General features: G+C 33.8%; 1 protein-coding gene across 11 annotated transcripts; it reads left to right on the forward strand.

Annotated features, from left to right (window-relative positions):
- The first annotated feature begins 12,024 nt into the window (after positions 1 to 12,024).
- Positions 12,025 to 53,362, forward strand: LOC143232288 (alpha-tocopherol transfer protein-like). Of its 11 annotated transcripts, none has more exons than XM_076467505.1 (11): positions 12,042 to 12,142; positions 16,379 to 16,513; positions 30,494 to 30,622; positions 32,513 to 32,590; positions 39,795 to 40,008; positions 43,470 to 43,629; positions 44,360 to 44,421; positions 46,360 to 46,553; positions 49,035 to 49,145; positions 49,758 to 49,857; positions 50,730 to 53,362. In XM_076467505.1, exons 5-11 carry the CDS (start codon positions 39,798 to 39,800, stop codon positions 50,882 to 50,884), a joined length of 993 nt encoding a protein of 330 aa, XP_076323620.1. In that variant the 5' UTR covers positions 12,042 to 12,142; positions 16,379 to 16,513; positions 30,494 to 30,622; positions 32,513 to 32,590; positions 39,795 to 39,797; the 3' UTR covers positions 50,885 to 53,362. The 11 variants fall into 11 exon arrangements, with proteins under 11 accessions (XP_076323630.1, XP_076323625.1, XP_076323620.1 ...); XM_076467512.1 differs by having other exon boundaries at positions 16,379 to 16,418; XM_076467513.1 differs by having other exon boundaries at positions 12,077 to 12,138.
- Positions 53,363 to 54,582: the final 1,220 nt, after the last annotated feature.

Raw genomic sequence — 54,582 nt, forward strand, 5'->3', positions numbered from 1 at the left:
GCCTCTGGAATGGGTTACCTATGGATGTTCTGGAAGTTTTAAATTAAAGTGAGTTTGATAAGTATACAATTATGCAAGTAGTAAGGACTGACTTTAAATTTTTTAAATTTATTTATTAATAATATTAGTTTAGTTTAGAGGATGGAACAGTTGAGATAAACCAGCAGGTCCCATGTTGTCCTACCAAATTATGTGAAACAAGGATTTGACTCCCTGCAGTGGACAGAATGTTATCATCCAGTGTATTTATCAAGATGGAAGAATTTACATAAAGCATTTTATATCTCTCTGGTGCAAACAATAAAACTTGTGTATATTTTGTTATGTAGACAAGTTAGTTTGTTTGTTTTTAATTTTAGCATTAATAATGGTTTTGAAACTTAAGTAATTATCAAACATTATTCTTGGCTTAGTACTAGTATCAAACATTTTAAGCAAACTATCACTGCTTGACAAACAAAAAACAGATTGTATTAAAAAAAACAAAAAAAATTGTTTCATTTTGTCTTTTACCATACCTATGTTTGAATAATTTATTTTCTGACAATATATTACATATTTATTAGCTTATGTAACATTAAAATTAAAGGTAATTTAATGTATGAACATACACATAGAACGTTATTCTATGTGAGTAGTGAAGCATTTATGTTACAGCTTATTAGCCAATGTTCCATTAAATTCTGCCAATATAATCACTTTGCTTTTATATATATATATATGCCACACACACACACACACATACATACATACATACATACATACATACATTTACTGGGCCTAATTTTGATGTATTGGTTGATGTTGAGTTATTCAAGTAGTTCATTTTTCAAAATTTGAATTTAGCTCAGACTAAGCCTTTCAAAGTCTTTTCATCTAATTTAAAATCATTTATAATTGTTTGAAGCATAGGAAGCAACAGCTTATTTAACCTTGCATAATTAATAGTATAACACTATAGGAAACAGCTACTTGTGTTTCTCAGTTAACATAGACCATGAAAGCACGAGTTACTTTTATTTCAAGTCATATTTATAGATTTACAGATATTACATTCCAAATAGTCCAAGTTTCCTTGGCTGTCATGACAATACTTAACCACAAGAACCATCTCTAGTAAATACTACTAATAATAAACTTTCACTACAAACATAGTGTATTGCTTCTATTTACGTATGATCAATGAGCATCATTATCAAACGTTCAAGTTCAAAATTATCAATCAAATGCATAATTTCAGTATTGATGTCATGCACATATTCGAAAGATTTATGTTTACTCCTCACACTTTGTTAAACAAAATAGAATGTATTCAACATTAAAAAATAATAATAATTCGTGGATAAAATTCATAAACTCACTTCAATTTTTCACAAAGTTTCTTCACTATATTTTGAGCATCAGATTTATAAACTTTGTGCCAAATTCACTAATAATCATCAACCTTCTTGTAATCGTTTGTGGAATAAATAACGTAAAATTCATACTATAGGAAACTGTTTAATGATAGGCCACGAAGCAACCCATTAGTTTTTATGCCTATCACAAATCATATTGCACTATTTTTCAACTTAATATTATTCAAATTAATGCTTATATTGATATACATATTTATTTTCAACACTTATCACGGTTTACATTTGTAGCTCAGTACAAGAAATTGTAACAAGCCTGATTATTTAGGCCTAACTTATAACTATATCAAACCTAATTTGTGATGACGAGAAACCCACTTGAAGTAAAAATCTATTTCAGGTGAGCTCGTATGGGTATAAATACTTATACCACATAAAGTAAAAAACAACCTTTCAACCTTCTTTAATCATCTTCAAGTTAACAAAGGGAGAATTTACACATTAAAGTTACTGAGTGCATGTCATATCGATAAGAGTATCAATAGATACGAGATTATAGAGGACGTTGCAGTTATATGCTACTTTATTAATTAGTTTAGACATAAAATGTTCCTTTATATTGGTTTAATTTTGGTTTTAGTTGCTCTATAAGTAGGGCATCTTTGATTTTGCGCTTGTTTATATTTATTTCCCTACTTAGTATCTGGGTGTTTTCTATGGTTATGTTGTGTTTATATGACTTGCAGTGTTCAAAAACGTGTGAAGATGTTTTTTTGTTGTTTTTTTAAATCTCGTTTCCATTTATCAGCTTGTTTCTCACATACAGAAGTCGCGGCAGTTGTTACATTGCACTTTATAAATAATGCTAGTGCTATGTTTGTCAGTGTAGTTTTTACCTAGTATGGATTATAGTTTTGTACCTTGTTTTTGAATGAATTTAATGTTTACTAAAATGGTATGTTTTGTTGTACAATTTTTCAATTGTTCTTTATTCTTTCGCTAATATCGGGAATATGCGGTGTGCAACAGTGTACACTTCTATAGTTTGTTGTTTCTTTGAATTTATTACTGTCTGTTTGTTGCTAACTGTGTTGTTGGTCTAGGTGTGCGTGTATTTTTCATCGGTGTTTGAAGGAAATTTGTTGAGTTGATGAAGTGTTATTTTATTTGGTTGATTTTCTTCGTTAATTTTATTGGGCGAGCATAGTTTTGTGACTGTGTTTATTTAGTTTCTTAATATGTCGAGTTTTTGTTTTGTTTTATGTGCTGAGTCCCAGAGAATGTATAGTCCAGTATTGGTGATTTTTCTGTGGACTTTGTTTTGAATTGTGTATCAGTTATTGTTATCTTGAGGTTGAGAAATGCTATTTGGTTAGCTTTTTTCTCTTCACAGGTAAACTTATTATTGGGTGTATAGAGTTAACGTGGTTGAAAAAAACTAAGTGTGTGTTCTGTAGATGTATATCCAGAAATTGTATCGTCAACATATCTGTACCAGTATATTGTTGGGTGTAAGGCTGAACTGATCGCTTGAGATATGCAAAATAAAAGAACACTTCATCACAATCAACAAATTTTCTCCTATACCTTGAAAAAATTATACACATACGCTTAGACCAACAACAAATAAACAATAATAAATCTCAAGATACAACAAACTACAAAACCTTACACTGCTGCATACCATACAGGGACGTAGATCCTGGGGGGGGGGGGATATACATCCCTCTTCATTTTAGGTGGAGGGTATGGTTCATACAATCATCTCCCCCTACAGTTTGATCTGTTGAATTGTTTTATTGCATCATAGGCCTACAAATTGTGTTTGTTCTTGTGATTTTCGTGTTTTTTTACCAATCGAATTACATAATTAGGCCTAGATATTGGCTTTTTCAGTAGCCGAAATGTACATCTTAAATATAGGTGTGCTTCTAAGCTTTTCGATCTAAGCGAAAGTTCGTAAGTATCAGTCAGTAGGCCTAAGTATACATGCAAGTATCGTGGCAACAAGATTACTTTGTGACTGCATGTTTACAGCTTTCAGGTTCACGTAATCAGAGATTACTAATTTGCAAATTGAACAGTCCACATAAGTGCTTGCCAAAATCATCTCCCCCATCGGATGTAAAAAATCTACGCCCCTGATACTATATATTCCCGACATCAGCGAAAATATAACCACCGCTTGGAAAAAAAACTTGTAACAAAACACAACATTATAGTAAACAGTAAATTTATTCGAAAATCAGGTACAAAACTAAAATATTCATACCATGTAAAAACTACACTCACAAACACAGCACCAAGATTACTTATAAAATGCAATGAAACAACTGCCACGACTTCTATGTGTGAGAAACAAGCAGAGAAATGGGAACCATATTAAAAAAACACAAAAAATGCCTTCACACGTTTTTTAACACTGCAAGTCAAATAAAGACAACATAACCATAGAAAACACCTAGATACTAAGTAGGGAAACAAATATAAACAAAGACAAAATAAAAAAAACCTACTTATACGGTAACTAAAATCAAAATTAAATCAATATAAGGGACACCTTTATATCTATGCTAATTAATAATCAGACATTTAACTACAACGCCCCCTACAATCCCGTACTCGTCTATACTCTAGTCCCTAAGACACGTGTCCAGCAACGATCAGTTGCAAACTCTCTTTGTTAACCTCAAGATGACCTAAGAAGATTGAAACGTTGTTCTGTACTTTATTTTGGTAAAAGGATTAATATCCATACCAGCCGTTCTGAGATACATTGTAACAGACCTAGCTTCTTAAGCTTATAATAAAGAAAGCTGTTAACATAACAGAGCAGAAACATACATGTAGATTAATAAATCTTATTACATGTTACCAGCAAGTCCTCTTGCTACTTATTGCAATAAACAAAACTGAAAGCTGTATCAAATGGAAAATTAATTTGACCACATCCCAAATATAAGAGACTGAGATAAAATGTTTCGGTAACATTAAGAATACTTTTATCTAATAAAAGTATAACATGAAAGAAATAAGAGGGCAAAAACAATTGGAAATTAGTACTCTTTCTTTCCAGGTGAAGTTGCTCGTATGTATGATGCCTCAGGAATGATTAGCATGGTGTTTATCAAATTAAATAAGGGTTCAATTGGAACCTTCTCTGTAATTCTATGGTTAAAGTTGTTATCGATTAAAAATCTAATTAATAAATCAACTTCATGCAATTGAATCATAAATTAATAACTTAAGACAACAAATGTTGAGACATTTATAATGCAAATACACAAATAAACCTTTAATTTATGCATGTACAACAATACTTAACATGAAATAAGCCAAACATATCCTTCATCACAGTTTTCAAATTAAACATACGATATTTTGTAGAAATAGTTTTAACGTGGAATTCAACCCTGTAATAATATCATTTAACACAAAATATACACATAAGAAACTTGATTTATACCACAGTACATACACATTCGAGAAAAGGGAAAACATTTGAGACAAAATAGTAGGGAAATAGCCTTATTTTTTACATGTTACACATATGAATTATCTTTATCATTCATACATGCTATAACATAAATATTGTTTATTTTCTCGTCCTGGCTAGTTACGTTTATATCTTTAAAAAAAAATATTAGAATCCATAACACATGTCATTAAATTTTGTACATTTATGTACTTTTAAAACATTCGTTTTCAAAGCTTTATAACCTTTGTATATTTTGTAATTCATAAGATGGATTTATGTTATTATTTTTGACTTTACAATCCACATTGCATTTTATCACTCATATATATATATGTATGTAACTATAAAACAACAATTGTTCCCTTCTTAAGCTATTGCGTCTGTATATTGATTACAAGAAAAGTGTATATTTGTGTATTTTCTTATAGCAAGCCACAAAGGGCTATCAGCTCAGCCCACCGAGAGGAATCGAACCCATGATTTTAGCGTTGTAAATCCGGAGACATACCGCTGTACTAGCGGGGGCTACAAGAAAAGAAACGGGCATAGTTGATTTTCATGTCTGTATCAAGTTGTATGATAAACAAATTTATTTATGACTTCGCTGGGCCATATTAGAAGTGAAAACTTACTAATAACCTTTACCACTTCTATTCTAAACTTTGTGCATTTTAGCTCCTACAAACTCTCAGGTTAACCCTGATATCTATTGAAGTCCAATGTAACACTACTCTTCATGGTGTCATATCGCTGAATTTCTCCTTGTGGAAATCGGCAAGTAATTCTAGTATTGGTACTCTTCTGGTCGTTTGGGTAATGTTTTTGAACTGTTTTGTGGGGACTGATGCAGGTTATCTCACTTTGACTGTAGGCATTGAAATTTCATGCGTGTAAAATGGGTAAGGGTTTCGGATTGTTTGCATTGACTTCAGTAGAGACTAGTTCTTGCATAAATTGTTATGATACAACGTCAACTTATAATGTTGAAGAATATACACTCTGTGAGAGACAAAGATAAACTAAAGCTCTTTTAAGTAAAACGCAAGAGATAAGGTGCGAAAAATCAAATCAACACAAAACATGACGTTTTGAATAGGTAAAATGCTTCAAAACATAGAATCAGTTCATCATATTATAAAACAGCATGCAAAATAATAAGACGATATGTGAACATTAAATCTTGACCAGTTTTCGATCCAGTCACTGACCATCTTCAGAGTGAGAGAAGGCACTTTGAAAATTAAGAATCGAGTCATATATAAAAGACTGCATGAGCTATAGCTCAAGCGTGAAAGACCTGGCTTGTTCTCTAGTGTAGAGCCCTGGTCTTATAAGTCGGTTGATAATGATTATAAATATTTATAGTTTACTTTGCTTACTTAGTTGTAAAATCATTTTCAGCTGTTGTTTGATTGGCTGCATACCACTATCCTCCAATAATACGAAGTAATATAGTTATCAAAAAAATGGTTGGTTTGTTTGATGTTTTATGGCACAAATCAGATAGACTATCTGTGCCAAACATCCGGTAAAAATTAAAATTAAAGTAAATTTTGTAAAATTCGTAAAATGAAATTAAGGTAAAACAAAACAAAGTTAGAAAACATAAATAGCATTAAAACCAATGTTTACATCTAGTCTACAGCGGTTAGAGAAAAACTACAGTAATAGAAGTTATAAAGGCCTTTCTGTAGCATAATTGTAATTATCATAACTCACCAGGAAGACTAACAGGTAAGTTCAAAAACTACCGTCAGTCTTCTGAAGTTGACCCTTCCAGTCCTGGTTCCGAGTTATTTGATGTTATGGCCATTTTCAGAAAGGAAAGTAATAAAAGTTTTAAAAGACTTTTAGCAAACTTTTACTCATAACTCGCCAGGATAAATAACGGATAGTTCAAACAGCAGCTTTAGTTACCTGAAGTTGGCCTTTCCAGTCATAGTTTCGAATTATTTGACGTTACGGTCATTTTCTAATTTCAAATCGAGCTAGGTGTACTTTCATTCTTAAAAGAGAATCACATTAAAAACGGCATAATATACAAATTTAAAAAAACTTAAATGGCATTAAAAAGATTAATGGTTTTTAAAAAACTAAAAACATTTTCAAGGTGGACAGTGTCACCATCACCAATAACACTATCTAATGTTATGGATTCTAACTTCGTATAATTGTAAAGTACACATAATCTTCAATAACTGTTTGTTTATTTTGTTTTAGAACAAAGTTACATTGTGCTATCTACTGTGTTCACCGGAGGAATCGAACCCAGGAATTTAGTGTTGTAAGTCCGTAAGCTTACTGCTTAATTGGCAATGGTGGAGAGAAAATCTTATTGACTTCTGTAACTGCTGAAGTTTTGGGAAGAAACTACCTATTGAGATAAAACAGAACATAAGTGGAATGGTAAAAAGCCCTGTGAACATGAATCTCAAATGAAGATTCATCCTATCTTTGCTGAGAGCATCTATATACAAACCTAGTAGGTTAATGGTAGGAGATCAGAAGGATGGAACCTGGGCATTCCAGTGAATGGTGAAAGCAATGAACTGAGATATCCCAGAATAAGAACAGATTAGCTGAAAACTAGTGGATAAAGCATTCATTCTCTCGGAAGAACTCCAATGAGCAAGATAACTGACTGGTCACCAAATTGATAACCTCAACCATGACGAGCAATGAGAAGAATTTGTTTGTTCTTGAATGTCACGCAAAGCTATCTCTGCTAGCGGTCTCTAATTTAGCAGTGTAAGACTAGAGGGAAGGAAGCTAGTCATCACGACATGAATTGACATGAATGAAGCAAGAAAAGCAATATTTGCTTACTTTGACGTTTTTCTAATATTTTCAACTACAACGGTTTTGTTTTATCAGCACAAAAATCAAAACTATAACTGATAAATTTGCAAACTATTGTACACATATCTAAGAAAGATATACTTTGAACAGAAACGAACCAGAAAATCCTAAAGGCACTCATTTTCAGTTGGACTAATGCAGTTAACCACAGAGAAACTGGAACAATGTTTATAATTTAACAGAAATATTGCAAGATTATGAATTTCGAATTCAAATGACTGATTCACAATAGCATCAAAACAAGATTGTAAAAGTCAAATTAATACGTCCTATTATATAACATTAGGTAGTACACACTTCAAATTACAGTTTAGTTGACACTATTGCTAACACTATTGGAAAGACAAGAGACAGATACTAATAGTGAATTAAAATATCTGGGTAATTACAGTTGCGGCAAATGCGTTATCAGCTATATCACTTTGAATGTAAATGGTATGATAGTTATTTTGAAACGAAGTTTATAATACAATGTTATATGACTCATAAAGCAACAACTCACTTCACAACTTTTATTGGACAACACTAAAGTGAATAAACAATCACAATTAACTCTTTATAGTGTATAGAATTAATATAATTACAGTGTTACATTTTGCTTATTATATCCTAACAGCTAGGTTATTGTAGAGTGCAAAAAAATTATGTTAACAAATGGATTTACACCCGTTCCAGAGATAAAATCCTTCAAACTCTGTAACAAGGGCTATTATAACTCCATCAAGACAACATACTTATATTACAACATTCATAAGATATTATAGCACTCAGAACGTGCCCAACAGGAATTTTGACGCATTTGAAAATAAATATTATTAACATTTCTTGACATTGTATGTTTAAAATAATTCAGTTGATTGTATTTTATCCAAGGTCAAGCAACACTTTAAGCTGATACTACACTGAACTAAGGTCCATTTATCGCAAAAAGAAACTAATTTATTTAAATACTTATTACATGTAAAGATTTTATACATGTATATACAGGGTGGGACAAAAGTAGCTGTACACATGATATTTATTATATGAGAGGTACTAAAGAAATTATTACGAGGTTATTTCTCACTAATTTAACTATTCTTTGTTTAAAGTAATAGCTAGAAACTAAACTATTTTCTAAATGAAACAACTGTATAGTTACTTTTCCCATTCTATGAGGAGTATATAGGGTGGCCAAAAATTGTCTATAGTTTTGAAATTTAATAATTAAATAACTAAGCAAATACAACAATGCAGTTTGCTACACCTTGCGGACCAACTTAAAGATTATGTTGTTGTCTTTTTTTACACAGATAAATAGTGTTACCCTGTAAAATAGCAATCGTGTAAAAAAAGGTTCAATGCAATGTTTGACTTCCAGAAACTCACAAAGTGGCTATGGTTCAATGTAATTACGAACGCCAATACGGGAAAAAAGAATGGGGTATGTTAAGGATATCATGTATTGCACACCTGTAAAAAATATCAAAGAGCTAAAGACCAAGGTAGCTAACGCATTTGTCGCTCTAACTGTGGACATAATGCAGCGAGGGTGATTTGAAATCGAATATATAGATTAGATGTGCTGTAAACCACTAATAGTGCACATTTAGAAGTATACTGACATAACAATAAAAACCGTTTGAGATGAGCTACAAGATGTTTAGAACTATATGGTTATATTTTCTTAGTCATTTAGTAATAAATTTTAAAATAGAAAAGATAATTTTGACCATCTTGAATAATGGTGCAAAACACTTTGCTTTCAAGCTTTTAAACTTATTCGATAGATGGCACTACGTAATATTCCTTGTAAGTCTTGCTCACAATACCTTAAAATGTCACAGTCTTATTAGTAATGACGTATAATAGTTTTACTGCTTTTATTATATCTGAGAATGAAATAAAGTTCATGGTTTACAATGGTTTTGCGAGTGCTAGTTAAAAGCTAATTTCAAACCATCTTAATATACCTTATCCATGTTTCTTACAATTGTGAACTCACTCGGTTTTTTATGATACATTTAATGGTTTATCGTTGAAAGCAAAGTTTTTCGTCTCCTCCTTTTAATCGTATTTGGAGCTATATGTGAACCGAATTTCTGGTAAATTAACGAAATATAATATGTTGATTGCTACAAATTAATAAATTCCTCAAGTTATTTTAATGTCAGGCATGCTGAGGTACTTTTCGTGATTTAAGTATCTGAACATGCACAGTGCGGTTATAATTTCTTCACGAGGTTATTTACAAAAATAGTAATTTATCCACCGAATCAGACCGTCGGTTACAAGTTATTTTTCACTTGATTAATTAGTCTCACGATCTTGCAACGTTTATCAACTGTGAAGAAATACGTGTTCATATTTAAAATATAATTTGCTAGAAACTAAACAAAAAGAGAAATCACTGTATCGTGACTACCTATTTTTTCAAGTGTTGTAATACAGAAGTTAACTCAGTGAAGCAAATAACTTCCAGCGTAAAATACTTGTTTAGAACACGATCATGTAGGAGAGGTGCGGGGAAAAGGAACAGTGACCTCATTTTTTTCGTAATATTTAGTATACCTATATAGGGAAGGCATGGAGGGGGAAAATGAAAGTACCATTTCAAATTAACAGGCATCTCTCTCTCTCTCTCTCTTCATTTTTTTTTTACTAGTCCTGGGTTTTCATATATTATCACTAGTCGTTTGTACATGACTATAATAATCATGAATACCACTATTAAATCAGGAAAAACAAGTAAACAACAACAACAAAAACGTGCAAGACAATTTCTGTTGTTGTTGTTGTTGTGATTCCTTCACCAAACATACATCAATTCTACTTTGAATTACTAACAACCAACGGTTGTTCCAGTAAATACAATTGTTATCCAGTTCCAAAACTCCGAAGTTTTTCTAAACGGTGATTGGCTCGAGATGGAAGTATAGGTGTAACAAAGAACGAGGTGTACCACTGTACAGTTTCGGTGTGTGTGTGTAAAGAAACATACCCCCAAGAAACAACAAGCTAATGTGTAGAGGTACACATCTATAAGCACATAACATATGCTTGTAGATTAATCTAACTCATGGCGCAACGACTAACACTTCTGTGGGTTCTATAAACTTCACATAGTTGTTGTTCTTATTTATTTGTCATATTTTGGGGCCAGTTTTAACAAGTATATAGTCTTGTTATTTAGTTTTGAAACTTAATACGTCATGCTTGACTACAAGTCTGTTTATCCATATATATATATATATATATATATGTTTATAGTTTTTGGATACAGTGTTTGTATGATTTTCTTATAACATAGCAACATTGGGCTGTATACTATATTTACTAAGAGAGATCGAACCCCTGGTTTTGGCATTGTAGCTCAGTTGACTTTTTTGACAGTTTGATTTGTTTTAAATTTCGCGCAAAGCTACACGAGAGATATCTGAGCCAGCCGTCCCTAATTCAACAGTGTAAGACAAGAAAGAAGGCATTTAGTCATCACCACCTATCGCCAATCCTTGGACTACTCTTTTACCAACGAATAGTGAAATTGATCGTAACATTATATTGACCCCATGGTTAAAAGAGCGAGAATGTTTAGTATGACAGGGATTTGAACCCACAATCCTCAGAATGCGAGTCGAGCGCCCTAACCACCTGGCCATGCCGAGCCTATTTTTGGACAGACACACAATATGCTTGTTCAAGATGCTAGTCGTGGGATTCCTTAAAACTCTAGGCAAAACGTGGAAAACATCAGAATAAAATTTTTAACAAAGTCGAATGTAATAGTCATAACACACAAAATGTGGGGCCAAATTCTTCCTACGAAATTTCTCTTTATTATTCAAAACGTTCCAGCTACCTTGTAGTAAAAAACGTCTCCAACGGTCTTTATACCTTTAGCAACAAACTTAAATTGTTTTTACTGTTTTTATAGAACTTTCTTTGAAATTTTATTTTTATTAACTGAGTTTTTACTATATATGCCCCCACTATGTACATGTAAAATCAACTGATTTTTGTTTAGCTCTGTAAATGTCGTTCCTCTCGTAATCATTGTATTGTTATTGTAGTGATCTGAGATGTCAAAATTTAGCCAGAAACCCTGAGTGCTGCTGAGATAGGAAGAATAAAAGTGAATAAATCCAAAAGTAAAAAAGTAAAAACAGAGATTATAAAAGTATGAAATTCAGAGATGAATGAGAAAAACAAACAAATTTAGTTACGTGGTGATGAATTTGGTAAAACTGTTTCAGAATATTTGATAAACGCATTTGTGTTCGATACATAAAGAACCAATAGAAATTCAGCTTGATCTCAGTCTGCTGCAACACACTGTTCCACTTTTTGCTGTCAGTAAAACCTTCTGCCTGAGGCCTGGTACCAAACAAAGGTGCTCGGCGAGTCTCAGAGTAAGAGTGTGAGTTACAAGAGCGCAGTGGTTCGTCTTGGTCGCGCGCTGTTGAGGAAGTAGGTAAGTTCATAGTTTAACTTTAAAATAACTATCCGTGAAACTTTCTGTCAACTTTGAAAGATAAAAACTAATTTACGAATGTTATAGTTTCAGTTGTTCATAATAGTGATAAAACGCGGTAAAACAGATTACATCTTCTTAGACATAACAACAATAACTTTCAAATAGTTCAGTTTTAGCTAACTTTTATTTTTGTTCCTTTGATATAAAGAAAGAATATTGTACTCTCACCGTTTTTGAAGTTATATGTTTGTTTACTTGAATCTGAGATGCTCACACAAACCTGTAGCCATGTCTGGAAGTGTGTGTGGGTAGGGATTCTTTTTTATCCAATGTAGAAATCAGTTGATGAGTTTCTTTTTGCTCAGAGATGAAAAAGATATCCGAAGTATGCAACGGTCCCCCTTTATTACCCCTGCAAATACACGTTTTTAGTAAATTTCCTCTGATAAGTATGAAAATGCTATTTCCACATGTATGCACCGTGTTTCAAAAAGCTTTATATAATGAGAGGTCATCGTCAAAGAAAGAACAAAATAAATGCTGATTGGCTCTCCCTGGAACTCCACTGTGAATATTTTATAAACTGGTTTCCTTGGAGATTTTATTATCGTTGTAATAATAAATTTCTATATTATTTTCTTCAATATGATTTACTTCATTCTTGTGTACTCAAATACATTACTATGAAAAAATTGTTTGTTTGTTTTGGTTTTTAAATTTTCGCGCAAAGCTACTTGAGAGCTATCTGCGCTAGTCGTCCCTAATTTCGCAGTGTAAGACTAGAGGGAAAGCAGCTATTCATCACCACCCACCGCCAACTGTTGGGTTACTCTTTTACCAACGAATAGTAAGATTGACCATAGCTTTATAACATCCCCATGTCTGAAAAGACGAGCATGTTTGGTGCGAGGAGGATTCGAACCCGCGACCCTCGGATTACGAGTCGAACGCCTTAACCCACCTGGCCATGCCGGGCCACGAAACGAAAGTCAGGTAGATAGATTCAACTGAAACACAGTCTCACTGTCACGGATATTAAGTGTATCTATGTTTGACATACGCACAGAAGTTTCAGTTAAGGATAGATAATTGGTTGGTAAGATGGACATGCTGACTCATTGAATTAATTAATAAAAAATGAACAAAGGAAATATGGTGAGGTAGGCGAAAGTTGATGAATAAACAGATGGATTATCAGTTACGCACCTGGAAAGATGGAATGAGATTTTATTATTAAGTAACTCTTCGCAGGATGTAATTTACTACGAGACTGTGTTGTTATGTCACAATATTATGTAACACTTCGTACATGGGTAAACAGTACAGTAAGTTTTGAGCTGTGGACAACACGATGTCGTGATTTCATGACATTTAGTACCATTAGAATACATTTGTAAATAACAAAGTTTGTTTTGGAATTTCGCGCAAAGCTACACGAGGGCTATGTGCGCTAGCCGTCCTCAATTTAGTAGTGCAAGACTAAAGGGAAGGTAGCTAATCATCACCACTCGTTGCCAACTCTTGGGCTACTCTTTTACCAACGAATAGTGGGATTGACCGTCACGTTACAACGTCCCCACGGCTGCTAGGGCGAGCATGTTTGTTGCGACGGGGATTCGAACCAGCGACCCTCGAATTACGAGCCGAACGCCATGCCGGGCCTAAATAACAAAGTTACATATGGGTAAAACATATGGCATTTTCTTTCTCTTCTGGAAGAAGTCAATAAAACATATTTATACCCTGCCTTATGCTGAAAACAATACTAACACTGGTCGTCATGACGAAAAGATTAGATTAGCAGGAAAAGTACCAACAAATGTGTGACAGATATCGTTGTTTTTGTGCAGAACAAAAATCTATAACAATTTCATAAGTTTTGTTGTTTTAGCAAATAACAACAATAATAATTTGTTTAGCTGCGTTGTTTCAGCAGAAAAAAATATACTGATTTGATGTTTAATAGCGTTGTTTTATCATAAAAAAAATATAATCAATTGTTAGATAGTGTTGTTTTCGGCGGAAGGAATACACAAGAATTTGATAGATAGCATTGCATTAACACAAAAATATCAGTCATAATTTTTTTTTCCAGGCAGCATTGGAATGGTAGGGAAAAATGTATAGTAATTTGTCAGGTGGCGTTAAATTAACAGGAAATCAGCTGATAGTAATTTGTCAAGTTACACTGAAGTAACAAGACAAATAACGAATAACAACATATTAGATAGTATTGAATTAAGAGAAGTTCCTCAGCGGGTCAGGGGTAAGTTTATAGACTTAGAATATTAAAATCCAGAGTTCGATTTCTAGGAGTTGAAAGAGCGTAGATGGCTTGTTGTGCAACTTTGTACTAAAAAAAAACACCAAACGAAGATAGCAAAAAAAAACCTGATAACGATTGGTCAGGTATGATTGGATAATTAATCAAATGATGTAAAAGTATAAGAATTTATCAGCAAAAACGTGAGCTTCGTATGATGAAAAAGTCGTCTAAACGTTATATCTGCTTCAACCGACAATATCATTCATTCATCCAGTGTTCTAAGAAGAACGAATTTTCTCTCTTATTTTATTTATTTTTTTACTTTCGTTCTAGAAGTCTCATTTGTAAAGTCACGATTTTATTTTCTAGTTCCAACTGTTTTTACACGATGTATTGGCAGTGAAAGGGCCACACGTTGTCGTCCTGTTAGATTAGCTTCCGCATTCGGAATTATTCAGGCATGTTGAAGGCAGATAGTCACAGTACTACGGTCTATGATGAAGTGTATGAAAAGCAGCTTAAAACAATAATATGTGCGTATGTAATAAAAATGATCCTTTCATATAGAAAGAGTTTGAAGTGTAGGTTATATTGGTATTTTCAAGGTAAAAAAATTAATATGTTAGAGCTTTTGATACTGTGTTTAGTAGGAAGGTTTGTTTTTGAATTTTGCGCAAAGCTACAGGAGGGCCTTAACTCACCTGGCCATGCGACCACATTAACAAACCTGGAAAACTAAATATTTTCCATAATGCAAGACTTCGATTTACATTTTATCATTAAAAATGTAAGTCATCGTTTTATCAGTGACTAATGTGTTTTGTTAATAATTTTGCACAAAAATCAGAAACTTCGAACTACAGAGTAGGTAGATTTGTTTGTGTTTATGCATGCGTGTGCACAAAAACACACGTTTCGTTGAATGAATTACAGTTTCAGTGGAACAATGGAACAATACGTTTACTTCTGATATACGGAGCGATTTCGATACTGTGAAAACCGACACCATAAGAGGCAAGTTAGCTACAACACATACTTTGGAATAAACCGTAACTACCTATTGATGATTATATATTAAACAGAACAAAAAGAAATTATAAAAACATTATTTTTTCCATGTTCACAATACGTACAATGTGTACTTTACCAAATATCTTATTTGGCATTTCTGTAATTCACATTTATCACATTAAAGGGTAGATGCACATATAGGTATAGAATGTCCATACTGCCAAACACGACTGCCCATCCGTTGGTAGATTGTAAGGTTAACCAGGACGTGAAAGGTTACATAAGCAAGTTTTGTTTTCGATGCGATCAGCTGCATTGATTTTAACTGTTACAATTAGCGCGAACACCGAATCTAGTTTTAAGGTCAAGGATGTTTTAAAAATTTGAACCAGGGTATGCCATTCTCGTGTATTCTAGAAACCCACAATTAAGTTGTGAAACCACGGTAAAAGGAGGTTGCATTAACTTTACCCAGGGGCGATCAAATTCAGTTCCACTCGACCAGAAATTAAAGACACTAGTGAAGAAAACGCCAATTTAATAAAAAAAAAATACTTAATTTTACAAAATCAGCTGGTACAGAATCAGTATTAGAGATAAAAACGATAAACAGTAGTACTTGTTAATTTTTTTCTTTGACTGGGTTGAATATTTCTGCTCAGTAGCTACCGGACAATAAGCTGACAACTCCATGAAACGAAAAGTGACCAAACTTTGAGAGAGAACTAATTTCCTTTTGAATTATACTGAAATTTTAGTACTTAATAAGACTTACCAAGATGTCATATCACCAAGCAAGACTCATGAACATAAATGTCAAATCAGGACTTCCGACTTTTTATCTTGATATACAACCAACATGTTAACTAATTCAACTACGATTTATTTTTAAGTATAATCTCAATTGTGTCTGTAAATATGAAATAGCAGTGCTCTAAGACCTTTACCTCTTTCAGAAGGAAATCTCCTTATTGATCCTCAATCCAGGACTGAATGGTATGTAATAGATCGTCGTCACTCTGAAATCTTTGATCATTCAGAAGGATTTTAAAGTTAGGGAAGAGAGCAAAAGTTTTTTAGGCCTAAAGCAGGTGAGTAAGAGCTGATGATTGAGTAATTCGAAGCCAGCATCATGAACAATGTTTATAGCAACACGTGATTCATGAGCTGGTATGTAGTCGTGATGAAGTAGTTCACCTTTTCTGAGCAATTCTTTTCTCTTTGTTTTGGTTTATTGTTAATTAAGGATGTTTAGTAATTTACTATAAGGTTTGATCTCTTTCAAATTATTTTAGTACTTAAACATGATAATTGTGATGTTCCCAGCTGAGGGTTTGACATGTACTTCATTTGGTTGGGTTAATTTGGGTTTTTTTCCATTGCAAATTTTGTACTTTTGTTTCTGAATCGAATTGGTGAGCCAACATTTCATCAGTAATTACTAATCTATTGAAGTATTTGGAGCAGACGTTCACTTTCAATAACTCGAATTCGTTTCTACTCATTTTCGGAATCCATCTGGCAATAACCTTACTCATTCCGAAACTGTCACTCAGAATGCTTGCTATGGTATTTTTGTCGATTCTTACTTCTACTGATAACTTTCTAATGGTAAATCTTTCATCATATCATGAACTTTGCCTACAATTTCTGTTTTGGCTTATGTCTCAGGCTGATTTCACCTCTAACCACATTCACATAATTGTCTACCGCACTTAAACTCAGCGCGCCGTTTCTTTCACTATTAAATATGTCAGATCACTCTCCTCTAATACTGTTTTCCTGTTGGATGTTTTGTTGCTTCATTTTCCTTTTAACAAAGTATTTTATCTCGGCACGAAGTTCGATCTTTTACATGACTTTTGACACTGCTCACTTCTTCCCTTACAAAAATCTTAAACATACAAAATAAATTCGCTAAGTTGTGTATTGCGTGTTGTTTACTCATAAAAAGATTCACACGTAATACTTTTAAGGTTAGAAAGCGAAACTTTTGGAAAACTTTCGTATAACGCTTGACCAGGTGACAATAGACAAGTCAAGGCGTAAGCATACAAATGTAGGAGACAGTCTCCAGGGACAAGATTAGTGTAGATCAGGGTAGGACTATCTTATTAGTCTAAAGCTTGAAATGAACTAGAGAAACCTGTGCTAAAGGTGTCCAAAATTTCCAAGACGATGTAGTTGTACCAGGTCACATCGTCAAGTACAGATACTAGATGAAGTTAGATTAAAGATCCAGATACGTTTGTTGCTAGACCTGTGAGGGTTTGACTCTTTCGCTATACACAAGGGTTTATTTTTGGCATATTACTAGTAAAAAGATTAACAAAGAATTGAAACACAAACGAAAACACCATTTAATAAAAAGTTGTAAACAACGTGAAATTATATTTTAAGAACTTTACCAAAATATACACATAAGGACATTTAGCCTTTACAAAATAAGATGCGTATAAGCGATAGATTAATTTTGCAAACTACACAATTTGATAATACTTCTTAATTTATAAAGCAGACGTAAAATATACATTTTAATCACCCCTTTGAACTTTTACGTAAGTTAAATATAACTTTTAACTCTCAATCTTTTTAACAGACTATTTTAAAAATAGTGTCAACTTTTAATTTTTGTAATGTTCATTGAAAGTTTTATCACTTAACTTGTACAAGTTATATATATTTGTGTGTGTGTGTTTGAGATAAAAAAAAACAATTATCTTATTAAATCAGTGTTATAGTCTCTGGATGGTCAGGTTTACAAGTACACCTTTTATTGGTATAAGTCCAATACGACACTAAATTTTGGCATAAGCTTCAACTTTCCTTTCTTCTTATGAGAATCACTAAGTAATAACAGTACTGGCATTCTTCCCAGCAATAGTAGCCTCTTCATGAAAATGCTGTATAACTGCTTTATATCAAACATGTCTGGTTTTCTGGTCTACATTCATTCTTACTGGTCATCCCAAGTACCAACTTTTCAATTCACCAATGAACATATCTATTATAACTGTTGCCAATAAAGTAGGTGGTTGGCTATGGCTATTTTAAATAGTATTATCGCTGCGCACCCTTGTGGAGATTACGTCTTGCCACAGATGAATGCCAGAGTCTCTACAGATTTGCCATAGCTCTGAATAAGGTAGAAGACAATAATTATATCATAGTACTGGGAGTCTTTAAGGTAGAGTCACGTTGGTCAGGATAACCAAGAACTTGGTCATACATCTTAAAAGTTGGGGTTAAAACATCATATTTTTAAATAAATATTGATCCAGCATTTAATTGTTTCAATATTAATTAAATATAGATCTTAATTCTACTATTTATACAAAACCATGTTTTTATCTAATTAAAATTAACTTTTTTTTTATATTTAAGAAACCTAAAACACATCTCTTAAGAGTGTTATTTTCTTCAACGGTTTGGTCGTGTATAATTGTCAGATGTTATGCTTACCAATTGTTAATTAAAGGCTTTTACCTTTTTTAAATATATATATTGTTTTTGTTAGGCTTAAAATCCTTGCATAGTAGGTGTCTGTGACTTGTTGACAGTGAATTCAAAAAACAAACGAACAGCTGTAAGTTCACTTGTTTTCAAAATAATATATACTTTCGGAACTAATTAAACGTATATAAAAAAAATTCATTACAATATAGAATATATGTATAGTATAGATGATCATAGGCATATCATGAACACTACATAGTTCTCTTCTTCTCGTCAAAAATTCGCTTAGATTTATTCGATTGCTTTAGAATTTCAGTTAAGAAGCGGAACCATTTTTCTGTTATTATCGCTAAACTATCCGAGCACAGTTCACTTTCGTTTCGTTGAGTTACCACGGTTGTATCCTAAATACTGATACTTCTAAAATCTTCTACTCCTTTTCTCGTATCTAGGCCTACTTCCAATAAACGTATACTTTTAGTCAAAGTCTACACAGGCAAGTTCAATTACTTCAGAACTTTGACGAAATAAATGATTCTTCTTATCTCTTTCAACACCGCTAGACCAACCCTAATACGTAACAACCTTTAAGCCTTCCTTCTCTGTCCGGACTCCTTCATATAAGACTTGGTTTCTCACCGTCTGCCTACTTTTCCTCTCACATCAAACTACTTTTATGTTTATTACCGTTTCCTCATTATATATTTTCAACATTAATAAATTTCACGCAGTATTTTATAATATCTACAGTAATAAGTTACAAACACATCGTAGGACACTTATTAATTTACGCAGCTAAATTTCTTATAATATTCAAATCATAATTGCTTCTAACCCTCTTGTTATGAACAAAACTAAACAATCATAGAATATTCACTCATAAAATTAATACCGTCTACACAGAACAGTATTTTATATCATATCAATAATCTATAAGGGATGTTTCTGGAAAATTTTGCATTTTGGATTACCGAGCTTTAATGTTTTCTTTATCTATCATAATTAATCTCGGACAAGCCTCCGATTTATTATTTGACTTCTTTTAACGTATTACGATTTCAAATGGCCGCAATTTCGAACTTGAATTTAGAAACTAATTAAATGTTAATATGTATCAGTTTATGACATTTGTCAACAAGATTGATACACACAATCTTCTTTCTTAGCACAAATATATTTTAATATACACACAGCAATACAATTTGTAATAACAGTTTTTACAAATAGTTATTTCAAGTAATAATAATTTACATACAAAAGTTTAACAAACAATATTGACTTTCTATCTGGCCTGGAACTAAATACTTTATCGAGGGTTCACAATAAGCGGGCCCGGCACGGCCAGGTGGTTAAGACAATCGACTCGTAATCCGAGGGCCGCGGGTCTGAATCCCCGTCACACCAAAAATGCTCGCCTTTTCAGCCGTGGGGGCGTATAATGTTACGGTCAATCCCACTATTCGTTGGTAAAAGAGTAGCCCAAGAGTTGGCGGTGGGTGGTGATGACTTGCTGCCTCCCCTCTAGTCTTACACTACTAAATTAGGGACGGCTAGCGCAGACAGCTCTCGAGTAGCTTTGCGCGAAATTCGAAACAAACAAAACCACTATAAGCGAATTAATTCTATGTCGATCCAAAAGTACACTTCAACTGACACGAAACTACCTTCTTGACAGTTGTTTTTTCCCGACGAAAATATCTAATGTCCTCGTAGAAATGCTAACGTCCAAAGTTAACTCACTAAAGTTAAGCGTATCAACGCCTGATCAACTATTTGTAGTTTCCCGACTGATAAACGTTAATCCCCGTTATAGCTTCAAGGGTTTATAGTATATTGACTTTAGCAAACCAACATAATATTATGAAAACTTTCTCTTGGCGTGTCGATTTATAAACCTTAGGCGAGGTTCTCGATAGTTTAGTTGCCAACAATATGTTACTTACACACATTAGTACATTGTTAATTATTACACTTGAGAATCTTTTACAAGTTTAGAGAATAGGCAGTAATTTCGTAATACATATTTAACACTACAAGCTACACGAATTCCTAAATATACATTTAACTAAAACTTTTGCATTCGTATTTAATTTTAGCTATTTAAATTTTAATTTCCTGCTAGAAACGTGAATCAAATATACAAAATCAATAAACAGTGCTTAATCTACACAAATGACGATTTCATAATAATGAAACGTTATACATTTGTAATAAATATTTTTAATTACTCATTTAAACAGTTCCAGCACTTGTCATCAACGTGGCGTATGTTGCAATTCAAAACATAAGTAATATTTGCAGTTGAAAAACTGTTTAAATTTTGTTTGTTTGTTTTTAAAGTTTCGAGCAAAGCTACAGAAGGGTTATGTGCGCTAGTCGTCCCTAGCTTAGATGGAAGGCAGATAGTTATCATTACCCACCGCCAACTCTTGGGATACTCTTTTACCAAAAAATAGTGGGATTCACCGTCACATTATAACGCCCCCACGGCTGAAAAGGCGAGCATGTTTGGTGCGAGGGGGTTGCGAACCCACGACCTTCAGATTACGAGTCGCACGCCTTAACCCACCCGGCCATGCCAAGCCGTTTAAAGTTTATCGGAAAACGGATCCAAAGTGATATCAAATCTCTCCAGTGTTTCAAAATTCAAAAGACAACTGAAATTGCACAAACTGACCGTGATTCTGGCTTTGAGTGTTTGTGTGCGTTTATTTTTAGCAAAGCCACATCGGGCTATCTGCTGTGCCCACCGAGAGAAATCGAACCCTTGATTTTAGCGTTGTAAACCCGTAAACTTTTGGCTTTGAACCTGAATTATCTGATTTTTGAATGCGATATGGCTCTGTGTTGTTTTTCAGTCGCGTAACATTTTTATATGTATTTAAAGAGATACAATGGGAGATAATAGTCAATATTTACCTGAGATTTGCGTTCTTATATCTATTTTAATCTTCACCAAGCTGATACGACCGTGTAGGTAAATGTGGTTCATTGACCTTAATAACAAGTGTTTGCTATAGCAAATAAACTTTTTATAATATCTAAGAATATTTTAAAATTCAATCTTTATTGGTATTACAATAAAAAACAAAACTTTCGTAAGTGTTATATAATACACACAACATTTAGTTTCTTTGATAACTTGATTAAATCTTACACTGAGTTTATAAAGTTCACTAGTCGGCAATAAGGCTTAACCGCCCCATATGGAAGCTGCTCAATTTGACCACGACAACGACATTTGCCTGCATTCATCAAAAGAGCTACAGCTTGAAGTACTGGTTTATGTTTTGCTTTTGGATGTAGTCCAAGTGCACTCTAGATGTTCACTCTTCCTGGTATTATCGTGTAAATGAAAAATTGCACAGTTTCGTTAAACGGGTTAAGTAAACATTTTGAGTTGCACATAACTACCGATAGGTGTGTTTGTTAAACTGAACAACGTTAATGAATACAATGAACTAAATGACGAGATTAAACGCCCCTAAAGCTCAAACAAAGCCATTTATAGTTTTAACTACGAATCAGAGAGATGACAATAATCGGAAACCAAAAGCAACAATTCTTAACTGAATTATGATCCACCCATAAATAAAAGCACGAAACGTGTTTGGTATCATCAAGTCTCGAGCCCCAGACTCGCGCAAGTCCAGTCCAACCATTAGGCCAAGTTCTAAACTCGAAGCGTTTATGGGATTAAATATTTGTTTCTTGAAACATCAAAATAGTTTTGCTTACCACCGTTTAAAGCACTGACGTTTTAAATAAATTCTAGGTACAAAATGTTTTAGTAAATAGTCACTGTAGCTCGATCATCTTCACTGTTTGAAAGAATAAGTAAAAAAATAACAAAATGTTCTTCATTCCGATAATTCAGAACACTACTTATGTTACACATGATTGTATTCTACGTACAGGGATCCAGTGTTTAAAATCCTGATATTTATGCCTATAAATCTTCTCTAATAACACCTGGAGACATGAATGTAAATGAGGTGGTCTCTAAATCTCACCAATAGTAAATAGCTTGTCAACTCTTTATCCTTTACAATTCCTAAACTGCATCCAGGCTGTTATACTTCAAATTCCATTTGACACAGAGTGTCAGACACTGTCTATTTCGTTAGCGTGTCTGGATTGTGAATCAGAGGGCTCATGGTTCCAACACCATGACATTGTTCTGTAACTGTAATTGTTAAGCACCACTGTTCGATCACAAAAGAGTAGCTTAAGAGTTGCCGATTATTGTAGTTGCCTAGGTAACTCCGCTCTCGTCCATCAATTCAAAATCTGAGAGGGCTTTTTAAAGAAAGCCCGTTCTGTGGCTTTATGTGAAACTTCTCAAAGAAACAAACAAAAATCCTTTCTTACTGTGTTTCGAAGTCCTGTGATTCAGAACTCGACAAATCTCAGATGCCACGTTACCATGGCAACTAAAAATTTCATTGTGGTACCTAGTATTTTCTCATATTTTATTTGCGCGTATGATGGCTGTGCTATATAAAACTCGAATTTAGAAACGTTCTGAACTACTGGAAATCCGGGACTATTTTTGCTTTCCTTTAATCCTAATTTTTGTTTGTTTGTAGTTAAGTAGAAAGCTACACAATGGGCTATCTATGCTCTACACACCACGAGTATCGAAACCCGGTTTCTAGTGTTGTGAATCCACAGACATGCCGCTGTGCCGCTTGGGGCCTTTGAGTCTCAACTCGAATTTTGTTTTTAGAATTTTAATGGCGGATTTAGTGCTTCTTTATTTGTTATTTTTTAAAATAATGAAACGCTGGAGATGTAGCAACACGTTATTAATTTAGTTCAGGCAGTTCCATCAAGTGGTTGTTCTTATCATGTGATCGTAGGCATGCACTCGTTGCTGTGAAAGTGAATATATATATACACTGGTTCTTAAAGTAACCGCTCTGGTCCGGGGAAAGCAAAAAATTGCGAATAACCGAAACAGCTGATAATCGAGACACTAGCTGAGTAAAATTATTCAATATATTTAAGTTCCTTGTTTTAAATTATTAACTTTCTACTGTCATGTAACCCATTATCATTAAAAATGACAAAAAGTCGTTACATTCATAATAATAAAAGCCAAACATCGGTCGGTCAGTCAGTCGGTCACATAAGTTCAATACACTTTTTATATTATAATACTTCCTCTTTTGATTGCCGTTCCCATTTTAGTTGAATTTAGTTGCTAACAAACACGTGAATAGCTCCTAAATTTCGGCACTTTTTCTACTCCAGACACAAAAATGCATTCGCACCTTATTAACGCCTGTAAAAAATAAGTAAAAAATTTAGCGCAGATCTGTGATCGGGAAGTATTATAAAAAAGTCTTTGTTAAGACAGGTTGAACATACTAGTTAGGTGTAGGGAAGCGAGGTAATGCGTAACTGGGCTACACCCCAACAGAACCTGAACATGCATACGTAGTTAACGGATGCCTGCCGTACAATGTAGAACAGCAGACGACAACTGAAGTTGAGTGGAATCTTAAATAAATTTCATTTTGTGCGTTTTTGTACATTACATATAATCATTAATGAAATAAAGTTAATCAAGCCACAACTATCTTGCACTCTTGACTTAACAACAAAAAGGGACACGGCTAGGCTTGAGTCGACCGACTCACAATTTGAACGCAAGCAAGATCCTGCACGTGAAACCACGAAATAGCAAAACTTGAAATCTTGCAATAAAATTTATCTTCTGAGCGACAATTTCTGCAAAACATTGCAAATTATTGTCTGTGATTGTAATGGCACATTTAGTTTGAGAACATTTGGGCTAGCAAGATAGCCCTCGAGTAGCTTTGTGCGAAATTTCCAAACAAACAAACAAACATTTAGTTTGAGAACATTTGGGGAAAAGAAAACTGTGGATAATTTAGTTACCACAGTAGTCCCTATTTCCCGGTACAAAGTTGCAAGTTTAGGGGCTGGTTTCTAAATCTGATAATACTCGTCGAGGCCCACTGTAAGTAAGTGACCAACAAATGAGTTTTCTATCTTTTTCTGAAAATAACAAGTTTTCCCCTCCTACCTAGACTAACCTTGAACTACGATACAACAGTAATTAAAGTAAAGTGAGAATAAGGCCAATCAGACAGACATATGAAAACTAATAGATATAAATAAAAGTTTTTCTAACATATTTTTACTTGATTAGTTTCGCTCGAAACAGTTCTTCTAAATCGATTTATTGCTGTTGTTTATATTTCAATATGATTGTACTTATGACAACATTTGGTAACACTGCCTAAAACCTTCCAATTAATTATGTAACTTTTATTTAAAAAGTTGCTAAAATCAACAGTAATAATAGTCTAAATTATCAGTAACGTTTTTGATTTTAGTCACAGAAATAAATGAGTATCGAAAACTATTTTTAGCTTCATGAGCCTTCATACTCACTACTGAGACACTGCTATGGTTTTCTCTCAGCATGGCCAGGTGGTTAAGGCACTCGAATCGTAATCCGAGAGTCGTGGGTTCGAAGCTTTGTTACACCAGATATGCTCGCTATTTCAGCAGTAGAGACAATATAATGTGACGGTCAATTCTACTATTTGTTGGTAAAAAGAATAGCCCAAAAATTGGCGGTGGGTGATGATGACTAGCTGCCTTTCCTTTAGTTTTACACTGCTAAATTAGGTAACCCTAGTGTAGTTTTGCGCGAAATTCAAAAACAAATATATCGTGCTTTATTAAAATATTCTAAATAACATTATCCCTTCAGAAAATAGCTCCACTATCCTGACACTGTCGAACAATGTTCCCAAACTCTATAACTGACGACAATTGTTCTTATAGCAAATAAATGAACTATTCTGACTCCGTTGGAATGTCCCCAAACTCCAATTGAACGATAATATTTCTTGTCAGTACACTGCTGAACTATCATCACAATGTCATGTGATGCCCCCAGCTTATCCAAATAACAGTAACATTTCTCTGCTGAACTATCGTTATGATGTCATGTGATGTCCACAAACTTTCCAACTAATGACATTCTGTCTTGTTAACGCTCTCATACGATGTCCCCAAACTCTTCAACAATGACAATCTCTCATACTAATAAACTACTTTAAAACTGTCATATAATATCTTAAGCTCTCGAACTGATAACAGGTCTTCTTGTCAGCATTCTAATAAACTATTCTGACATACTCGTACGATATTCCCAAACTTTCCAACTGACGAAAACCCATTTTTTAGCATACTACTAAACTATCCCCATTTACCCTTAAAGAAGGAAGGTTCATCTTTCAAAAGGTTTTTATCAAGACTTGAACTAACGTAATGACTCAACTATCTTAACACTGACGTAATGACTTAACTATCTTAACATTCTTCACACAATTTCTCCACACTCTCTTATTAGCGAATTTCTGAGCTCTCCTAACACTCCTCTAAGATATACCCAAATTCACATATTGATGTTTGTTTGTACGTTTGTTTGTTTGTTTGTTTTGGAATTTCGCACAAAGCTACTCGAGGGCTATCTATGCTAGCCGTCCCTAATTTAGCAGTGTAAGACTACAGGAAAGCAGCTAATCATCACCACCCACCGCCAACTCTTGGGCTACTCTTTTACCAACGAATAGTGGGATTGACCGTCACATTATACGCCCCCACGGCTGGGAGGGCGATCATGTGTAGCGCGAACCCGCGACCCTCGGATTACGAGTCGCACGCCTTACGCGCTTGGCCATGCCAGGCCCTTGTTCGTTTGTGTTTTGAATTTCGCGCAAAGCCACACGAGAACTATCTGCACTAGCCGTCTCTAATTTAGCAATGTAATACTAGAGGAAAGGCAGCTAATCATCACCACCCACCGCCAACTCTTGGGCTACTCTTTTACCAACGCATAGTGGGATTGATCGTACATTATAACGCCCCCACGGCTGAAAGGGCGATCATGTTGGATGTGACGGGGATTCGAATCCACGACCCTCAGATTACGAGTCGAGTGCCTTAACCACCTAGTCATGCCGGACTTACATGTTGTTAGGAAGCTGTTGAATTATCAGGCAGCCCATTTTCTCAACACCAGAAAACCGTAGAATTAGCAACACCAAGTGAATGTGTTTGTTTATTTAATTTTGCACAAAGCTACACGAGTTATACTTGCGCTAGCTGTTCCTAAATTAGCAGTGAAAGGCAGCTAGTCATCACCACCCACTGTTTACTCTTGAGCTACTCTTTTACCAATAAACACTGTTGGCCGTCATATTATAACATCCCATGGCTGTAAGAGCGAACGTGTTTGGTGAAACGGGTATTCAAACCTGTGACCCTCAAATTGCGAGTCGAGTGCCCTAACCAACTGGCCATGCCGGGACAGTCCGAGAATGAACGACTGCTAATATATTTTGTGTAAATGTACTCAGTACCTTATTAAATATGACATTTGTTTCAGGTGATAGTTCAAACTAAATTACCACATCGATATCAGCTAACTAATACCACTCGTATTCTCACCTGGAACACATTCATATTAGTTACATAAGATTTATTTGATTTAGTGATGCATAATTTTACTTCTTAAATGGCAAAATTCTCAAAAATATTATCGGCTTACTATGATTTCCACAAATAACCCTAAAAGAGACATGAAATGGCTAAGTCTGGTGTTTTATACGACAACGACAAGACCTTTAAGCAGCTAAGTCTGGTGTTCTGTATCATAACAACGAGACCTTAAGTGGTCAAGTCTGGTGTTATGTATCGTAACGAAGAAACCTTTAAGTGGCCTTCTTCGTGTTCTATCATAAAATTATTCCTAACTACAGTAACGAGGTAAATAAACAATTGGTGGGAAAAAGTTTGATTACCAGATGTAGGTCGACATTGTATTTCCTTATAAATATGAGACTAAGGAAGGGTGGTTGCTTCGAGCATTAACGTTGCAAATAGTAACCAGTTCTCGATTAATAGTTTTAATATTCACCTCATTAAGCTGTTAGCATATTGTAAATGTTATTATTTTGAGCAGCAACAGTTTTGACGTCCTAGTCTGATATAAGATACTGCTACTACTCTGAGTCAACTTTGATATAAGATACTGCTACTACTCTGAGTCAACTTTGATATCAAGATTTCTTTTATTTCAAGATATATTAAACAAGTCACATTATATAAAATTTTTTGGTTGAAAAGCACTAATAATATTATTATTTTAATGAAAACGCTTGCTAAAAGGTGAAAACAACCACGTCGTTTCAAGTACTCAAAATACATACAAAGTTTAAAAGAGTCTCACTGTATATTACCAAAAGTTTTCAGACAGCATATTTACACATTGTAATAGGTCTAGGGAGAACATACCTAGCAATAGTTTCTACTGGATGATGGGTTTGGGTTTTTAAACAACATGTAGGATGTACTGAACGCGGCTATGAAGTCTAGTGAGATAGTGTCATGTAGTCCTGTTTCAGGACCTGTTATGGTCCCTTGGTAATAATTGAAAAAAAAAAAAAGTATTGTTATAGTGCGATAATCTGGTAAATTATTCTTTGGTTCCCTTGAAGAACGTTTATATGAAAAAAAAATCACAATTATTTCATACTTTATGTCTAACAGTAACTTGAGATATATAACTTCCTTAATTTGCTCCCACAAACACAGCGCCTTGATTTGAAATTAACTGGATTATTTTGTGAGGTATGGAAAAGATACCTGACAGGTAGAAGTAAAAAATCACCAAACTTCAAACTGCACCAAAAGAGTGGTGCTATATTGTACCTGTTGAGTACCAATGATTAATATCAACTGTTGGTAACAGTATCCAAGCTGTTAAAAATACATCAAGCATTGAGAAAGCGGGTGTTGTGTTAAGTGGGAGCGGCTCGACCTATAGTCAACTGAAACTCAAGCTGTATTAATTATCCTATCTTTCGATTACATAATACAGTCGTTGGGTCTCTCGTATAGTTTTCTAAATTGATATGTTCTGCTTGGGTTTGTGTTGTTTTTAAAATTATCCTCACGTTAAGAAAATGGTTTGTTTGTTTTTTTGTTTTTTGAATTTCGCGCAAAGCTACACTAGGGCTATCTGCGCTAGCCGTTCCTCATTTAGCAGTGTAAGACTAGAGGGAAGGCAGCTAGTCATCACCACCCACCGCCAACTATTGGGCTACTCTTTTACCAGCTGGATTGACCGTAACATTATAACCCCCCCACGGCTGAAAGGGAGAGCATGTTTGGTGCGACCGGGATTCGAACCCGCGACCCTCGGATTACGAATCGAACGTCTTGACACGCTTGGCCATGCTGGGCTCTTAAGAAAATGGGCAGGAATTGCTTAAATAATTGCATTCAACAACACAAAAGTCCGTGAAGTTATTGTACGACCTCATAATACAAATACACATGAAGTTATAAGACCTTATAATACAAAAGCACATGAAGTTATTGTACGACCTTATAATACAAAAGCACATGAAGTTATTGTACGACCTTATAATACAAATGCACATGAAGTTATTGTACAACCTCACAATGCAAAAGCACATGAAGTTATACGACCTCATAATACAAAGGCACATGAAGGTATTGTAAGATCTTTTCTGACATGATGTTCTCCAGCCGATAGATCGGTATTACTAATAACACACTCAATATAGAAGTCAACAAAAGCTTGCGTATTCTTCATGAAACCTTTTACATAAATGGATAATCCTGATCCCAGGATGACATCCGTGACAAGCGGATAGCATCTCTCACTTTTCAGTCCCAGCTTCGACAGTCTTTCTCAGGTTTTCCTTGGATATGTAGCCGAAATGTAGAATATAGATTAAACAGCAAGCCATGACTGTGACTGAAATCAGATCACCACAACTTTTGAACATGTTATCCAATAATCCCCTTGCTTTTAGATGAGCCTATAGTATTAGCTACAGCTTCGTTAAACATATTTTAATATTTACATATCTGTAAATATTTTGTCAGTCCTCTATCGGACAGTCTTATAGCTGTTGTGGACACACAAGGCTCTTTAAGGACATTTTGTTCAAAATATCTAATTACGCAGTATAGTAAAGTAGAAGTAATAGAAGTATTTTGAATATGCTATTATGCATTTATCTAGTTGAAAAAGACAAACCATAAACAAAGAAATGTTCAAATGTAATTAAAATTAATGTAATGCAGCAAGGTTACTTTAATTTTGTGTTCATTAGGTTTTATAAATGGGTGAAAGTGGTTTGTGCTTTTTAGAAAGTCTGTACTTAATATTTTAGAGATTTGAGAATGAGGTGAGTAATGAATTTCTGGATTACTTGTTTTGTCGCATATTTTAGAATTGCAACAAATAATGGTGGTATGGCATAAAAATCAGACCAAATGCAATAGGTTTTCTTGCTGTATTTCTGCTAAATTACGTTAAGTCATAAAAACACCAACTTTCTTTTGCAAAACTGCCTCTATAACTAAGTCGGGATTTATACATTTATAGACTTTTTGTAGAGCAAACTAATATTAATAACATATGGAGGAGGCATAACAAAACAACTGTGTTTCTATGTTCCGCATGTGTGGAGGAAAGCTGTCTTGTTGAAAATAGTAAATATATGTGACCTCTTATCGTATTTCATTGGTAGAGCACAAGCTTAGACAAGGAACGTGCTCAAAAGCTGATATAGCAAGGACGGCCTCGTGTGACACTGAGTCTAGAAACCACAAATACGTCATATGGAGGTCAGAAGAAAGAGAGATAAACCCAAAACTAGGTAAATAACAGTGACCTACTTACATTAGCGTAAATTCTGAGTCACTCTCACGTAACAATGCACAGACAGCTTGCTAACGTTTGAGTTAACGGATGTCGAAATACATGTAGCCACAATGGCAATCCTATCTTGCTGTACCACATGTCATGTTTGGAGCTGAACCTCATTTCACTCAACGTATAAGTGGTTGTATATATTTCAAAAGTTCTTCGCAGTTTCGAGACGCAATTTGGCTTTCGTTATAAATTAATCTTTCTGTGACATGGTGACTTTTTTTATTTGTGTAAACGAAAAATAAGTGAAATCGAGATAACTCATGACTAGTGTCGCACACACACACGTGATTCGCGGGTTGTAGTTATTTCAATTGCACAATCACTTATTGACTGGTGAGTGAACAATTACGTACGTTTGTGACTCATTTATCGTAATTATCTAATTCTGTCTGCTGGAAACTTGGGAAACCGTGTTTTCATATTTGTGGAAGACACCGTATAGCTTCGTGTTTAATAACAAACAAATAAAGGAAACGTATTTTTTAAAGACACCTAAATATATTTTGAAACCCAAACCTAGGAAAATATTTTACGAAATTAGTTTATATTTGCTCATTTCATGGTGATGCATTTATAACTTTGACGATATATTCACAGCCTTGTTTTATGAGGAGTTTATACGTTTTCAAAACTATATTTCAGAACATTTAAATCATTTGTTTTTATTTTACAGAAAGAATTCTTACTATGATTCAATAATACATTAATTTTAATTTATTCAGTATTACAACTGGGCATTATTATTTTAAAACTATGCAAACGACTTATTTTAAATATCAACTCATATTTCTCTAGCAAATTTATGTAAATTAAGAGTCGGCAACCATATCATTGCACAACGAAGTTTTTGCTTCCTGAACAGTGTTGGATGTTCCTTATAGGTTTTTGGCTGCTGATCACGAAAATCACATCCAAATTTACCCATCACGTACCGTTTCATCGAAATTTTCAGTTTTGCTACAATGGAAAAACAACATCAGAGCAACTGGAATCCGTCAATGCTTGCTGATTACTGTTGGACACTGCAACGTGATGCACCGGACATTGAATACAAACAAAATCAGGAGCAAAACACTTTTAATTATGTTGAACTTAATAGCGTATTAGAAACATAAACGCAATTAAATAAGTTATTGCCGGTAAACAGTTAACTGTCTATTTCTCAGAGTTCCTACGTGATGAAGCAAAACCAAAAGTATATTTGTGCATACCCACCAGGTACCTGCCACAATCAGCACAAACTTTTCAAAGAAATTGTTGAGCAGTGTATTTTTTGTTTGGAAAGGGGCCAGAGAAAGGTGTGCCCCTCGGGTGGTGGACTATGAGTTTTAAAGTTGATAACGAAAGGAAAAAAAAAAGCCAAAATAGTAAATACTAAAAATTTAATAAGCCTCATCAGCAATGGTATTTAAATAAAGAAGTACTCTATTGAATGATATCAGAAATTAGTTTGATATTTTAAGTCCTAAAACTTAAGACAATAATTATTTATAAATTCATTATTAGTCAGTGTGATACTTAATGTTGTTTCTCTTGGGAAAGTTTATCTAAATCAGGTTCTAGGTTATAGGAGGCGAGGTGTAACACATCATCTAGGTGTGAATCAGTGAGTTGGATGCCAAACTTGTTCTTTGTGAATTTAATTTTTTAAAAAAAGTTGCTCGCACACATAAGTACTTTCAAAAATACATCCCTTTTTTTTTGGCATGGTCTACTAAGTTTGGATAAATCCCAGCTTCAGTAACATATTTATAGTAAAAGTCCAATAAGGAGACATTTTCTGCACGAAATTTTGAGTTCATAAGTTCACAAAGTTCCCTTTGAACTTTTTCAGGAACTTTATCCCCTTCCACATGAAAAGGAGTAGCAACCAGCTTGAAACCAGCCTTCTGTGACCGAATGTCAACAAAACGTAAGGAGAACTGTGTTATAAGCTCATTTATAACTAAAACACATTTTGAAGTGGCAGTGGGTTTATTTTCCTTGCAATGTAGGAGAGTGCGCGAAGTTCGAATTTTCAAACTGGCAAAGTTTCATCTCAAATACTACAATATGTTCATAAAGTTCATTCACTAATTGACTGCGTCCTTGCATCTGCAATTTCAGTTTATCTAAGTAGAAAGTTATATCCACAAAAAATTCAAGATCCGAGAGCTATTCAGTATGATGGTACTCTGAGGCATTCACAGCATACTTTCCAGGAATACAGCAATCTCTTTTCAGAGTTTATAAACTCTTTCTAACATGACATCTCGGCTGAGCCAGGGAACATCACAGAAGTTCAATAAATCGGAATAATGTGCCTCTGCCTCCAATAAGAGTTGTTAAAACTGCTGATGTTTCTATCCTTAAGAGTGTATGAAGTTTACTGCTTTCAGTAAGAATTGCATTACTTCTTGCATTCTTGAAGCCTTAGCACACAATGTTTCTTAGTGAATGATGCAGTGCATGCAATTTGACATTTTTATTTTGTATGCCAACTTTTTCCATATTCTTCTCAAGAAGTATCAGCACACCTTTCTTTTTACCTGCCATTGCTGGACACTAAATGTGTTTATGAAATGACGCACAGACACATCCACACAAACAATATATGTATGAGAGAGAGAGAATATATTACTACAAATGATCGGCATTAGTATATGGATCTATGCAACTGAAACTCAACACTCGCAATAATAAATAAATAAATCTCACCAAATAACTTACTTTTCTTTGAAATTCTAATGATCTAATCAGTTTTATTTAGTACCAATTTCATAATTTAAAACATACATCATCGATTGCTAATGAGTGGTTTTTAAACAACAATTTTGTATTTGTTGAAGGCAACGGCGGGCCAGGTCAGGCCCACGGGCCGTATGTTGCCGACCCCTGGTATAAAGAATACTTTTGGAGTTTTGTTTGATTGTTGTTGGACAGTTAGAAAAACGCTGTCTAATGATTTCCTATGTCACTTTATGTGGCTAGAGAAAAATACGAGTTGATATATTGTTACTGGTTAAAAATGAAATTTTTACCTAATCGTATCATGGTTCTGCATGGCCAGGTGGTTAGAGCACTTGAATCGTAATCTGAAGGTTGAGGGCTCGAATCTCTGTCACACCAAATATCCGTGCCCTTTCAACCGTGGGGACGTTATAATGTAACACTCAATCCCACTATTCGTTGATAAAAGAGTAGCCCAAGACTTGTCGATAAGTGACAAGTTGCCTTCCCTCTAGTCTTATACTGCTAAATTAAAGACAACTAGCGTATATAGCCCTCGTGTAGCTTTGTGCGAAAGTAAAGACAAACAAGCCTGATCATATTTGGAGATATGCTGCCTAATGATTCAATATCGACTCTTTAGTTCCTTTTTATGAAGTTTTGTTATTAGTAAACAGTGAAGTCCTTCTCTGATCATAGTTGGAGAAACGTTATATAATAATTTTCATCTCAGTATATCCTGTGATATTTTCTTTGAATGTAGCAACAATTTGAGAAATCTAAGGAAACCTTTTTTCTTGCTGAATGTAAAGGCAATGTAACTCGAGGCCTAGATGTGCTAGTTGCTTCTAATTTAGCAGTGAAAGACTAGAGGGAAAGAAACTAGTCAACACCACCCTCTGCCTACACTTTAGTTACTCTAAACGAATAGTGAGATTGATTGTTACATTGTAATTCCCCATTGCTGAAAGTATGAGCATGTTCAGTGAAAGGCTTTGTTCTCACGACCCACAGATTTCAAAGTAATCCTATTTGACCGACTATATCTCATTTCATGCAGTATGGTAGAACAAAAAAATGGCGCGGAGTCAGTATTAGGCTTATGGCCTTTCAAACTAAAACCCGGGGCTCAATTCCCTGCAGTGGACAGAATGAAGAAAGATAAACGTGCAGCTTTGCGCTGAAAATATTAAAAAACAGATGTGTGTTTCAAAAAATAATACACTAATCCATTTTTTCTGAAAAATGTTTATCTTTTAATATTCTATAATATAGAGATGGAAAAAAGACTAGACATTTTTAAAAGAGAAGTTTGTAAGTCGGAAGTGACTATTAAGCCTTTAGTGCAATAAGACTTAAATGTCATCCGTGCGTTTGAAAGGAAAAGCAACTTCTATTTGATTTCATAAAAGTGTCCGGAGCCCACTGAGGGAAATCGAACATTTGACTTCAGCGTTATATATCCGTAGACTTATCACTGTATTATCGGAAGACATTAATCCATAAAAACATTATGAAGAATTGTGAATTACATAAAAAGACCTAAATGTTGTGTTATTAAACTTCACCCAAGTTGCTTGTTTATGACTTATGTATTAACTAAAGAAAACCTGAGAATAATTTAGTTTCCGCTATATAAGATCGTGGGCCCGTCATGGGCAGGTGGGTAAGACACTCGACTCATAATGTGAGGGTTGCAGGTTCGAATACCTGTCGCACCAAACATGCTCGCTCTTTTAGCCGTGGGAGTGTTATAATGTGCTAAATTAAAGACGGCTAGCACAGATAACCCTCATATAGCTTTGCGCGAAATTCAAAACATACAAACTTTAATTCTTTATATAAAAATTGTTCTTTACGCATGAAATCTGCGCACCTCAGCAAGTAAAAAAAAAATATTTTGTGTGTGAATATGAGCATTTCGCATGTCATTTGGTGAGAATATAAATATTGTATGCTTCATATAACAGAAATCAATTAGCAATTGTTCACCTAAGCAAATTTGATAAACCTCTTTTATGAGTAAAAAACATTTTATTCAACTTTGATTTTTTTTTTTCTTTTAAGCGCAAAGCTCTAAAACTAACTCGCAGTCCACTAACATTATAACTCCATAAACTTACCGCTGGCCCAATGAGGGATTAAGCAAATTGAATTTATATAATTTAATATACAGAATCTGTCTATTTTTATGTGTATGATCTTCGCAAATTCTCGTAAATAAAAACTTAATTTTTTCTAAACATTTACGCACCTTACTAAATGAAACCTTTTTTTTTCTATGATATTTGTGCGTCCAACTAATGAAGTAACTTATCTGTTGTAAATATGGGCCATCATGTCATATTGTTTTGTGCATTCAAGGAGGGAAAAAAACTGAGAAAAACATGTTTGTCCGACCGTGCCTAGAAAAAACACGTATCATTTTGTGAATATTACCCTTGCACATCGTATATATATTATCCTGTTTTGTGAATTTTTATCTGTGCATTTTCCTGAATAAAGGCTGCCTATTTTTTAGATAATTCTATGTATGTCGGATAAAAAGGAGTTAATAATATGTTTATAATGGTTGAGCATTTCATTAAAAAAGGAATACATCCGAATGTACCTTGTGTGTTTCAACGAAAAAACACGATACCTGTTTTATGTGTGTCAGTAAGACGAAATGCTGCATTTATTTAATGGGTGTCAGTAGAACACACCCCCAGTGACGCAACAGCATGTATGCGGACATACAACGCTAGAATCCGGATTTTCATACCTGTGGTGGACAGAGCACAGAAAGCCCATTTTGTAGCTTTGTGCTTAGTAACGAACAAACAAACAGTAGAATGAAACACAGTGCTTGCTTTATGTACATTTCAGTAAAACAAATTGTAGCAGTTGCTTTATGTGCTATAAGTAAAATGAAATATAGTTCCTTCTTTATATATTTGTCAGTAGAATGAAATACAGTACCTGCTTTAAGTGCATGTATTTGTCAGTAGAATGAAATACAGTACATGTAAGGACAGTAGTAGCTGCTTTATGTGCATGTAAGGAGAGCAAAATACAGTAGCTGCTTTATATGCAAATCAGTAAAACGAAATACTTTCCTACGTTATACGCATGTCCATAAAACGAAATACAGTACCTGCTTTATCTGTATATCAATACAACGAAGTACGGTACCTGTTATATGTCCATATCACTGAAAGGAAGTACATGTCATGATATAAAAGACAGCTAAGTGTAAGTATTATTAACTAATCCATCTTGTGAGTACATATTTCACTATAGTTTAGTTGTTGTGTTCATAATTCACTGATGTTGAGACTATTTAACGTCGCATGAAATTTATTGATGTTGAGACTATTTAACGTCGCATGAAATTTATTGATGTTGAGGATATAGAGATTTATAGAAGGCAAGCAGATGATTAAGTGATAAATATATAAATAGTCTGAGACAAGCGGAAACAGCAGACAGAGAGAGCAGACGAGAAAGTCCCGGCCAAGGAAGGTTAAATGTAAAGTAAACTGTCGTAGGTTTGTGTGCTTTAGAATTAAGTATGAAGCTATACAATGAGCTATCTGTGATCTGCCCACCACGGGTATCGAAACCCGGTTTTTTAGCGGTGTAGGTCCGCAGACATACCACTGTGCCACTGGGGGGCAACTGTCGTAGGAGTGAAAAGTTTAACGATTAATATGTCAGAGGAAAATTAACAGTTTTTAAAAGCGATAAGAAATATAGTTTATTCCATCAAAGCGAGCTTTAAAGTAATTGAACCAGCCTGAGTGCAATTTGAGAAAAGGAACAAACGATATCTGATTACTGGAAGAGCATTGTACAACTGTGGTAATTCACGCTATAATTTTACGTGAATTGTACACGGAATACTAGCGCGATAGAAATAGAGAAAGGTAGCTTGTCAACTGAAATTCTAAACTAACTAAATAGATCTAAATGTACTTTTGACGAGAAGAAGATAACAATATGTAATGTTTATGATATTCCTATGATCTCTATAACGTAAAGAATTTGTTGTACACATGTTTAACTAGTTCGAATATAATATATATATTATTTTTTAAAACAAGTGAAATGGGAGCTGTTAGTTTATTTTTAAATTTATCGCCAACAAGTCACACACACCTACTGTAGAAAAATCCTTAGCCCAACTCTCATATCATTCAACCTACTTACTAAAACATGCTATAATATATATAATATTAATACGAATAAGCCTTTATTATTTTCATAATTAGCGAGCCACAGAAAGGATGGTACGGTGGTAAACGACGATCGAAGAAAACGAGAACTACAGAAGAAATAAGTAGGGCAACATAGCACAACAGTAGTAGTAACAAAAATATGGCATAGATTACAATGACGTTATACAATCATATCAGGTGATTTTGATAAATGGGTAGAGAGAGAATCTAATCATGGGTTAAAAGACAGCTAAATAGGAAAATTTATTAAATAACAACAAGAACTAGAGAGAGAGAGGAGAACGTAGACCGAGAAAATAAGAAAAATTAAAAGAATAAAATGAGAAAAAGAAAGACTGGAAATAGAAACAGAAAGAATAAGAGCACAGATTGAAAAAGAAGAAAAAGTGAGCGAGGAGAGACTAGAAATAGAGAGAATAACAGATTACAAAACTCACCGAGGAGAGACTAGAAATAGAGAGAATAACAGATTACAAAACTTATCTAGGAGAGACTAGAAATAGAGAGAATAACAGATTACAAAACTTATCTAGGAGAGACTAGAAATAGAGAGAATAACAGATTACAAAACTCACCGAGGAGAGACTAGAAATAGAGAGAATAAGAGATTACAAAACTCACCCAACCGAAAAAAGAATGACAATGAAGTCAGAGCCAGCCGACTCGAGCTAACCAAATTTGATAAAAACAAAGATGACACGGATGCTCTCCTGGAGAGTATGAAAGATTTGCCCAAAATTAGGACTGGGATAAGGGTGACTAGACAGTCTGTCTCAGCCCATATCTCTATTTACCCACCCGCACGTTCATAAGGCAACAAAATTATGAAAGTGAAAAGCAAAACTTATACTAAATAAAAAAAACACGACATACAAATATCAAAATTTTATAACAGCATAGTAGTTCTTCAGAGCTTTTATTACACTTACATTACAGGTTGATTGTTACCATAGATTTCTTTGAGATAAGCAGGTACAATGGCCCTTTTTACTTTGAACACAATTACTATTAATAAAGAAGTCTCAATTTACTATTAAGCTTTATTAAAACATTTTTTTTCATCTGTTATTTTCTTACTCGTACAATCCTTATTACGTTTGACCCATTCATGTAATAAGCACAAAAAAAGATTTGTGTGGTGAAAATCATGGGAACTGAGGCCTGAAATACAACAGATGTGAAGTGCGTACCTCCTGGTTTTATTAACATTTTAAAACACGATAATAACAATCGAATATATAGTTTTTATCATATTCGGAGTTTACAGTTTGTTAAATAGCTTTTAGCATTTTTACTGTAGGATGTTTCAGCCTCACTATACCCGTTTATCAGAGCAACTCCAGCGCCCTCCTTTCTTACCACAACGAAGGAATCAAACTTAGTAGTCTAGACGTTTTGTAGCATTTGTTAAAACTATAAATGTCAAATCAAGTTGATCTAATAGTTTAGTGATACATATCAACTGTAAATATATTTGTTTTGTTTATTTTTGTTTTTGAATTTTGCGCAAAGATACGCGAGAGCTATCTGCGCTAGCCGTCCCTAATTTAGTAGTTTAAGACAAGAACAAAAGCAGCTAGTCATACCTCCCCGCCAATTCTTGGGCTACTCTTTTACCAACGAATAGTGGGACTAACCGTCACATTATAATGCTCCCACAACTAAAAGAACGAACATGTTTGATATGACGGGGATTCGAACCCGTGACCCTCAGGTTTTGAGTCGAGCGTTCTAAATATATTGTTGTACAGGTTTTGATAAGGAAGTTCATGTGTGAAATTCTTTCTATTATAGAAAGGGTGAAATTCTTTCTATTATAGCAAATTTAAAAATGCTTTACCAGTTACGGAGAAATAGAACCTTTAAAATGTCAACTTTTTATATACTTTTCTTTATTTAAATAGTTTATAACAAAACGCATGGGTGTGATTTAAGGTTTGAAGACAATTAAATATGTAAACTGCTATTATGTTTGTGTATGACACTTAAACTCTAGCATAGAGCTTCTCACAAACGTTCGTCTGACGTAGGAAGCCTAATTATTATACTTCGTACAAAGATAATATCATATCGTATTTAATTTCATCTTTGTCAATGTAAACAGCTCTTCAACATTTCAAAATTATATTAATAGAATATAAAGATCAGCAAGTTTCTGATTGTTTATTGCCCTGTGTATCGTTACAGAACATGTCCTCATCTGTAAATAAACTAGCCAATCAACTCTCTAAGAAGAACAAGAAGAAGGAAAAACTACGTAAAAAGAAACAAATAGTGGATGATTCGGACCTGACAACTGACACTGAGTACGAGAAGCATGATGAAGAGATTTTGGAGCCACTACAAGTTGAGTTACGAAAATGGACTCTTAGTCAGCCCCAGTTTGTTAACCCTCGAATAGGTACGTACGTGTAACTAACACTTTCCTTTTATTGATTTTGATTCTGACTGCTGGCACCTATTAGACTGATGTAATTAATGAGCTACTGTGATGTTGTCTAGAATACGTGCTATAACTGAAAAGGCAAACGAATTCTTTAAGAATATAAAATAAAAACTCTCTACGATTAGTCTGTTGATTGTCCTCAACCCTGTCAATTCATACACAGTGCTGTTACTAAATAGACGACAACACCTTTTAATGTAAATAGAAAACAGGCTTAGTTCTTAAAATTACCATATCCATATTTGACTGGTCGATTTTTTTTAACTGTACAGAAGTTTATGGAAATATTGTTCTTAATATCTGTACTTTTTATTAACAATTTCAGACCCATATTCTGTTTCAATCAAGCCTTATAATTTAATAAATAAGGTTAGGGTTTGCGTGCTGTAACCATAAATAAACTAAAAAAAATTAAAACTTGATGACATTTCTTACTTTAAAAGTAAAGAATGAATTTAAGGCATTTACAATGTAACATGTAAATAGCACGAAATTTCACCCAAAAATTCACGATCAAATATGTTTGGTGACGTATCACATCAACCTGCCATATGCGTTCTAGTGTTTACGAAAAGTCTTTTCGGCAGCAGGCTGACTTTAGTTGAATTGCTATTGTCCCTTCTTCTCACTGAAGATACATATGGCTATTAAAGACAGATGTGATTTAAATAATTATTAGTCACTGTAATATTATGTCATATACGTATCAGAAGAACATGTCATACTGCGCCATTAAGACTATCTATTCATTAAGCCTTGATATAATTTCCAGGCTGAATTTCTCTCTCTAGTGATACCGTAATAGTAGTATGTAAATTTTGAAATTTGTGGTTGAAAACATTATCCGTAACAAAGAAACAGCGCTTTTATTTTAATGATGTGTCTTCCTGTTGATCCTTCTATTAGGTTAACTATTTTGAATATTTGTATCCATATACTGCAATGGATTACCACAGGCAAGCATGTTATGTTGTGTAATTTATACATTTTATCTATACCAAAAACATTATCAGAGTTACGAACGCCAAGTCAAAACAAAACAACATGGGCAACTGATGTGAAGTCAATAACAGAAAATACTCTGTGTATAAGTACTACTTCCACTTTTTTGGAGGAGGCCAATCTTCTGTTGTCTCTCCAAACAAAGCCATGTCATGCAGCTGGTGAGGTCCACTTCTACAAATACTTGCTTTGTATGCGACCAAAGGTGCATATTTGTCCAAACCCACAATAGAACAAATAGACTCATCTCTCCCTTTTTGGCAAGCGTTTAATTCTTTTTAAAATATGAATAAATAGTTTAATGTGAGTTATATAAAAGCTGCAGTAGAAATGTTCCCTTGCTTATTTTGTTGTTGACAGATAAGTGAACTGTCTTGTAATGTAGATACAGTCCGTGCTGTATAGACAGTCGCTGGTAGCTTGAAAATACCGTTATTCTCGATGATTTTATTTCCGAAGTTGGTGTTTACTTAAAGGATTTGTAAAAATAGTTTTAACGTTTGGTCGAACACAAATTTCTCATTTTCCTCTTTTGTGATGATATTATCGTAATCAGTGATTATTTAAAGGTATTGAAGATTTTGTAATTTATGTCGACACAGAAAAGTTTATTGTAAAAGAAAATACGTTTATCATGCTACGACCTTTTAACAGAATTGATAAGGGGTAACTTGTGTTGTTTAATCTGGTGATTCTAGGACACGAACTCACAGAAAGTGACTTCGTGTGTTCATATTCAAAATTTCACCATTCTATAAGTAGAACTGTAGACTAATAATAATATGTGATATAAAGCCATATATTTCGGGTGACATCTAATGATAAAGATGCTTGTATATGTCTTTATATTTCCAAATAGTTCTAAATCTTGAACACTTGTGTCAAAGTTCGAGCTTTCGAAAGTTCTAAATTACACATTCCTGACGTGCAGCCGGTCACGCCACTTCGTGGTGCAATGACATAATCCTTAATCATTGAATTAAAAAATGGTGTCGTGTTCGTCTTTTATAGATCACGAGTTTAGGTAAAACTTTCATCATATTAAGTAAAATAATTCTATAGTAAGCATTCTTACAGATACCACTACAACCCGCAGAAAAAGTACAGAAAAAGAGAAACGTTATGAAACCATCAAAATAATATTCTATATTTTCACAAAATTAAGTTAAAAGATTTACGTCACGAAATTTAAGATCGTAAAGATCAAACCCCTACTGAAAAATCATGTGGAAAACATTGACAATTTTCCCCTATAGCCGAAGATGTCAAGGAACGTTAATAGATGCGTATTTATAGGATACTATTTAACAGGACATTGAACTAGTTGGTTTGGTTTTTGAATTTCGTGCTAGGCTACAAGAGAACTATCTGTGCTGGCCGTCCTTAATTCAGCGGTGTAAGACTACAGGGAAGGTAGCTAGTTATCATCACCCATCGCCAACTCTTTTACCAACGAATAGTGGGATTGACCGTAACATTATAACATCCCCACCGCTGAAAGGGCGAGCATGTTTCGTGTGATAGGGATTCAAACCCGCGACCCTCAGATTACGAGTCGAATGCCTTAACCACCTGGCCATACGGGGCCTAGACGTTGAACTAAGGTCATAATGTTTCAATGCTGGAAACATATATAAGCTGTTTTAAAAGCTGCGAAAATACAGCTGTATTCATTTCACCACCAATATTACATTAGTTTTAAAAGTTTAATTAAAAGCTCACATCTTTTGTCATCCTTTATCTTGCAGGTTCACGATGATTTAACTGGAATTTTGATCTGGCTGATAAGTAACCTTCTTTCCTTCTAAATCTATGCCAGTAGTAACCTTTATTAACAAAATAAGTACATTCACAAAACAAACCCCATGCTGAAAATACAAGATATTCTGGTTCTCTGTTTTTTGTTAAGCACAAAGCTTACACAACGGACTGTCTACAATCTGTTTACTGCAGAAATTCGAGCCCCAAATCTTAGTGTTGTAAGTCTGCAATCTTACCATTGACATGAATAAAACATATTCAACAACTTATTTGATATTTCCTGAACTTACAAGTACTACATCTACATTTTATAAGGTGACGCATTCATGACGTTAGAAAAACACATAGGTTCAAAAAGTCTTGATAGAAAACAATAAAAACCTTAGGGGGTTATTCGGGTTTTTATTCGTTTTATGAGGTACAGTCTTCAGTGTTACATGAGGCCAGTGTGTAAAAATAATTACTACTGTTAAAATATTCAATCAAAAATATTATAATAATGTAAAGATATTTGTTTACATGTACTTTTTATTAGAGGGTTTTAAGTTGTGTGAATTAAACCAATAATAAAATTTCGTAAGCGCGCGACACATCTACACGTGCATTACTAGAAGTCAAAAAAATATATAAATCTCTTTACTGTGTGTTCATAGATCAGCCATTTCTACGACGATTCCTGCATTATCGAAATAATAGCCTACAACAAGCAAAGGAAGTCCTAGAAAAATACTTCAAGGTTCGAACCAGTTTTCCACACTGTTACCAACGGCTAGACATTAAAGATCCAAGTTTATATGACCTTATGTCGAATGGGTAAGTACACAATCAGCTAATAATCTTAAGATTATGCTTTAATATCTACATCATCCAAATGTAGGCACTTTACCGACTTTGTTGCTGTTGTGATGATGTAATTTCTACCTTAGGCAAATTTTAATGAAGCATATTTATATGACGTCCCATCAGATTTTATATACAAAACCTGATAGGTTGTTGACAAGGTACTATTCTGAACACTATCAGTTTCTAAAAATAATTTATATCCAAAGTCTTACTTTAGAAATGTTTCTTTTTTGTAGATTTCCACTTTTTTTTTAAGAACGTTGACTCACAATGGTTTAAATTATAATAATATGTTTCCTTTATCTCAATTATTTTTCATTAACGTCACAAATTCTAAGTATTCCATACTACTTTTTAATTCTTTGTTTTTTAAATTAAATTCTCTTGTTTGCTAGATTATATTTATTTATTATTCTATTATCACAAAGATTTATTACAACTTGAATTTACATAGCTTTTTACAAAATTCTATTCAGTTGATTTCAAGTATAAACAGTTCTAAAAGTTTTTCAGAAAATATTTTTCAGTGAGCTTTTTTCTAAATCATGTTTTTACTTTTTAAAGATGCATCAGTGTTTTCAGAACCTAAGCTGAGTTTTATATTGTCCTAAATCCTAAAGTGTATGGCTGCTCGAAACAAAAGATGTTGTTTTTCTTCTATTTACATCTATTTCAATAATTGAAGGTACTTATGTTTCAGGTATGTTTTCCCACTTCCGGATAAAGACAAAGATGGTCGCACAGTAGTGTTCGGAATTGCAGGTACATTTTGCCATTAATGTATTTTACCTACACTATTTGTCTGCTTGTTAACAGCACAAAGCTACACAATAGGTCATCCGTACTCTGCCCACTACGTGTATCGAAACCCGGTTTCTAGCTCTATTACAAGGAAGAGTGTTTTTTTTTTGTTATCTTGAATGTGAAATATTAATTAACAGAAATTTACTAAAACTGTTTTTACTCGTAATATATCAAATCTTTGGGATTTTAAACAGTTTTAAACTTTTTACTGCTGAAACCTACGAAGAAAAAGAAGACAATTTTTCTTAGAGAAATGTTTTAATACACGTTTTCCTTAACAGTTCAACCCCGTATTGTCTCTAGTAACGAACACATACGTACGATTGGTTTATTTTTGTGTACAAGCACACAGTTACTCAGTGAGCTGTCTGTGTTTGCCCACGTGTATACAAACGGTTTTTATCATACAAGCCATCAAGTTTACAGTTAAGCCACAAGGAACATGGGGGACGAAATTAGTTCTATGGATAACACGTGGAATATTAATTCGAATCTACTTATCCAACAGGTTCAAAAGACTTTGTCCAGAAAATCCCTCCAAACGATATCATATCCCATTATCGGCGTTACATTTCGGCCCGGCATGGCCAAGCGTGTTAAGGCGTGCGACTCGTAATCTGAGGGTCGCTTGTTCGAATCTCCATTGCACCAAACATGTTCGCCCTTTTAACCGTGGGGGCGTTATAATGTGACGGTCAATCCCACTATTCGTTGGTAAAAGAGTAGCCCAAGAGTTGGCGGTGGGTGGTGATGACTAGCTTCCTTACCTCTAGTCTTACACTGCTAAATTAGGGGCGGCTAGCACAGATAGCCCCGAGTAGCTTTGCGCGAAATTCAAAAACCAACCTTTATATATATGTATTAATGACAGTTTTGTAATATTATAGGTTTGAATTTTGATTTCACTGTCAAATAATATTCTCTTACACTGAACTTATTGTTCTGACTTAAAGGGAATTCATTGTATATTGCGAAATTAAAAAACACAAGCATCACATTTTATTTATATTCAAATTAAAAACAAGTGGAGTAGGCAATTGCCTCTCGACTTTCTCTGTATATATAGTTTATTTTTATTGCAGTAACTATATATAGGCGATGTATTAAAGTTTAACTGAGTGACTGCGGCTGCTCTAAACGCACGCGGAATTAACTTTTGCAAGCGGCACACCGAAAATGGCACACTCGCATTTAACTGCCACAGGCGGACCCTACCCTATACGACGAATCAGCAGTGAAAAGTAAAAAACACTGAAACAGATTTTGTCACGAAGATATTCAGCAAGAGCGCAGTATTTCAGGAGGCTTCCTTTTAACTGTCGTCTGCATTCGTTAGCTAGGCTACTTGTATCACATCAACACAGCTTGAGAAATTTTTGTTAGCAATATTTGCGTAAAATTGTTTCTTAAAATTACATATGCAATTTAAATAAATAGTTCCTACTGATATTAATACCATAAAAAAGATCAGTACATAAAATATTAACCTAACATACAAGAAAAGAGTAGATCAACGTATTCACATCACACTGTTTATATTGGATAAAAGTTATCAACTATTGAAACAGTATACATAATTTAAGTAAACATTTTACTGAAACTTTTGATGTACTCCCAAGAACTAAACTGTTCAGGCCCAGCATGACCAGCAAGAGTTGGCGGTAGGTGGTGATGACTAGCTGCCTTCCCTCTAGTTTAAATTAGGGACGGCTAGCGCAGATAGTCTTCATGTAGCTTTGCTCGAAAATTCAAAGCAAACAAAAAATAAGTAAACTTAACTACCAATAAAATACTTTTCAAGATTTGTCCAGTGTGATCAGATATCGATCGCATTTTATCTTGGTCTTTTCTTTAACGGTCCAAACAATTGTACGTATTTTTTATTTTTTTGCACAGGAAACCTTGATCCAAAACGACATTCTCCGAGCGACCTCTTCAGGGCGTTTGTGATAACATTTGAAACGCTTCTAGAAGACGAAGATAACCAACGGAAAGGCTTTACTTATGTGTTTGACCAAACTGACTTCTCTCTCGCTCACTTCACCTTTGTAGGTTTAAGAGAAACTCAACGGCTTCTATCAACAGGAGAAGTATGAATTTTGCAAACACACCTTCATAGAATCTTAACTTACTGAGTAATCACGTTCTATTAAAAAACAAACACAGAAAAAAAAACAGTGGCACAGCAATATATCTGCGGGCTTATATCGTTAGAAACTTGGTTTTCGATACCTGTTGTAGACAGAGCATTGATAGCTCTTTGTGTAGCTTTGTGCTTAGTAACAAACATCTCGTAATATAAAAAGAATGCAAGTGAGGGGCATTAACCGTAATTTTTAGCACCCGTATACGTGAACATTTTATTTAGTTTAATATGAAAATAATATTATTTGGAAAAACATGATACAAGTCAGATTAGTATATTACCAATACAGCAGTGGAAACCAATTCACGTTAATTATTAGAAGTCAGATTACACAAGTATATTACCACCACCGCAGTGGAAATAAGTTCACAGTAGTTATGAGAAGTCACACCACTCACCTTTAAAATTATTTAGTTGATGCGCTAACAAATTAGTTTCCTGATATGTAGCTTTGCCCGTGAATTTTATATTATTAATTCAGAGTGAATGTATGATTTTAATTGTTTTTGTTTGCTTGTTTTTTAAGCGTGAAACTACAAAATGACCTGTCTGCACTGTTACCCACTGTAGTTGGAATCCCAAATTTGGCGCTAACAACCCCCAAGCTTACCGCTAACACTGGGTCACTCAGCATCTTAGTGATTAATTCTTTGCATTCTCTGTACTTTGTTATATGTTATCCTCTCTCGTCAGAGTTGCTAAATTAACATACAAAAAACATTCACGATTAATTATACTTTATACCAAAGGATGCTTTGAATCATTTTGTCAGTAACATGCAAAATTACCCGTCCCAAGGGACAGAAAGGCTTAATCTGCCAATTTAAATTATTTTAAGACTTTAAAGAGGTTGTTTTCCACTCTTGGTTTCATTCACAGTCAATGGTCTGAGCTATTTATAACGCTCACTACAAAAAATAATTGTTCAGCATTTCACCCATGTGAAGAGCCACTCAACAGTAACATACGATAAACCTGTATTTTTATTATTTAAGTTTCGTTACGTTTTTAAATATGAATGATAGTGTGATTGAGTACTAACAGTTTAGTGTAGAATATCCTGGTTGTGAAGTAAAGTATGGCATCATCATCATTCATGTCTGATGTCCCGTCATTCCAAAAAATGTTTGTATGTTTTTGAATTTCGCCCAAAGCTACACGAGAGTTATCTGCACTAACTGTCCCTAATTTAGCAGTGTAAGACTAGAGGGAAGGCAGCTAGTCATCACTACCCACCTCCAACTCTTGGGCTACTCTTTTACCAACGGTGAGATTGAACGTCACATAAAAACGCCCCCACGGTTAAAAGGGCGAACATTTGGTGCAATGGAGATTCGAACACCAACGAATATGTGAGATTGAACGTCACAGTAAAAGAGGGAAGGCGCCCCCTACGGTTAAAAGGGCTGTAACATTATAACTCCCCACAGCATGTTTTGTGTGACGGGGATTCGAACTCGCGACACTCAGATTACGAGTCGAGTGCCTTACCTACTTGGCCATGCTGAGCCTTTCCAAAAGTAAATCTTGAGTTTTGCCTGCGTGCGCATCTTTTCAAACGCAACGCGTGAAGCTTCCGCCGTAAATGGAAGTCAGACAATCTTTCGGACGGACACCACGGTTCGCAATACACAGTATACATGTTTTACAAGAAAAATATGTAGAACAAAACATGCAACATACGTCACAAAGAAAACAAAAAATAAACGCCGATCGAAAATCCAATTTAATTTTAATACATTCACTCGTGCAAGTATTTATAAAAAACTATCAACATTATTAGTTCGTTTTTTTTCATATAATTCAGATCAAGATTGTGAAAACTAGGGTACTTTATATTTTTATCGAATAAATATTTAATCTCATTTCTGTCAGTTATCCAATGTCTCTTTAATTCTAGATCTTACTGTACTATCCTATTTCTAGTGATACTTCACTCGAAAGTGCAAGATTATAGAAGGGTGGAAGGGGGTTCAACTCTCGGACTAGAATATAAAGTTCACAATACGTAAGACTATTTACAATGATGGGTGAAATTCTCTAAGAATATAGTAATAAACATAACATTATTATTTTACAGTAATGAAGGTTATACCGTTCCATTTTCACTAATCGTGTAGGTTAATCATTGTTTATTTTAGTTTCACAAATCAAGTTAATTTTATTATTTATTGCTCCACAAAATGGGTTGTAAAGTTTTGTATTTCACCCTGAGTATTGCAGTAGTCTTGTGAGAGGTGAGGAAAACTATATACATTATTAAATATGTTGGGGTGAGGAAAATCTGTAATGTAGGATAAACTTTTCTTCGTATATTACTGGTTGAAATTATGTTTCTTAGAAACACGGTACAATTAACAACAATAAAATACTGTTTATGTGATTATTTACACAAAATCAAAGTTATATTGTTTCTGTGTTTCAGAAAGCTATGCCGATACGTCACAGAAAAATCCACTGGTTTAACATGCCAACCTGCCTTCTTTTCGTTTATGAACTCTTCAAAAGTCTTATTAAGGATAAGTTCCAGAAGAGGGTATGTAATTCATTTAGGCCACTGTCTGATTTATTCTGCTATCAACAAGTGAGTGCCTACTAATCATTAGTAAATGTAAGTGGTGATGCGAATACAAATAAAAGACTTAAATAAGTTCATTTACAGGTAAACAGACGATAATTCACGGTATTCTCGTTTCCAATTTCTGAATAATCAATTTACTCAGTTTTTGTATCTATAAGTTAGAATTAATAAATCTACTAAGCGTGGCCTTTTTTTCACGGTATCTTGAAACGGTAAATTACTATAATTTGCTCGTTTAATCTCATACAGTGGAGATGTGATGTTTTTAATTCATTAATGTGGAACAAAGTAAAACTGTTACAAAAATTATGCAAACTGAATGAAAGTAGAACACACGAAAGAGTTAATTAAAAATATTACATCATTTCGTGAGTGTTTATTTTATTAATGTTGAAATGTTCTTTTTTATAGAAAACAATAAATAGGAAATGCTCTGAGAAACTATGCAGTTTCAGTTTTCTTTCCCTATCAAGTTCTGTTTTTACTTCCTGACTGTGTTAGAAAAAATAGGAGATCAAAGATTATTGTAAACCACGTAGAGTCTGATTCCTTTTTTTTTACTTTTAGATGGTTGTTCACTGGACATTAGATTCTCTTCAAGAACATATTCCTGTAAAGATTCTCCCAAAGGAATATGGTGGCCAGTTCACTGTCCGAGAACTTGCTGGTAAGGTTATGTGAAATGATGTTCATTGTACTACATTATCACCGTTATGTGAAATGATGTTCATTGTACTACATTATCACCGTTATGTGAAATGATGTTTATTGTACCACGTTATCACCGTTATGTGAAATGATGTTTATTGTACAACATTATCACCGTTATGTGAAATGATGTTTATTGTACCACGTTATCACCGTTATGTGAAATGATGCTTATTGTACCACGTTATCACCGTTATGTGAAATGATGTTTATTGTACTACGTTATCACCAGAAATGTTTTATATCTCTATCTACTTACGTATATCTTACTCATTTACTAAATCATTCTTTAAATTACTATTCCAAATAGTATAAAAAGTGACTAAGAATTATCAGTTACAAATACTTTCTACACTTCATTTTTATTTTTAAACCTAAACAATTTATCAACAAATTCTGTTTTTCGTGTTTAAATTACCTTAGAAAGTACAATAATTAAACAGTATTTCTCTCCTGCACTATCCAGTAGTATAATAGCCACACAGTACAAGCATAACAACAGTACACCAGGTTAAATGCTTTCTTAGCTGCCCAATAAATCAAACGATTTCCTTTATATTTTTATAGCACTGTTCATTAGTGTCCAACACACACGTTTAATTTATAATTCTTTTAAACTATTCAGCTTCAAGCTGATTACCACTTATCTTCTCAAATTGTTATATTTATTTCTTTGTATTATTTTTCAGGTATAAAGAAGTGCTGTTTTTAAATTCAGTATACGTTTTAAGCTTGTGTTACTAGATTTTAAAAAAGTATCTTGTCTTTGTTTTCTAACAATATACTGGTTAAAAATTCTAAAGAAAAGAATATACTCATGTCTTCCTGCAGCTCGGTGGGTAGAAAAATTACAAGAACGAAGAGAACATCTTCTATCACTTGATCACATGTTATATGATGAAACAAAGAAACCCAAGGAAAAGAAAGAGTCTTCAGAATCTATTTTCAGTTTTATTGGAAGACTAACTTGGATGGATGCTTACTGACATACACTATAAATTTAAGAAAGGTTTTTAAAGAAAGAAATTTAAGATTTCTTCATCAATCATTTTGTTAATTATGTTGAGTATAAATGTAACAAGATGTGATACAAACACGTTATGCACTGACACATTTTTTCTCTCTCTTTCAAAAAAAATTAGGAAAGCTATTCAATGGCTATAAAAATACCTATTACAGTAACAGATCCTAATATTAAATACCATATTAAACACTTTTTTAGTAATAACTTACCATTAGTCACATCTAGATGGTAAATGTATCAAGCCATAATGAACTTTATCAGTGACTCAGGTTTCGTGAAAGGCTTTCTTCAAGGAATCTCTTATTAGCAGGTACAAGTGTCAGAAACTGTGGTTACTATTGTGCAAAGACTTAATGAATATTAAAGCCAAAGATGTGTCTCAAGAGTAGCTAATTAAGGTCAAACTGTCAGAAAATATAGCAAGACTAACATGCTATGGTCCTGTTTCACAAAATAAAACTGTAAAAATGATAGATATTACTGTTATTTTGAAACTACATATCATCTCATATAAATACTTTACTTCACAATATCAATCACTTTAAGACAGTAAAGTTTGAAAATGGCTTGAATGGATAAGGGAAAAAAACTTTATTAAAAGAGTAGCATAGTAATTACATTAAACTTGTAATAAAATTTTATTTCTTACTCATTAATCTGAGGACAGAAGTTCACAATGTTATTATGCTACCCAACATTAGTATAGATGTCATTTATCTTTAAAATCCAGTTAATTGATATTAAAACTGAATATGGTTTTCTTGGAAGGCCGAGAGCACAAAATACTCATACTACGATATTGTATAACCAAGAAAACTGAATTTATTGTCAGCCTATAGACAATATCTTTAAATTATTACACATTCAAATCTTATCTGAACTACAAATGTCAAGTTTTTGAAAATTATAAAATGTTTAGTGAACTTTAGTTGGGTTTTAACAAAAATAACAATGGTTTTGGAATGTACCCTTGAGTAATGAGTACTATAAAGTGGTGGTATGAACCTAAGACTTCTTATTTACTGATTTTTATACTTTTTCAAACAATTATCAACACATTTATGAGCCCAGTACACAACATTTACCTAATCAACTTCACTACTTATAAAGTTTTGAAGATGCATTACTTTACTATGTGTGATTTTTTCTTAATAATAATAATGTTCTTTTAAGTTTTAAGCTGGTTCATTTGATACCTCAGCTCTCTAAGATTATGCTACATTTTCCACTATAAGAAAGGCTACATCAGCAGTTCAGCGCAATTTGAACGGGCCAATAAACTTTTTGTAAAGAGCTTACAGGTAGCTAGGGGTATACAGGCCTATACTACACTATATGGCCCATAAAGTACACAAAACATATGTACAACATATGTATGGAGTTTTAAAAGTAAGTTTATAAAAGATATAGTATTTCAATAGTACAAATATTTATTTAGAAACAACTTTGCACCCAATGAATGTTTCTGTGGAACAGTAGTTGAGAACTTTTAGCCCACACTACTATCTATCCTTCAATATAAACCTTTCATAATTTTATATTTCTACTCTGAAAATTAATACCAAATATTTTTTGTTCTTTAACACCAATGTAACAATTTTGCTTCACAACAGTCTCTCAAGATAATGATATTAATCTAAGTAAACAAACAAGAAAATGAACAAGTTTTGTTTCTGTTAATTTGCCATTTGATTTCTAACAAACTGTTAAGCAGTAGTGCTAATGAAATAATTTTTTAAAGTTGTGTAATTAAACCAAAATAAACTTATGCTTTCAATTTTCTATGAAACTATGAATACTTGTTAATTAACACAGGATCTTTCTTTCAACTAAGGATGCATTGTAAAAAACAACAACAAAAAACTGGGATTTATCCAGTTTTGGTTGAAGTTATTACAACCTGCAGTTTAGAAACTGGACAAACATTGGCCAAGTTACGACTGGCCATGCCGTCATTAAATAACTCACAGTAAATGGCAGTATTTACTGATGGGTCTGCTACAAGAGCCTTCTTCTTTGCCCATCAGTTTTTCAGTCCAGATCCCAACATTTAGCCCAACCTTCACAACCAATGATATGAACTTTGGTAGTTTTCAGCACATCGTCATCATTCATCATTATTACCTTGATTATCTGCATGTATGAGATTCCAAGATATTCAACTTGCAACCTGTGCACCCACTGTGGATTCTATCACAATGGAATTTTTGACAGCTCTTGTTGAGACAAGTTTATTTAACAAACTCAAAGTTTCTTTGGTTTCACTCAAAAATAGCTTTCAAGACTTTCCAACAGTATATATGCAATACCTCAAAGAAACAATTATTGTACCTTGCCCTGTGACCCAAAAACACTTCTTTATATATGTTTGGGTTGAGAAAATATTTTACGTAGAGAAGCGAACAACATTCCGACCTTCTTCGATCGTTGTCAGGTTCACAAAGAAAGAGGTTTGAAAAGGGTTGTGTAACTGAGTGTCGGAATGTAGAGGGCGGTGTTAGATGTTTGAATATATAATTTTATTTATTTTATTATATTAATATAGGTATAAAGGTTCCTTTATATTGGTTTATTTTGGGTTTAAGTTGTTGTATAAGTAAGGCTTCTTTAATTTTGCATTTGTTTATGTTTGTTTCTTTATTTAGTATTTGAGTGTTTTCTATGGTTATGTTGTGTTTATTTGACTTGCAGTGTTCGAAAACGTGTGAAGGTGACTTTTTACGTTCTTTGAATCTGGTTTCCATTTTTCTACTTGTTTCTCCAATATAGAAGTCGTGGCAGTTATCACATTATATTTTATAAATAATGTTGGTTTGGTGTTTGTCAATGTAGTTTTCACATAGTATAGACCTCAATTTTTGTGCCTGGTTTTTGAATAAATTTGGTATCAACTGGAATGTCATATTTTGTTACTAGTTTTTGCCAAATATTGGTTATTTTTCTGCTGATGTCGGGAATATATGGTATGCAGCAGTATATGGTTTCATGATTTTTTGATTCATGAGATATATTTACTTTTGTTGGTTGATTTTGCTTTATGTCTAGGTGTGTTTGTATAATGTTTTCTACGGTTTGTGGAGAAAACTTAATGATGTTGATGAAGTATTGTTTTATTTTGTCTAATTCATCGTTAATTTTATCTGGTGAGCATAGTTTTATGGCTGTGGTTATTTGATTTCTTAGTATGTTGAGCTTTTGTTTTATTTCATGTGCTGAGTCCCAAGGAATGTATAGTCCAGTATGGGTGATTTTTCGGTGGATTTCTGTTTTAAATTGTATGTCGGTTCTTGTAATTTTGAGGTTAATAAATGATATTTGATTGCTTTCTTCCTGCTCACATGTGAAATTAATATTGGGATGTATAGAGTTAATGTGATTAAAAAAATTATGTGTGTGTTCTGTAGATCTGAATCCCGCAACCGTGTCCTCTACATATCTGTACCAGTATTGTGGTGGATGTAATGCTGTGTTAATTGCTTGTGTTTAAACTTGTGTCATAAAAATATTGTCTATAATTGGTGATACTGGGTTGCCCATGCTTAGGCCATTTGTTTGTATATAGTTGTGGTTGTTGAACATGAAGTTTGTCTTCATCGTGGCGAATTCTATGAGGGTTGCTAATTGGTTGCTGGGAATGTCTATAGATGGGTTAGGGTCTCG

This window comes from Tachypleus tridentatus, chromosome 11 (assembly GCF_004210375.1).
Source record: "Tachypleus tridentatus isolate NWPU-2018 chromosome 11, ASM421037v1, whole genome shotgun sequence".
Lineage (NCBI taxonomy): Eukaryota > Metazoa > Arthropoda > Merostomata > Xiphosura > Limulidae > Tachypleus > Tachypleus tridentatus.

Bases quoted from the DNA above. Each gene is read 5' to 3' on its own strand.
- LOC143232288 (XM_076467504.1), top strand. The intron at 44,422-46,359 runs GTACATTTTGCC...TTTTTTGCACAG, and splicing joins AGTAGTGTTCGGAATTGCAG to GAAACCTTGATCCAAAACGA. The intron at 49,858-50,729 runs GTAAGGTTATGT...GTCTTCCTGCAG, and splicing joins CACTGTCCGAGAACTTGCTG to CTCGGTGGGTAGAAAAATTA.